The sequence below is a fragment of the Lycium ferocissimum genome, chromosome 11 (genome assembly GCF_029784015.1).
Source record: "Lycium ferocissimum isolate CSIRO_LF1 chromosome 11, AGI_CSIRO_Lferr_CH_V1, whole genome shotgun sequence".
In the NCBI taxonomy this organism is placed as follows: Eukaryota; Viridiplantae; Streptophyta; class Magnoliopsida; order Solanales; family Solanaceae; genus Lycium; species Lycium ferocissimum.
Window position 1 is genome coordinate 44,786,422 of NC_081352.1, and position 72,089 is coordinate 44,858,510.

General features: G+C 35.3%; 6 protein-coding genes across 6 annotated transcripts; 4 read left to right on the forward strand and 2 right to left on the reverse strand.

Moving 5' to 3' along the window:
* Nucleotides 1-4,763: 4,763 nt before the first annotated feature.
* Nucleotides 4,764-5,777, forward strand: LOC132038391 (uncharacterized). The gene is made up of 2 exons (XM_059429066.1): nucleotides 4,764-5,143; nucleotides 5,548-5,777. Exons 1-2 carry the CDS (start codon nucleotides 4,764-4,766, stop codon nucleotides 5,603-5,605), a joined length of 438 nt encoding a protein of 145 aa, XP_059285049.1. The 3' UTR covers nucleotides 5,606-5,777.
* Nucleotides 5,778-26,107: 20,330 nt separating this feature from the next.
* LOC132037196 (histone-lysine N-methyltransferase ATXR3) lies at nucleotides 26,108-39,170 on the forward strand. The gene is made up of 20 exons (XM_059427670.1): nucleotides 26,108-26,313; nucleotides 26,464-29,107; nucleotides 29,217-29,273; nucleotides 29,754-30,872; nucleotides 31,311-31,672; nucleotides 31,837-32,370; nucleotides 32,446-32,546; nucleotides 33,834-34,872; nucleotides 34,995-35,066; nucleotides 35,209-35,319; nucleotides 35,405-35,505; nucleotides 36,125-36,224; nucleotides 36,332-36,427; nucleotides 36,601-36,768; nucleotides 36,850-36,975; nucleotides 37,102-37,155; nucleotides 37,293-37,540; nucleotides 37,624-37,732; nucleotides 37,824-38,126; nucleotides 38,589-39,170. The coding sequence occupies exons 2-20, from the start codon at nucleotides 26,587-26,589 to the stop codon at nucleotides 38,763-38,765; spliced, it is 7,398 nt and encodes a 2,465-aa protein (XP_059283653.1). The 5' UTR covers nucleotides 26,108-26,313; nucleotides 26,464-26,586; the 3' UTR covers nucleotides 38,766-39,170.
* A 538-nt stretch (nucleotides 39,171-39,708) lies between these two features.
* Nucleotides 39,709-40,910, forward strand: LOC132037197 (transcription factor HEC3). Its single transcript, XM_059427671.1, has one exon. It carries the CDS (start codon nucleotides 39,758-39,760, stop codon nucleotides 40,658-40,660), a length of 903 nt encoding a protein of 300 aa, XP_059283654.1. The 5' UTR covers nucleotides 39,709-39,757; the 3' UTR covers nucleotides 40,661-40,910.
* A 1,711-nt stretch (nucleotides 40,911-42,621) lies between these two features.
* Nucleotides 42,622-46,665, reverse strand: LOC132036612 (uncharacterized). Its single transcript, XM_059426983.1, has 3 exons — nucleotides 46,492-46,665; nucleotides 44,706-44,980; nucleotides 42,622-42,998 (listed from the first exon to the last, which is right to left on the reverse strand). Exons 2-3 carry the CDS (start codon nucleotides 44,956-44,958, stop codon nucleotides 42,964-42,966), a joined length of 288 nt encoding a protein of 95 aa, XP_059282966.1. The 5' UTR covers nucleotides 44,959-44,980; nucleotides 46,492-46,665; the 3' UTR covers nucleotides 42,622-42,963.
* Nucleotides 46,666-54,730: 8,065 nt separating this feature from the next.
* Nucleotides 54,731-56,923, forward strand: LOC132037401 (protein VASCULATURE COMPLEXITY AND CONNECTIVITY-like). The gene is made up of 3 exons (XM_059427910.1): nucleotides 54,731-54,988; nucleotides 55,450-55,652; nucleotides 56,507-56,923. Exons 1-3 carry the CDS (start codon nucleotides 54,890-54,892, stop codon nucleotides 56,685-56,687), a joined length of 483 nt encoding a protein of 160 aa, XP_059283893.1. The 5' UTR covers nucleotides 54,731-54,889; the 3' UTR covers nucleotides 56,688-56,923.
* A 3,533-nt stretch (nucleotides 56,924-60,456) lies between these two features.
* On the reverse strand, nucleotides 60,457-62,028 carry LOC132038610 (STOREKEEPER protein-like). The gene has a single exon (XM_059429267.1). It carries the CDS (start codon nucleotides 61,882-61,884, stop codon nucleotides 60,646-60,648), a length of 1,239 nt encoding a protein of 412 aa, XP_059285250.1. The 5' UTR covers nucleotides 61,885-62,028; the 3' UTR covers nucleotides 60,457-60,645.
* Nucleotides 62,029-72,089: the final 10,061 nt, after the last annotated feature.

Here is a 72,089-nt window from a genome sequence, read left to right on the forward strand (position 1 = left end):
TGACGCCTATTATCCTGACACAGGCGCCTCATTAAGGTACGACGGAACAATTTATCTTGCTAGGCGAACATATATAAGACCAACATAGGGGTATAACGTGTAAGGTTCACAAAGTTGTAGTAGTTTTTAATATTTTAGAAGAAAAAAAATACAATAACAAATAGATTCAGATAGTAAAATTGGAAAAAAATGTAATACAGTAAAACATATTTTGACTCTCCGTATAATAGTATAGGACTAAATGAAAAAGAGGAAGAGGTGTATACTGTATAGTTGGAGTAAACAAACATCCTCGGAAGGAGAAAGAAAACTCCTAAGTACTATTCCTTCCGGATAAAAAAGAGTGTCCACTTATAGGGGCAAATATGAAGAAATAAGGTTAATTCTTTCTTAATTTGATAAGTGGACACTCTTTTTTAACCAAAAAAAAAAAAGAACTATGTGGATACTCTTTTTGATTCGGGGGAGTATTAAGGAATCTGCAGTAGGGAAGCTTGACTAACTGGCAATGGCTTTTAATTCTTTCTTAAATATTGCTAATTACTAAAATTATGATAGAAAAGTATAATATTCAGGGCCGGCCAGAGGGCCAAGCCACTAAAGTGGGGGCTTTAAGCCCCAAAATTTTGGGGGCCTCATTTTTTTCATCCGGTGTTCGATACCTGTATTGAATTTCTGATTAATTCGATTTCGAGACCCGCAAGGCCGGTTAAAAAGGGAAGCACTCCCTAGCAAGATTATTTTGTTTTGAGGCTCGAACCCAAGATCTGTAGTTAAGGGAGAATGAGCCCTAATTTTTACCTAAAATAGATTTATAGATTAATTTTTCTTTTAAAAAATATTGAGCAGAAAAAATAAGGCCTCCCATTAAAGTTGGCTCTAGGCCAACGGTCTTATTGAGCCGCCCCCGATAATATTGTTATAGTAATCCTTAAATATATACTAATGTTTGCGTCAAATAGTTAGGTAATCATTATATGAATTCGCGAGAATAATTAAAAAGTTCCACGATAATCGCCACAATTGACAAATAGTTTATGGCTCCTGCACTGCTTGCTTTCATCTTTTTCTGTCCACTAAACATTTAAGAATTAATGGTTAAAATGCAAGTAGCAGAATTAAAAAAAAAAAAACAAAAAAAAAAAAAAACAAGTTTGCACTTTCTTGCACGACTCAACAAAGTTAGTTAATTTATCATCATTACAGTTATAAGAGTGCTTTAATTGAATAACAACTCCACTACCCATCTACCTGTGAAACGTACGTGGACTGTAATGTGTAGACATAATTGATATGAAATTTGATCACCAGGCATTTGATTGAACTGTTAGACTATACTCATCTAGTGGTCAGTTGGAGCTTTGATATATATATCCACAATTGGACTTTAATATGCCAATTGATTTTTTTTTCCTTCCGTTTTTCAGTATTCGTCTTAAGGTCCCGATTAATTTAAATTCATATCCTGTAAGATTCATTAAATGAATGAGTATTATATTTCTTATCAGAATATTTATTCTCAGAACCCAAAACTCCGGATCAAAGATGAAGATATTATATAGATTTCACTTCCATGAAAGTAGCCATTTGACAATTACAACTTAAGCAAGATAGATAATAAGATAAGAATACATGTAACATGTCAAGGTTGTAGCACGTAGCCTGCGCATTGACTTCATTTTGAAGTTCTTTTTTTAAAAGTTTTTCGTTTGTATTATTTTCTCCAAACACGAGGTCTGTTTAAAGTTTGCTATTAAGCTGGTTGACTTTTGTGAACAACTTGACTCAATAGTCTGTTTGGCAGCTAAGATAAGGCGTAAGATGGTCTCTTCTTTCCATATTCTCATTTCTCCTTCTTTTCGAATATTTTAAGTTTCTTCGAACATAAAAGTACTTATTTTAAAAAATATATATTATAAAAAGTATATGTGTTTGATCAAGCTTTTAAAAAAATGTAATTATAAATAATACTAGCAATGTGTACGTGCCTTTGAATTAAGAGTCTGCAACTTAAATGACCCAAAAAGTGGCTGTAGGGACCAAAATAACTCAATAAAAAAAAAAGTTACCAAAGTAACCTTTGCGCACTAAATTAGTGCACAATAAGACCAAACTGCAAATTTACAGTTAAGTCCTATTGTGCACTAAGTTAGTGCGCAATAGGGGTTGTATTTTTATTTTTATTTTTATTTTTACAATTTTAAAGTTTTTTTCATACTTTGACCAAAGATTAGTGATGTTTCAAAACGCCGGAATATCAATATTTTATATAGAACCTGATATCTTTTTCTGCGAATAATAATGTAGGCTCAATACATCAAATATACGTAAACGTTTGGATTGTCGTTTTAGGGGTTGTGAGGTGTCCCGAAATAAGTTTTATTTGTTTGCAAACTTGTTATCTTTTAGGTTTAACTATTTTATTTTATAGCGCAGTTTTGATTTAAGCGTTATTCAAAAAAATTGTTTGAATAAGCTGTAAGTTAATGCGTTATGCAAGTCCCATAAATTTTTTATCCAGTAGACTTGAGTAGTTATAAAAATAAGATAAAATTATCAAATAATGAGTATAGGGAGAAAAAGTAGTTGTAAGTTGGTGAAACTTTAAACGGTCATAAATTTGCGCTCGGACTTCTGATTTACGCGATTTTTTTTTTATTTTGCGTATTTTTACTAGATCTAGCCGCGCAAACGGCCGCAAGGCAGTTTGGCTGCCCCAATTTTTAGAAAAACCTCTTTTTTCTCATGCAATTTGAATTTTGCCCCAAATTGGTGCACAATTTTCATTCATCTTTAGTAAAAATCTAGTGATAAAAAAATATATTTGAAGATGGTAATCTCGTGGTAGTGATGTTTTGAATGTCAATTTCAAGGTTCGAAATTCAATTTATGAAAACAAGTTAGATGGCAATAGTGAACTTTATAAATAATAAAAAATGTCTACATTGTCACTTTCACAAACTTGGCTTGGTGGTTTAGTTACTTCTTTTTTATCCCAACCACCAGGGATCAAACCTAGGCCGGAGCTTTGAGAAAACAACTTGGGTGCATGATGTATGGTTTAAGTAAAAATTAAGTATATTTTTTGCGTATCTATTTCTTAATGATAAATATTATTTTACTATTTGTTATCGTTTATAACTAACTCGTGTGACATCCTAAACTAATTATAAATAAAACACTTAAACCTAAAGATAACAAGTTTCCAAACAAACAAAACTTACTTCGGGACACTTTACAACCCCTAAAACGACGATCCAAACGTTTACGTATACTTGATGTATTGAGCCTACACTATTGTTCGCAGAAAAAGATATCAGGTTTTATATAACATGTTGATATTCCGGCGTTTTGAAACATCACTAATCTTTGGTCAAAGTATGGAAAAAACGTGAAATTTCAAAACTTTAAAATTGTACAAAAACAAAAAAATATAACCCCTATTGCGCACTAATTTAGTGCGCAATAGGACTTAACTGTAAATTTGCAGTTTAGTCCTATTGCGCACTAATTTAGTGCGCAAAGGTTACTTTGGTAACTTTTTTTTTATTGAGTTATTTTGATCCCTACAATCATTTTTGGGGTCATTTAATTTGCGGACTCTTTGAATTAGATAGAATATTAATTTTTTCAATATAAGTGAAAAAGTTCATCAGAATTTACTTATGCTTCTATGGGACGAAGGCGACAATTCCAAGAAGATTAGTCTATAAAATCAGTAATTGCAAAATTTTAACATTATCGAATATTACAAACTTAGCTTAACCTAACCACCTAATATGAACAGCTGGACGAAAAGTAAGAACTAAAATAAGTACCTGTATGGATAGAATCTAATATGGAGCTTGCTAGATTCAGTATGAAATAACATATTTCATTATTTATCTATTTGTCTTTTAGTTTGTTCTTTTCTTTTCTTTTTCCTGAGAGTCTAAGAAAATTCTGTGATAAAATACTTTTGAAATTTTTTGGCATATATTTGCTGTTGCTGTTGTCGTTTTCTTTTCTGTTATTTTTAGTTTGCTTCTTCACTATTGTATTTTCTTTCTATATTTGATTTTAACATGTCTTTCTTGAGTGAGGCTCAACTTAAAACAACTTCTCTACATTCAGAGGGAGGGGTAAGACACACCATAATATCCTCCCGTTTATGAGATTACATTAAGTGTGTGTTATTGTATTTTTGAATAAATTTAAGCTTTTTTATACATAAATGCTTATTTTAAAAATAAAAATAAAAATAAAAATTAGCAGGGACGATAAAGACTAAAGCAACTAAAAGTCTTTTAGGCCCCAAATTTTTGGACAAATTTCTATATAATTCATGTAAAAGTATTATCATAATATAAATTTGATACTAAAACATGACTAATTCTTGTATGGAAGTAGTATAATATTTGGAGTGGTACAACGTATATACAACCCTATAAAAAAATTAGTATCCATTTAATTTATTAGTCAAGTCAATCAGGACAAAGTAACATGTAACGATGTCTATCATGTTATAGGAGGCCTAACTGCCCACTCAAACTACGGCATACAAGACCACGGTGCGCACCAACGCCACACAAATTTCACCACAAACCTCAAACCGCCGTTACCTTCACATGTCACATCACATTAGCCCATCTCACACTATAAATACGTGAATAACGTAGTGTTTAAAGTCACTCTACACGTTAAGCTCTTTAGGATCACACATATCATAACACTACACTCTTGTTTAATTTCTTATAGCCTTTCTTATTTGTACGTACCACCACATGAAATTCTTACCTGAATTCGCTTTATGTTTTGGTGGCGCCACTATCACTCCAACGGTGACAGATGGCGCCACATCGCTACTCCTCCCCTCAGAGAACAAACTTGGGGGAATAGCGACGAAGTTACAACTCGGCACCTCAACCTCGCATACTCGGAATAGAAGGCCAGTAGTAAAGTCGAAAAATGGAGCGAATAATTGGAAACCGGCACTTCGGGTAATCGCTGAAGAAAGGGCTGTGTCTGATGTTGTTGATGGTAATGGAGGAGGAAGAAAAGAACGTGCTGCTGTTCCGTCTACTTGTGCTAAATCTGCTGCTAAAGTTAAAGCTAAATTTATTTCTAGATCCAAATTATCACCTAAACATGGCGAAGATTACTGGTACGTACACACGTCTCTCTGTCTTCTCTATCTCTATCCGGGTTGATTTCTCAACTAAGTAATAGTTATTACATCAGAAAGTCACTTTGTTGAAGGAAATTGGAATTAAGAAGTAAGGTGAATTTCTTGATACAATAATAACTATAAGTTGAGTGATCATCATATATTTAGATCAAATCGAGAAAATTAGGAAAGCAAAGCCCTTTTCGCTCACACAAGTGTTCGTACATCCTACCCTCTCCAAACCCCACTTGTGGGACTACGCTGATATGTTGTTGTTGTGTTGTTGTAGTAGTTGAGTGTGACCATCTGAGATATCAACCTGTTTTATCTCTATCTCTAGAAGAAGAATTGTGGAATTTATGAGCTAATTTTTTTCCTGGGTTTATGTGTATTTTTTGCAGGAAATCCGCAGGTCCGATGGCCGTGCCCGCGTTTGCTCCGACACCATTTTTATTCTGAGCTTTGTAACTTTGTTGTTCTTGTACTATGTAGTAGTATATATGAATGAATTGTGAATATTAGTGATTTATATTTTTGTAACTTTGTTATATTTTCCCTCCCTTCTATGTTTTATCTTTTGTATTAGTATTAAAGTTGGAAATTAAATAGAATTATTCGTAATTCATCGGAATCAGTATTTTGAAAGTTACTACTGTATATATTGAAGTCAATATTGAGTAAATTTGTGCTAGAAGATCTCAAATTCCAAACAAGTTCGACTCAACAGAAATATTATTGAGGTGTTCAACTTTGCCCTTTTTTCAATCTTCTAAAGGAAAGATAAATCTGGAATTCGCTTATGCTGTGTTTATAAAGATTCTCATCTATGGATGCAAAAATAAATGTTCGACTTAACTCTATTAATTATTAAACTATAAACGAACTTTGGTAGGGAGAGCTTCCCTCGAATAGGGCTCTACGTGGCACGAATCCAGATATAATCGGGTTCCAATACGCATACCGAACACCCGGTGGGAAACCGAAAAAAAAAAAAAAAAAAAAACTATAAACGAACTTGCCTTGCATATAATTGGAGAAGCTTGTTGAATTCTGAAAAACATAATTAATTATTTTATTTACCATATCAGTATGGCGAAATATCTTTAGGACAATGTATTCGCATACCTCGAGCTAAATTTACTCTCCAAAATTTTTTTTTTCTAACACATATTGATCGCAGAGTGCTTGAAACAATTAATTTATTATTTTGCAAGTACAATAAATTTCAAGAAGCAGCTAGCTATTCATGATTCTTAATTAGTACTAGTATATATCTTCCTTGTACCCTTCCATGCACTTACATAATTAGAGCTCTTCGAAAATGAAGAAGTTGGGTCACAAACATCGCACCCAACATTCAATAACTATAATATTTCTAGCTAGTAACTAACCCAAAGGATCAACAATGGTATAATAGTAGCTAGTAGAAGGTTAGCTTTAGAGCCCGTTTGGCTTAGCTTATAAGTTCTTTAAAACGAACATAAAGTATGTTTTTTCAGCTTTTTCAGAGATTTGGGTGTAACAACATAAGCCATTTTGTCTTAAAATAAACCCAAAAAAATAATTAGTTTTATCTTGTTAAAAAAAGCGACTTATAAATTTCGCCTTTATTTTTTTCTCTTTTTTTTTAAGCTAAGCCAAACGGGCCCTTAGTTCATAACTAATATGCACATTCTCCGGTTAACAGGATTTCAATCATTTTGATATAGTGATCATTCAATATGATATAAATAAATATAGTAAATCATATTACTACACTTTAAAGAAAGCTATTATAGAAACTTTGTTAACTCCAGACCAAATTAATTAACTACTAAAGCACTACCACACATGCAGTATATGTGTCAAAATAAATAATAACTTGGGGCGTTGACATAGGTATGTAATCATCATATATGAAAATTTGTAATATTAATTATTGGATGTTTTGGAAGCAAAATAAGTAAAGCATATTGAAATCTACATAACTTGTAGAACATTTAGTTTTTTTTTTTTCTTTTTTTTTTTCTTTACGTACGAAAATTGTGGTAATCTCCACGTTACGATTGGCGTTTGCCTTTTCGAATTGCTCCTTAGTTGTATTGTTTATAAGGTAAATGGTGTAAATTTTCTTATAGCCATACTATATCATATGGCTTCAACTTTTTGTATAGTGATCGACTTTTGTCACGCTTCCCCATCATTCTTCATATTAGAGTTCGGCGTACTAGTATTATCATTCCTCGTATTGCTATATTATACGCCTAAATTAAAGAGAGACTTTTGAATCTTGTGTCATAAATTAAAGATGTGTGTAATGTACTAAAATGTCCTTTTGATCTTGTGATTTTAAACTTGACATGTAGGATGCTTGAATTGTCAACTTACTCAATATCGAAAGAGACTCTTTTTTGCACAGACCAAAACGAAAGTAAGACACTTAAATTGGGACGGAGGGAGTAACACCTACATGACCCTAGTTGCAAAAATGAAAAAAAAAAAAAATTAAAGATGACCCATTTAAATAGAATAGTCGAGCCAGTAAACTCCGAACACCAAATGATTGCACCAAAAATAAAAATAAAAAAATAATAATAATAATAATAATAGACGTGAGCCTACTGTTTCAAATCGCCTGTAATGACAATAATCAATTAACCAAAAAAAGATAATAATCAATTAGAGTTTTCCTTGTACATTTCTTCAAATATTATTATCACACGGATAAATAATTTGATATAGAATGTATTAATTTCATAGTTATGGATAACACGAATCCAATATTGAATTGTGGATATCTGAATAAGACGCTTTAATTTTATCGTATCGTTTGTCCTTCAAATTTACATGCAATATCAATGTGAACACACAGGATTCTATTTTTTCTTAAATGAATGTTTTCCTATGAGAAAGCAACCAATCTGATTGATTATTTCTTTTTCCCTTGTGCTAACGACGTCTTGCTAGGAGTAGAAGAAAATTCAGATTATTGTTCCAAATTTTGCTTCTTAAATTAGAAGCAGTGTGAAAAGAATTTTCCAGAAACAAATACAGTGAGCCACAAAGGATCTGTCCCAAACCAATGGAGATTAGTAATTATCATCACGTGATGACTAGACGTTTTTGTGGTGAAAATGAAATTGGATTTCCCTCAGAACTATGGCATTCAGTAGAGGAACATTGATTTATTATATATCTCAGATTTTTATCTCAATTCTGCTTTGAATATGTTCCTGGCTCTTGCAATTAAAAGCTACCTAACCAAAATAACGAAGGGCCCAACAAAGTTGGACAGGTGCTACTACAAATTTATTAATGATGTTGACAAATTAGAGATATGATGTTTATATTCACATGAATAAAAGGACGGTACAATAAAAATTGTTGAATATTTGTGGGTTCTTTAGGAAACTAGTGCCTATTTGGCCGTGCAAAGTTTTCTTGGTACCACCTGAAAAAGTTAACTTACGATCGACAATATATAACTGTTCATAGTAAACTTATAAGGTTACCAAGAAAATAATAAGGTAAATAACTTGATATAATAGTTAAATCATATTAATAATGTAAAAAAATATTTTTCACCAAAACAAACTTTTATTAATTCACTTATAACCCAACTTGAAATATCATTTCCCAAGAGATTTCTTATAACATAAAAAAAATTGCTAAGCTATGAGGAACAAAATTAAAGGTCCTAGGAATATGTACAAACATAACTTGATCTAAACAAAGAAACACATGCTTTAAATATCTTCACAAGCTATATTCACATCGCAAGTGTTTTTGGTAGTTTTATTAACATGTCATTTACATCTTTCACATCAGAGAAGATATAAAAAAAATTCAAGTCATTAAACGTAATAATTATTTATAATGTCAATATGTATAAGTCGAAGCGTTTTCAAAGATGGTGTGGGTAAACTTTGCTTAGGTTTAATGCGATTAGGGCGGGGGATATAAAAAAGAAATGAGGACGTTTACCCTATTCTCATGCATGATCTCATAGACATTTTATTAATTAGCAGTGCACCAATGAATTTCTAGATAAGATAATACAATATTACCTAACCAAAGAATCCTAATGTCAATTCTGCCATGAATATTCTCATGGCCAATTATAATTAAAAAGCCATCTTAACAAAATAAGGGGCCAAAAGAAATAGAACAGCTGCTACTGAACAACTATATATGAAGGTGACAAATAACAGTTATGATGTTATATCTTTTTCTTTGCGCGGATTGCCCTTCATTTGGGGTGGTCTTTAATTTTTGCCCTTCAAATTGGTAATCTTTAATTTTTACCCCTCGCCTAACACCCCGAGGCCAAGGGTTGAACCCCAAAATTCGTGAAAAAAAATAAAAAAAAATTCGCTAGGCAGAATTTTACAAATCTGCCCAGCAAAATTTTGTCTTAAGGCAGAACTTGGGCGGCAAGGCAGAAATTACTGCGCTGTTGTAAATTTCGCCTGAAGGCAGAATTTAAATACGAAGGGCATTTGAGGGGTAAAAATTTAAAGACCACCATTTTGAGGGGTAAAAATTAAAGACCACCCCCAGCGAAGGGTAATCCTGGAAATTGCCCATGTTATATGAGTCTTATACCACACGCCAGTGGCCCACGTTGAAAGCCCACTATCGACCTATATAGTTCTTTACTAAAAATTTAACATTTCTATAATTAATTCTTTTTAATAAAAAATAAAAAATAAAAAAATCTACGTCGGAGTATGTACGAACATAATGTTACCTACGAATTGTAGCATCATAATTAATTTATTCACACTAAATTTTAGTGCATTTTTGGTTCAGGGAATACGTAGACTGAAGCTATCTTCGAATGCAAAAGTTATGTAAATGTTACAATAATTTTTTGAAAATCGCCTTTGCCCCCTATATAAGAGATTATTTAATATCAGGGGGAAGGTGGATTTCATAATCTTAGGATGAGATTTTGGTCTGATATGCCCAAATAATTGGGAGTAATGTATATTTGATCGGAGCATTCTGAAATTAATTCATTTTTAAGCTATTCATGTTAGTTAACCTTACAGTAGGATTTGATAAAAATAACAATTAATATATTAAGGGCATCAGAAATAATAAAATATTGGATACATGTTTGAAGAGTTGTTGCCAACGTGAACATCTCTATTTTTTCTTTCAGACTACTTATCCCAGGCAGGCCGGAGGGCTCTCAAAAGGGTGGAAATGGCACAAGGTAGCCATTTTTAAGACTGTTGTTTAAAGCATTGTTGTAAACTATTTTTTTTTTTAATTTTTTTTTTGGTGCAAACTATTCTAATTTTTAGTCTTAACTCAAAAAAGTTGGAAGATACTGCTTCTTCATTTTCTTTGCTTCCTCAAGTTCAGTTGTCACTTTAAAATTTTAGGACATTGTATCTTTTAAGTTCAGTTTTTTTAGATTTAAAACTTCAGTGACACACTATGTACTTAAGTTCGGTTTAACTTCATGAGACTATGTCCTTAAGTCCAGTTTTTCCAATTCAAACTTTAAGATTTTAGCTTTAGTGTCCTGAAGTTCAGTTTTTCCAATTTAAAAACTCATGACATTATGGGTATGTTTGGTTTGAGGGAAAATATTTTTCATGGGAAATGTTTTCCTAGGAAATAACTTGGGTTCTTACTTATTTTCTAGTGTTTGTTAAGTAAGGAAAAAATATTATCCCAAAAGCATTATATGTAATCTAGAAAAACACTATGTGAGTGGAGATAGGGTGGGGTGTGGGGGTTCGAGGGTGACCGGGGGTGGGATGATCAAGGGATGGGGGTTGGGGTTGTTGTGTGGGGTGAAGTGGAGAGGAGACAATGAACTTAAAATGTCGCTATGTACGCAACTTGCATTCTCTACTTTCATTAGGGAAGTTATTTTTCTTATTTTTAAGGAACTTTTTTAATTTCCTAGATAAAATATTTTTCAAAGCATTTTGACCGACAAAACATTAGAAAATTGAAAGAAAAAAAAAATCTAAAGTTCAGCTTTTTTTCTATTCAAACTTCAAGATTGAAGAATAAGCAGAATAAGAAAGATGCATATATTCATGAAATTGTGTCCTTGAGTGAATTTCACACTCCAAATTCCAGGACTCTATGTTCTTATGTTTGAAATGTGTAATTCAAAGTTCATTTGATACTCCCATAAGAATATTTGATTAGAGAGGCATGTTTGATTTCGAGATAAATATCCTCATTAATGCGAATATTAAGAAGAAAAAGAAGATGACATAGAAGAAGTGTAGCAGAAGCGACAAAAAAAATTTGCAAACTCTAATTAAATTGAATGTTGGCCCAAAAAATAGCTACCGGCGCTCTTCGGGCAAGTCGCACGATTACCCCTATTTTGGGGTGATCTTTAATATTTGTCCTTGGGGTGATCTTTAATATTTGTCCCTCAAATCGCTGGTCTTTAATTTTTTTTCCTTCGCCACTTTAAGTAATTAAAAAGTGGCCGAAATTACCCCTAAAATTCTGGGTTCAAACCCCAGCAGAAAAAAAAATTGCAAGGCAAGATTTCATAGCAAATTATGTCTGTTCGGGCAAAAGTTATGCCTTAAGGCATAGTTTTTATGTAAAGTATGTCTTGTCCGGCATAGTTCTGTACAAATTAGGTTCTCTTACAAGGCATAGTTTTGTAGAAATTAAGTTATACTACAAAACTATGATGAGAAGGAACTACATAGAAACTATGTCTTAAGGCATAACTTTTGCCCCAATAGACATAATTTGCTATAAAATCTTGCCTTGCGAAATTGTTTACTTTTTGTCTCTGCTGGGATGTGAACTCGGATCTCTGATTTCATAGACCGGCGAATATGAATACTTCCGTAAATTTTCATTAAATTAGAAGTAGAGCTAAAAATCAAAGACCACCTGTTTGAGGGCGAAAAATTAAAGACCAGTCCGTATGATGGAAGTCCGCGCAATTTTTTGGTGCACTTCGACCCACAAAACGGGTACCAGATCGGCCTCCCATGGAATTGGGCGTTACCCAAACCCCCTAATTTGGGCTAACAAGAGCTCCTTAATGGGCTAGTCCAATCAGCTTATTAGTTCTGAAACCTTACCATCTAGGCATCTACGACGGTAGGACAATGCCAATTGCACTCAAAGTTGAGGATTTAAGACTGGCTGTAGATCACTTGATCATAGTGGTTATGAAAAGTAGATATATTTATGCCAAGAACTTTTGGTTGTTTGTGTGAAACTATTTTATCAAGAAAGGAACAGGGTAAATTCTACTCCCTCTGTCCCAATTTATATTACATACTTTCCTTTTTAGTCAGTCCCAAAAAGAATGACTCATTTCCTTATTTGGCAATAATTTAACTTTAAACTTTATCTTTTACGATTAACGAGATGATTTATAACCACACAAGTATCGTTGGCTCATTTTAGACCACAAGATTCAAAATTCTTTATTTATTTTTTAAACTCCGTGTCCGGTCAAACTACATCATATAAATTGGGACAGAGAGAGTAATAGTTATGGTAGGGAATGTGGTAGCCAAAAAAAAAAAAAAAAAAACTGGCGACTACAAATAGAAATTCTTTTAAGATATACTACCAATTTTTCCAAGATGTAGCTCATTCAAATTCAGTTAATTGCCGATCCAGAACCTGAGAAGGTGGACGTTAGTCTATATATATATTGACGTTAGTGTTGCCTCATCCCTCTGTTACATCCAAATCGCTAATTTTGTATCTTCGATCAGATCCAAATGGCTACTTTTTGTATCTTCAATCAGATGATGAGACCAAATCAAATCATTTGACAGGGTGAAATTGGATTCTATAACCAAAGAGCAACCTCCATTGCCCAGTGAATGCTTTCTAAACTTGAAGGCTCATAACTTTTGATGATACTTAAGCAAGTCAAATGACTTTTTCATTATACAAAACAGTTTAGTATTTTTGTGTAATAAATGAAAAGTTGAATAGCCATCCCTGAAATTAACCCAACCATTGAGGACACAAATTTCTCAGTCAGGCAATGATGATGTAGTATTTGTAGACCCTGCAATGTTAATGGATGGAGGTAACAAAAACCTTTAATAGTCTCACTGTCACAGCAATAATTTAGCTCCCACCTGGACCGTATGGCATGTTATAGACAAATATTACCAATGTTCTAGTGCATTAAAAGACATTCCGTGCAGTAAGGAAGCAATCTAAGGCCAAGGGATTTTGGACCAAACATTTCTTGACTCAATATTGGTTCATAAAATTAGGAAGCGAGAGAGAAGGCTCGATAGGATAAAAATTAAAAAGCCCATCTCTGACCACTGTGCCATGAAGGAAATTAACTGTCTTTGGGCCATCCATCTGTATGTCTTGTCCAACCAAAGATGACTTGATACCTATTCTGAGCCCAGTGAAAAAAGAGCATAAGAAGAGTCCAACAATGGCTGGTCTTTAAAGGCCCTTAAGAAAGAGACGTTAAGTGAATTTTTGACTACCCAATGAAGCAAACACCTTTTGGAAGAACCATTTTTGAATCTTTAGATCACATACTTTCAAGATCTCAATCAGCTAGTGCACGTTGTTGAAATTTGTAGAAAGATTTACTATCTTAATGAATATTAGGTGCCATTTCCATTCAATTATATCCTTATGGAATCTCAAACTTCTTAAGAGTGACATTATCTGATCTGTTGTTTGTTTCATTTCTGTTTATATGTCCTTTAGTTTCATCTATATTCTAATACCCCAGCTAACATAGAAGCACTAGGCCGACAATTAGTTGCTTCACAATAATGACAGCCTTGCTTTGTTCACGGAAAATTTCTGAGACTTACATACTATCGAAAAACCAGGTAAGGCGACTAGGCAAGACATTTGCTAGCTATTGAACGGCTACTAAGCTAGTTGTTAAGTTGCTTCCTGAAAAGAAAAAAAGAGTGCTCAATACTTGAGAACAAATTTATATTCGAGATTTTCCGAGCTTCCATAGCTAAGTGTATTCATAAACTAAAATTAAAGAAACAACAGCAAATTGGATACTTGAAGATCCATTTATCTCTTCTTTCTTTTGAGATGAAAATGAGAATCACTTTGAAGCTCTAAGCAGAATATTTGCTTTAATTAGGGTGCGATCTATAAGCTCTCCAATGACGACTGAAGTGACCTCAAAAAACTAAAGATTGAGAATCTCAGATCTCTATAGACGACTAATGGGAAAGTATGCAAAAGATTCAGGAACGATAACCTTAGAAAAGATCAAAATGTTATACCTGATATTCTTAGAAAAGTTGTTACAGTTCTATTCAGATCTCTCAATGTGTGCTGTAGAGTCATAGCCTCAAGGTTACAAAGATGCCAATACATTACCAAGGAACTATGCTTATTATGCAGCAGAAGAATTCACTCAAATTAGATGGGGTTAGAGCGTAGAAATCTTGGTATTTTAGCATAAAAAATTGGATACAGAAAAAGGATCTGGTGTTGCATACATGTACATATAAATTTGGAAAGGAAAAATGTAGGTGCTCGTACTAATAATGAAGAACCTTACCAGAAGACAAGTTACCTTATACCAAATTAAATATATTTATTAGTCATGAATATAACCAGCGATTATATTTGCCCCAGTTTAATGCAGATGACTCAACATTTTGTGGTGTGATTCTACCTCCTGAAGTATTTGGAAGAGCACTCCTAGTACAAGCAACCAGAGCATTCTCAGTATTACTTCTGCAAATAGGCAGATTAACACTGCTCGAATTAACATAGTTGTAAGTTGCAACAATAAGTGAGATGTGGAAAAAGATGCAGACCTTTTCCTGACAGTTCCCTAAAGCCACTTTTTGAGTAGAACAGACTAAATCAAACATAGAAGAAGTTGCCATATTAGGTGCATTTGGTACTTGTTCGTGTAAACGTTAGTTATTTCAGGGTGATCCAAAATTTGAATGTGAAAAGGGGTCATCCATTCTTAAGGGATGGATCTAGTCCTGGAAAGGTGTGGTAGTTATTTTTGCCACTCCTTATAAATATTAAACCTTCTGCAGATTTTCAGCACTTTGAAAACAATTCCAGCATTGAGAAAATTCCTTCACTTGGGAAAATTACGGTACTTATGAAATTCCCGCACTAGGAAAATTCTGGCACTTGGAAATCTTCATTTTTTGGCCCATCCTCTGTTCCCTCCGATATCTACAAAGTAGTTGAGAGATTTAAGAGTTCTCTGGAACCGGAACTTCTATTTGAGTACACATTAAAAGATTTCTGAGTGTGTTCGTTGTATCTTAAAAATAGGTTGTTATTTGGCTATTGCACCAGGGTACCCCCAGATATCTACTCTAAAGACAGCACCTTCCATAGCATGCCTCGAACCAGTTTTCACTTCCTAAACTTTCTTTTCTCTTATTGATAATTGTTACATCTTGCGTGTTGTAGATTGTTCTTCTGCTTAGTACTTCCATTTTGAGTGATTTTTCCAACAGCAAAGCCATCAGTTGTATTTGAGAAAATGAATCCTGTCATCCACAAGGACCAAGACTTTTGTTTATCATCCAGTTTCCCAGTGACTTTTACGAGCTTAAATGGAGCGACATGGAGTATGACAATTTATATATCTGGTCTCAACTTGCTTGGGATTCATGAGACGTAATTGTTGTAGACTGGTAGTTTTCCAATGCACTGGCTGTTACTAATTCATTTTTGATATGTTCAGGGAAACTTTCAGTTTCAACTCTAGAACTTGGTGACACCAGACATATTCAGATGTTTATGTTTATCAATTATCTTCATTGAGATTCTGGACAATATTTTCAAGAGAAATGAACGAAGCATCATTATTGAAATTAGAGGCAGCACCAGATGATGATTAAGGATGTAACTGTAATTAGATCACCCCAATAAAGTGCTAATGGTGAATGTGTGTAATTAGACCTCACAATACTGGTACAAGGAGAAAAAAGAGTTTTAAGACTCCGAACTCTTTCTTTAACACAAACTAAGCGTCTAGCCTTGCTACTAAGCTGGTTTTACTTTAATTAAGCTTCAAAATCAAGCTTTGTGCAGCCCATAGTGTTCCAAATTTTTTTGGTTTCTCACTGTGTCCGATACTCACGTTGCACCCTGATTAATCCGGATTTGCTCCACGTGAAGCCCATCAAAAAGTGAAGCGCTCCCTAACGAGATCCTTTTCATTCCCAAAACTCAAACCGGAGGCGTCTAATTAAGGATGAATAAATCATATTCATCTATCACAGCCTTGGTGGTCTATAGTCGACTACACCAAAACAAAAGCACAGACTCAAATCAGGCGGAGAAACTGTACTTGAGTTTCGGGGCTATATGGTATTGTGGATCAACATAAGACAACAGTAAAATCACATACTCCCTGTTACTCCTACTTCAGTAAGGAAAGAAATAGTTCAAAAGGAAATAAAATGAGATATTTTCTTGTGTCAAAAAGTAGCCTTAATAAGCATATTTTGTTGCAGTGTGTAGAAATTATTAATAAATGATCTTTTTCCAAATTAAGGAAACAATGCATGTTTATGCAAACATGCATCCAAAACGCTAATGACTCATATGCTGTTTATGAGTACTATATTTCAGAATTCTTAATCGACTTCCCAAGGTACAAACAAAAAGATACTATAGTTAAGAAAAAATCCTCTCATAATTTTGACAAGAAAAGTTAAGTTCAGCACAACTTTCCAAATTTGTATGAGAAATCTTTCTAAAATACTCCAAAGTTATTCGTCACTCAATACTAATATGGATAAGAGAGTGGATCAAGTGTAATTTTCTTTCTAAATATACAAACGAAAAGGAAATGTCATACATATGTGACCATAAAGTCAATAAAGAAATTGAAAAAGATCATCAACGATGTGAGCAGTTTGGCATCAAACATATAAGGGTACTCACAGACCTCGATCATCTTTTAATTAATTTGTCTAAATGGAGGAATAAAATTTATATAAATAAGAAATGCAAAAACCAAATTGATTCATCCTTTTCACATGTAACATTTGATGCTTTTAACAACTTTGTGTTGCTGACTAATATAGAAGTTGAAAGAAGTACTAGTTTATACTTTAAGAACTCTAGAATACTACCACATTATCTAGATTGGGTCATGCATATAATTTCATATGGCTTGATCGACTTTTTTGAGACTGAGATGTAATAAATGTAAGTCAAATTTGTACTTTATTAGAAATGAAAAATGAAGTTAAAATGTAATGTTTCAAGTTTTGCATGGTTTGACAATTTTTTTTACTCAGCATCTTCTTAATTCAAACACATTGTATTCGTCAAGAGTAAATAGAAAACATACTCAACGAGCGAAATTATATTCGTCGAGAAAAAAGAAAACAATATTATTACAATGTTTAAGAAACAAAATGAGTAAATTTCTCAAATGGTCACTTAGCTTAATGAAATTATGTAATAAGGTCATTTTTGCATATTTTTGTATCAATAAAATCACTTAATTTGGAGTATTACCTTATTTTTTACAAAGTAATTATAATCGGAAAAAGCAAAAAACGTATATATACATAGTAAGAGGGTATATTTACAGAACATGACGATACTTTTCAATTTACAAAATATATCAATAGATTTCTTACAAAATCTAACGAATCAAGTAAATTAAAAAGAAGCAAATAAAACACAGTAAATAACGTAATAAAATTGCTTCCTTATTTTATCCACTTTTCTCTCCCCATTCAAAATTAAGAGATATTATTCCCTCATTTTCTCCAACTTTTGCTCCTTTATTTCATCCACTTTTCTCTCCCCATTTAAAATTAAGAAATATTGTTCCCTAAATTTCTCCAACTTTTGCTCAAAAAGTTCATTCTAATCGATATATCTCTCATTCAAAATTCATACATAGTCAATTTCTCGGTATGAAAACCTATTTTATGTTCTATTGATGTTGCTTCTCTGCCTCTGTGCTTGTAGAAAAACTAATTTTTCGGATCAGTGGTGATGAAGTTTTGGATCTAGGGTCAGTTTCAGAGGTGAGAAGATAACGAAACAGAGGTGTTGTTATAGTTGTGGTGTTTGAGCCCTATTTTTTATGTTTCAGGTGGTGCTACGATGCCCTGTTTTTATATCTAACTCCCTATTAATGCTTCTTTGTCGCTGTGCATATATTAGTGAAGTGAATTCCCAAAATCCCTTATGAAACTCAATGAAGCGGGTCTCCCCAAAGTCAGATCACTTGAAGTTTCGGAGGAGGGAAAGGAGGGGGGGGAGGGTAGGTGTACATAGTTCATACCCAAGAAAACTTATATGTATAATTTTTGTGTGCAATATGTATAACTGTATCAATTCGTAATAATTTTTATATATGAAATATGTATAAAAATTGTATGTATATTTTGATTACGATAAAGTAGATATAAATTATATAAAATCTGATCAAAGTATGTATAAATTTTGAGAGAATACGATCAATTTTGTAATTGATACAAATCAGATTCCATACAAAGTTCATACACCAAAAACAAATATGTATAAATTTTGTATGTAATATGTATAACTTTATAAATTCGTTATAATTTTTATGTATAAAAGTTGTATGTATATTTTGATTATGATAAAATACATATAAATTATATAAAATCTGATCAAAGTATGTATAATAAATCTGTGATTGATACAAACTAGATTCCATATAAAATTCACACACCAGTAAATAAATGTGTATAAATTTTTGTATGAAGTATGTATAATATAACACTATAAATTTGTTATAATTTTTATGTATGAAATACGTATAAAAGTTTTATGTATATTTTGATTATGATAAAGTACATATAAATTGTATAAAATCTTATCAAAGTATGTATAGAGTATGAGAAAGTATATATGTATAATAAATTCTCTAATTGATACAAATCAGATTCCATACACATATCAGTTATGAACATTTATAAGACTAATTCATATCGAATTTATTCGCATTTCCTAAATACTGTGCCGCATATATCTCAAAAATGATATATAGCAGATTCCATACACATCTCATATATATATATATATATATATATATATATACATATACAATTTATACAGATTTCAAACTCACAGTGAACACACATTTTTCAAAACGATACAAACTAATTTTTATATACAATTAATATACGGGTCAGTAATCAAAATGTTTATATTATTAATGTATAAATAATTTATACATACTTCATACACACAATTACAACACACATGTCATACACACGTTTCAACTTTTTTACATGTTGCATTAAAGGAATTTTTTTTCATTTTTTTTTTTCATTAAACATATCATCCCTCCCAATATCCCTCTGCTTAAATTCATAAGATTTCTACTCATTATTTCCCAAACACAAAAGGCAAGCACAATTAAAATCTAACAATGTAGGATCGGAAAACAGTGTTAATATACAAAAATAACGACGAATAGTAACAATGGCGAAAGATTGGTTTGAAAATCGTGAGTTGAAAATATAGAGAATTGCTATCAAGCAAAAAAAGGTTAAAATTTGTAGATAATTGTTCGTCGATGAAGCTGAAATCGTAGCATACTAGGAGAGAAGATGAATTTTATGTTTAGAAATAGTATCTATCAACAGCGGTAGACGAGGGGAGAGAGAGAGAGATAAATCTTTTTGAAAAGAAGAAGAGGTTGATTGGTAACTATCTTAAAATTTAAGCCTACATTTAAAAATCAGATTCTCTTTCTAAAAAGAAACCCAAAATCATGGGTATTTCATTAAGCCAAAATCTGATATACTTTATAATTTTATTGGTATGTTTTGTAAATAAGAAAAATATTCTTATATTTTATAATATAGAATATTAAGTAGTATTATTAGATCATTTTTCCAATCGAAAAATGCACTTTCGTCACCCAAAAAAACTTAGTTGGATGGGCCGCGTGAACCTAACATTCTGATCCAAACCAACGCCTACCGTTACAATACCAAATATGGATCAAGTATGACCCTTTTCCTTACTTTCCCCACTTTTCATCTTTCACTAGGACAAAAATTGCCTTCCCTAGCAGCGAGAAACACACTAATGTTGCTGACTTGCTGCATTTTGGAAAGCCCTGCATCTTTACTGTCCTTTATAAGGAGTTATACTGAATATTCTTGCCACATTCCATGGATGAACATGTGGAGATATTAAGAAAAAGAGGTCTTTTTTTATACTCGACCCCTTTTATTTGGTAAACAAATGAAGAAAGTGTATTCTTTTTAGGGCAAATGTGCAAAAATACCTCAACTTTGCTATTTACAACGGATATACCCTCCGTTTAAAAAGTAATGTATATATACCTTTGTCGTTACAAAATGGTGTAAATATACCCTGCCCTCACACAATAGTACAAATATATCCTTTTTGCTAACAAGATTTTTTTTAAAATCATTTAGTTACTTTTTAATTAAAAAAAAATGTCATGTAATTTTAAAACAAGTCTACTCATTTTTGAGTAGACATATTTTTCTAACATTACATGGTAAAAAAAAATTCGGATAGGTCGGATCTGGTTCGTTAAAAAAATATCTCCGTGGATTTAAAAATAAAAATTTACTCATTTTTTTAAACGAACCAAACCCGATTCACTAAAAAAAAACTATCATGTGACTTTAGAAAAATATGTCTACTAAAAAAAATGGATAGACTTTTTTTTTAAAGCCACGTGATATTTTTTTAAAAAAAATCATCAACGAACAGGGTATATTTGCACTATTTCGTAATGGCAGGAGTATATTTACACCACTTTTATAAAAGGTTATATTTGCTCTAAATCGCAAAGTTAAAGGGTATACTTACACCTTTTCCCTTCTTCTTTTTTTTTTAATTAAAGTACAGGATATAAGTCAAGTAATCTGTTGATAGAAAACTTAAAAGTAATTTTACTAAGTTGAAAGACCATTTGAGAGATTTTTGAAAGAACATAGAATGAGTAGCAAATGGGGCAATTTCTTTCTTATGTTTAACAAAAAATAGGAGTGAAAAGAAAAAGAAAAAAAAAAAAAAAAACACTTGTTCAATTCTTACATGAGAAAACAGAACCTTGCAATGATATTTGTCACCTCGTACCATCTTCCACTAAGCATTCTGCATAACATCACAGAAAAAAAGAAATCTTATGCTATTGGATCTGAGAATCATCTATTCTTACTCTTACTATCATTGCTTGGACTGGTTCCCAAAAGGGGAAAGAAAGAAAGACACTAGAATATATAAGTTTGAGTATTAAACATATTTATCATTTGTCTACTTACTAACCTTACGCTAAAAAAAGAAGTCCTATAATTTTGGGGTGCGCGGGATCCAAATAATGAACTTTGGAACTCCCTCCAACTTTGAGATATTTTCCCTCCAAGTCAAGTCCCAAACGACGTTTCTACCCACTCTGCTTTACCTATGGTCTTTCTTTTTTATAATATTTCAAGATCCATGTTACTCTAATAAAATGACAAAAACACCCCTCCCTTTGTTCAAAAACACAACTACCTACCCTCCGGGCAGATGGGCAGTTTTCACTTTCATGCGCATGTGTGATTATAGTAATAACTCATCTTCAAGTCATTTCCGAAATTGATCATCTTTGAAAATCGTGGGAACGACAGATTTTATTATGCCTAAAGAATACTACACTCGTACTCCGTCCATTCATTTTTTAGAAATTGTGATCGAAATGGTGTCCTTTGAGGACAAATTAGTAAAAGGATTTGTCAGAATTTTTGTAACTAAAATGGTGAAAATGCATCCATTGTGGAGCATCTTTAGTGTATAATTTTCACGTCTAAAAATTGACGAATTGTTAAATATAATTACACTGAAGGTATTATGCCGTCCATGAACCCTCAGTGTATGTTTCAAACTTTGGGGAAAGGCTCATCCATCCTAGAGAACCTTCACTGTAAATCTTAAAATCGAGAGAATCTGAAAAAGTATATCTGATATGACAATGAAGGCAGTTTTTCAAGCTTATAGACTCATGGTTACTAACACACCTTTAGTCAATTTACAAAGACGCCCTTTCCACAAAGAGTTTCTCCATAAATGATAATATCTACCTTTCTTCGCTACCACCACAACCCCCCCCCCCCCCCCACCTTCCTTCATCATTTTAGAAGAACTTTCTCCCCAAAATTCCGTTTTATACACTAAAAAAAACTTTCACAATATCATTTGGAAGGTAAGGACCACTCAAAATCAGAAAACGCATCTTCAAATAGGTAACTTTTTTTGTGTTTTATTGCTTTTCTATTTGAGGGTATTAAACTTCTTACTGTATTTGCTCCTAGTTGTTTTTTCCGCTTTGTTTCAATTATGTAATTCTTTTCTTCAGTAGCATTCCAGTAAATGATTAGTAGGCTCTTTATAATTTAGTGGAACATTTTATCTCCTGATAGCATATCTGGACATTTAATGGTCTTTTCCAATAAAATATTGAGAACTTTTATATTCCTTGGAATTTCTGATTTTTAGAGAAAACCTTGCTTGGTGCAATATCAGAGCTTCTTTTTGAACGATTAACTTGTGCTTAAGATTCAAACCCTAGTCACTGATAAGGGATCCATTATTTTATGTACTTATAGAGGAACTTATCTAGTCTAGTGTAATATATCGTCCAACAAACATTTCGATTGCCAATTTTATATGAAGTAACCATCTTTTCTTCCATTGAAATATGTTTGGGGCCTACATATGTTATCCTGGAACAGATTCAGGAGGAATTTTGTACTACATTATGATGTTTCTCACTCCTTGTGATTTTCCCAGTAAATGACGATGCAATTCTGGCCATAAAAATACAATTTAATATCGATATAAAGTGGACAAAAGTTGATGCGCCAAAGTAGTTTTAAAATTACATATCAAGTTTAACATCGTAATTTCATTTAACCTTATACTTTAAAGCTTCTGACTAACTTAGTATCGTTATATATATAGACACACACACTTGTGGCATCACCTGCGGTGCATCCGAGTCCATTTGATTCTAGTGTCCTTTTAGGGCAAGGTTCTCATGGAAGCAAGCATAAAGATCAAGAGGGGCTCGTTAAGATTCAAAGAGGGCGCCACACGATTCAAAGAGGGCGCCACACAATTCAAATATGAAGTATTTAGATTACGTGCGGGCTCAACAACATCGAACACTTCTATTTTAATATAGATCTCCAGCAAATCAAGATTCATCATATAATGCACCGTATCAGGGGCCACCATAAAATCTTACAAAGACTCATTGTCAAATATGAAATTTCAAAATAACGAGCATTGCCCTGAACAGTGGAAAATGGCCATCTACCAGATAAGCGTTAACTCTCATTCGGATTAGTTTTCATTCTAATATGCAAGTTTCTAACTAACAATCGTACTTAACATTTAATAGAAGTTTAACAACCGCACGAGGACCGCAACTATATCTAATTATGTCAGATTCATATATTATATCGCCGCCCCAATACAATGCAACTCTAACACGACGTTCATTCGACATTTTTAGACGTGCTAAAAAACTTCGGTTTTCAGTAAGTATTTGCTCAATCACTAATCTTTTTTCTCCAAATTCATATTGAAGTGTGCATTGAAACACAATGTACACTAATTTTGTGAACTCAGTGGCATACGTGACAATGTATAGCATGTCCATATATATAAAGGAACGAGAAAATAATGTTGAAGACACATAAGAGATCATTCATGGAGAATGCTTTCTAAGGGAGCGTTTTTTACGTAGGTGTCTTAGCAAGTATGAGCCTTTAGGTTCTAAAAAGCTGCCTTAGTTGCCACATCGGAGCAGAAAAATTTACTTCTTCAGATTCTCTAGATTTTAAAATTTACACTGAAGGTGCTCTTGGATGGATGAGCCTTTCCCCAACGTCTAAAACATACACTGAAGGCTCATGGATAGCAAAGCACCTTGAGTGAAAATATATTTAACGGTCGTCTGTTTTTAAACGTGAAAATTGTACACTGAAGGTGCTCCACCATGCGTGTGTTTTCACCATTTTGGTTACAAAAATTTGGGCAAACCCATTTATTGGATTTGTCCCTCAAATGACACCATTTCGGTCAAAAATTCAAATTTTTAAATCCCTCATATTAAAATATTTTTAGAATTTTATATATCTACTTTAGTAAATCAAGGGAAAAATTAAATTTTAATCAAAACATTTTTAAAAAATAAAAAATATTGTACATTTTAACGGGACATATTTGGCCATAATGTGTAACTTCTCTGACATAGAGGTTCAACCTTAGGATCGATATAGTAGTCATTTGGACAAATTCAGCGGAAGTTGAAAAAAATATTTATAATTGAAGTTTTTTGGTAATAAACTATGAAAATATTTTCATTGCAACGAGAAAATTTTACAAAACTAAAGAGCATCTAATGTCACCACCACCTTTCATGAACGGTGCAGTGAACAACTAGACCTCATCTAGGAAAAAACCAACAAGAAGCAAACTAATTACAAATTCGAGTAATCAAACTAAGACATCTATGAGCTCTTTGAGTTTAATCGCATATCTATCCTTTCCCTAACTTCCTTTTATATCTGTGTTGTAGCAAAACTTGTATTTACAGTATTGTTCCTGAAAATCCTTCAATTCATGGCTCGCCATGTATGATAAATCATGGCTTCATATAAAGCAACATCTACTTCCTTGTAAAAACTGTTCCATCTTCTCCTTCGAATCCATTGCAAGCTCTGAGTCAGTCCCTTTGCAGGAAATTAATTCCTGCCTCAGTTAGAAATTGCAGTCTTCACTTCTAAAAATCAGTCACATCTAGCAAATAAATGAGTTTGATTTTCTGTTTCATCTCCATCACAAAAACAACATTTGAGTTCATTAACTGGGATATTCAATCTCTCGTGATTCTCTCTTGTTTATGCAGTCTGTTCTGATAGGCAATCCACAAGATCATTCTATGTTTAGGCAAAGATCATAGAGTTTCATAAGAGTTCATCATCACAGAGTTCCACATGAGTCCTGATTCCTTCACTCCTGGCAGCCGACTAATCAAAGCAATATAACTACTGGAAACTAGTTTCCAGATGGAGTAAGTTGATAAATACCCCCATTATACAAGTTCATCATCTGCACCTTCAGTGAATTCAATTTCGTCCAATACCAACCCTTACCAGCAACTGGAACATGGTTTCATATATCCAAATCATCCTTTATATATATTCCATGAACCGGTTTCACCCAAAGCAAGTCCTATTTAGTAGCCAATTGCCACAATAATTCGCCAACCGATACAACATTTCATGCCTTGGAACTCCTTACATTCAGGCCACCATATTTCTCTGGAATACAAGCTTTATCCCATGCCACTAGAGGCATTTTCCTCCTCTCTTCAGGTCTGCTCCACAGAAATTCTCTGCAATTGATATCTACTTTTTTCAACACACTCTGAGGTAGTATAAACACAACACCGCAAAAATTATAGATAGAAAACTGTACACCATTAATGATTTGAAGTCTACCGACGTCTATATGACAATTGCCTACAGTTATCTTTTCAACTAACTGACGACACTCCATTTTACTCAATTTCTTCGAGGATAGATGCAGACCCCAAATATCTTATCAGCAGCGTAACTAATGTGAAACCCGTTCTGTCCAAATTTTTCAACATTTCACTAATATTTCAAATACTGAAACTCAATATCTACAAATAGCAATATCAAATTAGTATTTTAGAAATAAATGCTAAATCTAGTACGGTTTAATGATCAAATCACCTGTCTAAAGCAATTGTAAAATGAAAATTAGGGAAATAAACTCCGCCCGGTGCCCGAACCGTACTACAAAACGAAGTTGAAATTTTTACATTACCATTTCAAGTAGGAATCTGTTACTATAGCACACGAAAGGGGCAATCCTCGTAAATACAGAGCTGAGGTTTCTTCTCAGGCCAAAAGCCCACCTTATTTTATATTTATACTAAATAATAATATAAGCCCGAAGCACAAAATCCTCTGAAGAAAATTAAAAAAAAAACAACAAACTATGTCATATACAGAGAGAGAGAAATAAAAGAGGAAGGCGAAATATAGATTCGTCATTTTTTCTTTCTCTACGAAATCAACAACCGATCAACAAAACCCGAAAGCCTAATTAACTCTTCGATTCAACTCCAACTTTGACTCAGCTCGATCTCTAAATTTCTATTTCAATTTCAACTGGTATGTATTTATGTCTTCACATTCTAATAAACCCTAGCTATTTCAATTCAAATTCTATACTTTTTGTTTTCCCCTCTTTTTCAAAACCCTACATTCAATTTAATCTGGTGGATTTGCGTTAATTGATTTGTGTTTGTGTGGATTTTCTAGGGTTTTGGAAATCGGAGAAACAAGCTGAAGAGAAGAAGTATGAGCATAGACAACCCTGGCGAAGAAGAGAATAATTAGGGTTTGGTTGCGGTTTTGGGAAAAAAGAGAAGCTTTGAGCTTTCCATGGGCGATGGAGGCGTTGCATGTGTGCCTGTACAACAACAACAGCATATTATGGAGCGTTTCTCTTCTGTTTGTGCAACCAACAAAATGAATAACAACACTACTCCAAAAACTGTTAAGAAAAAAAAGATGAATGGTGGTAGTAAGACCAAGGCTAAGAAGGGTAAAATAGTTAAATTGACTAGTATTTCTAAGAGTAGTAGTGGTGGTGGTGGTAAAGAGAAAATTGAGTGTAATGGTGATGTTGGTGTTAAAGATGAAGTTGAGGAAGGTGAATTGGGTACTTTACCCGTTGTCAATGGAGAAGTTGTTGTTGAGAAGCCGTTATCTCGAAAATACGAGATAAAGAGTGAAATTGAGAAGGGTGAGATGATGACTACAGCTGATGTTAGTAAAAGGGGTGAGTTTGTTAAAGGAAGGTGGCCACGCAAGGGGGAATGGGAAAAGGGTGACTATAGAAAAGGGGAGCTTGATAAGAATGATCCCGGTTATGAACCAGGCGAATTTGTACCTGATAGGTGGAGGAAAGGTGAGGGGTCGATGAGGGATGATTTTAACTATAACAGAACGCGCAGGCATGATTTTGGTAAAGACAAGGGTTGGAAAGGGGATCTTGAATGGACGCCACCTTCGGCTAAGGATAAAGGATGGAGAAATGATAATCGTGAATGGTCGCCACCTTTGGTTAAGGACAAAGGGTGGAGAAATAATCGTGATTTTTCGCCACCTTTGGCCAAGGATAAAGGATGGAGAAATGATCGTGAATGGACACCACCTTCGGCCAAGGACAAAGGATGGAGAAATGATCGTGAATTTTCGCCACCTTTGGCCAAGGATAAAGGATGGAGAAATGATCGTGAATTTTCGCCACCTTTGGTTAAGGACAAAGGATGGAGAAATGATCGCGAATGGACGCCACCTTCGGCCAAGGATAAAGGATGGAAAAATGATCGCGAATGGACACCACCTTCGGCCAAGGATAAAGGATGGAGAAATGATTATGAATGGACACCACCTTCTTCAGGTAAGCATTCTGGGGAGAAAGATGTTGGTAGAAGTGGTGGTGGAATTCAGCATGCGAAAAGGTTACCTAGATATGAACCTAGCATTCCAGAAAGGAATCAAAGGATTAGTTCCAAGATTGTCGGAGAAGACGGTTCTTCCAAGAGTGAACTGAGAAACGGCAATAATCCTGCAAGAGAATACTTCTCAGGTAATAGGTTGAAACGGCATGGTACTGATTCAGATAAAAGTGACCGTAAGTACCGGGGCGAGTATGATGACTTCTCAAGTTCAAAAAGCAGGAAACTTTCTGATGATGGAAGTCGAGCTGTATACACAGCAGAGCATGGTTTGCAGCGCTCTACTGAGAAGTTGCACAAAAATGCACCTCCTAATCGGAACATTCCATCTGACAGGTATTTTTCCAGGCATTACGAGCCAGCTAAGGTTTCTTATGACAGACTTAATAGCAGTCCTCGTCATTCGGAGAGGTCCCCACGTGACCGGGCCCGCCATCTTGATAACTGGGATCGGAGCCCAGCCCGCCGAGAAAAGTCTCCCTATGATCGAGGCCGTCACTTTGATCACAGTAGATCTCCTTATGACAGGAGCCGTCATTATGATCATAGAAGCCGGAGCCCTAGTTATTCAGAGTGGTCCCCACAAGATCAGGGCCGCCACCATCATAGGAGAGACAGGACGCCAAACTTTGTGGAGCGGTCCCCACGTGATCGGGGTAGGACTGCTTATCACCGAGACACAGGTCGGAAAAGTGGACCAAGTGACAAAAGGGAAAGTCATTTTGAAGGCAAAAGGCATGAAGGAAAGTCCAGCAGCCAAAAGGATGTCAGTGGGAAAGATCAAATTGCTAAGGATTCTGAGGTTAGAAGCTGTCCTGAAAATAGTAACATTGTTAAAAGTGGCAACCATCCAGTAAACAATGAAGGTTTGCCTCAATGTCCTGCAGTGAATGCCTTGGAGCCTCCAGAGGAAAATGGAGCTGTTGAGGAGATGGCTTCTATGGAAGAAGACATGGATATATGCAATACCCCACCACATGTTTCGACTGTAGCAGAAGGAACCTTTGGGAAGTGGTATTACCTTGATCATTTTGGTGTGGAACAAGGACCTTCCAGTTTATGCAAGCTGAAGTCACTGGTGGAAGGGGGATATATTGTGGCCGACCACTTTGTCAAACACGCGGATAGTGAAAGGTGGGTTACTGTTGAGAATGCAGTTTCTCCGATGGCAACTGTAAATTTTCCATCAGTTGTTTCAGACGTTGTTACAAAGATGGTGAGCCCTCCCGAGGCTCCTGGTAATGTCTTGGAGGATAATTGCGATCCAGCTCAACTTAATGACCAGGTAGGTGAGAATACCCCTTTATCGAAGATTGTACCATGTCATGCGGATAGTTCGGAGATTGTACCTTCAGACAAACATCATATTGATGAGAGAGTAGGGGCACTATTAGAGGGGTTTTCTGTAATTCCTGGCAGGGAACTTGAGATTATTGGTGGTGAGTAACTCATGATTTTTTTTCCAAAAATTATCTCTCTTTTTCACGATTGTGCTTGGTTTTTTTCTTATGGCACTTAATATTTCCTGTTTGCAATTCTGTTCTGCAGAAGTGCTGCAAACGACGTTGGAGCATGTGGAGTGGGAGAAATGGGGAAGTGCTGAAGGTAGGTTATTCTTCTTTTTGTTTCTATTTGAACTCTATATCTCTTTGGTGATCAACGAAGGTGTCTTGTTTTCCAGTCCTCTGCCTATGATTATGCGATAAAGGAAGTTGTTGTCATTTTTTTATTGAAGCGTAGGTGGAGTATGTTGCTCGTGGGGCATTACTGCTGATCTGGTTTTCTTAGTTCTCTCATCTCTGTCTAAGATAATAATCGCTGAAAACATTATCTAAGATATACATTCTTTCTAGTTTCTGTATCAGAACTTCTGATATGCGGTTGGTTACTTTGCTTCTTACTGTGTTTGGACTTGAATATATCACAGAGTTTGGCTTTTTCATGAGTGGTCCCTTTAACATGACATTTTGTTTATATGCTTTTGGATTGCTATAACAACTTATGTTGTGTGCATAGGCTGTGTACATTTCCATCTCGTTGATAAGGACCTTTATGATTAACTATGCATTGGTTTCTATTATGTAGGTGAACACTGTGGTCAAAGTTCTGATGAGTGCTTGCTTAGTTCAGAGGCGCAGAAAGAATCCACAGAAGCAAGGACCAGTGGCAAGGAAAATGATTTCTGCTGTAGTGACCCAGCTGAGTTGTTTTCTGGTCTGTGGTCATGCAAGGGTGGGGATTGGAAAAGAAGCGATGAAGCTACACAAGATAGGCTGTGGAAAAAGAAGCTTGTTCTTAATGATGGTTATCCTCTGTGCCTCATGTCAAAATCTGGGATTGAAGACCCGAGATGGCTGCAGAAAGATGAATTGTATTACCCGTCACACAGCAGAAGGCTTGATCTTCCATCATGGGCTTTTATCTCTCCTGATGAGTGGAATGATTGTAACATTGTCGGAAGACCCAATCAATCTAAACCTCCAGTATTAAGGGGTACTAAAGGGATGATGCTTCCAGTGATCAGGATAAATGCATGTGTAGTTAAGGAGCATGGGTCATTTGTATCTGAGCCTCGCACTAAAGTTAGAGGGAAGGATAGGCATCCTCAGAGGTCATCACGACCATATGTGGCGACTGGTGATTCTAAGAGGTCGTCAGAAGAAGGCGTCTGTCACTCGAAAAGTAGGCAGGACCTAGAATCACATGGTTCCCGTAAGAGTGGCATGCCCTTAAGTATTCCAAAGGATCGTCTTTGCTCAGCGGAAGAGTTACAATTACACTTGGGTGAGTGGTACTACCTTGATGGTGCTGGGCATGAAAGAGGGCCTTTCTCGTTTATTGAGTTGCAGGTATTGGTTGATCAAGGGGTCATACCAGAAAATAGCAGTGCTTTCAGAAAGGTGGATAGGATGTGGGTCCCAGTTGCTTCAAGCTCAAGGACATCTGATCTGTCAAAGATGTCCCAAACACCTAATGAGACTCTTGGAGCTTCTGTGTCAGAGTTGGAGAGTTGTCAACAAAGTACACCTAGTGGTGTTCCCTGCACATTTCATGGCAAGCACCCTCAGTTTATTGGGTATACCCAAGGAAAGCTTCATGAGTTGATCATGAAGTCATACAAGAGTAGGGAACTTGCTGCTGCCATTAATGAGGTCCTGGATCCCTGGATAAATGCAAGACAACCAAAGAAAGAGAGCAATCCAGGTACGTTCTCCGTGCTCCTAATATTCCCTTTTTTTTTTTTTTTTTTTTTTTTTGGTGGAGTGATTGGTTCTCTATGATGTCTAATTCATATCCCCGCTTTCTGTTACAACTTTGTTGCATATGATGCATGAGGCTTTTCTTTCCTTAAATTTTTCTGGACCTCTTCATCTCCTTCCCGTCCTTGTATGTATTTGTGTTTTTAAAAAAAAAGGTATCTTTGTTCCAAATTATGTCAAAAATCCACAAGCCAACCTGGATTCAGGATGCCACATGCCTGTGCGCAGTTCACCAATAATATTCTAATGGCAGTTATATTTCCTTTATGATGTGGCCTGTTATGATACAAAGGACTCCTATTGCTCAACTGTTTTTTTTTTCTGTCCATCTTTCCCGTCCTTTGTGTGTTGCCTCTCATTCTCTAAAGTATCTCTCTGACAGATTTTCGTGCCAGCAAAAAGGCGAGATGTCATGGAAGTGAAGAAGAGTATGAAATGGAAGAGGACATATCAGTATTTCAAAATGATGAATGCCAATTTGATGATCTATGTGGTGATGAAACTTTCAATAGAGAAACCATTACCAAACCTGGAATCGAAAATGGAAATTGGGGTCTACTGGATGATCGTGTGCTTGCACGGATCTTTCATTTCCTTAAAGCTGATGTTAAATCTCTTGTTTATGCTGCTTTGACTTGTAAGCATTGGAGATCCATAGTAAAGATTTATAAGGGTATCTCCCGTCAGGTTGACTTGTTATCTGTTGCTTCCAGTTGCAGTGATTCCATGATGCAGAAGATAATGGTATGCTTTTGCTTTCATGACATTGTGCTGCTTATTTTCTGTCCTACTTGCTGCCAAATTGGGAAAAAAAATTAAGAAGTAGAAAATTGCCAAGAAAGTATGATTCCTTGAACAGTTTTTTCCCCCCTCCAACAGTAACTCATTCTTTTATTTTCTTTTCGCAGAATGGTTACAACAAAGAAAAGATAACTTCTTTGGTTTTACGTGATTGTATCGGCATAACTCCAAGAATGCTTGAGGATGTTCTGCTTTCATTCTCTTGTTTGTCCTGTGTAGACATTAGAGGTTGCAGCCAACTTGAAGATGTTGCTGTTAAGTTTCCAAATATTAATTGGATTAGGAGCAGGAGTTCGAATTCGAAAGTTAAGAGTCTCAAGATCATTTCTGATAGAACCTCATCATCTTATAGAAGTTACAATAGTCAGGAGAATCAGATGGATGATTCAATTGGACTGAGGGACTATTTGGAAAGTTCAGACAAGAGAGAGTTCGCTAACCCGTTATTCCGCCGAAGCTTGTATAAACGTGCGAAGGTTTTCGATGCTAGAAAGTCCTCATCTATGCTATCTAGGGATGCCCAATTGAGGCATTTGGCAATGAGGAAATCCAGAAATTGTTTCAAGAGAATGAAGGAATTTCTTGCGTCAAGTCTAAGGGAGATAATGAAGGAAAATACCTTCGAATTTTTTGTTCCAAAGGTAGTATTATATCCTCTTTGCTTGCTCTGTGAATACTGTTTTAGATGCTTCTAAACCTTGTCTCCTTTCCTTTAGGTTGGAGAGATTGAGGAGAAAATAAGAAGCGGATATTATGCTAGTCGTGGCTTGAACTCTGCCAAAGAAGATATTAGTCGAATGTGCCGGGATGCACTAAAGTAAGTTTTCATATGTCGTATTGTGTACGATTCTTTAGCGTCACCGGGTCTTTGCAACAGTTGAATTGTGTGAATTTTTTGTTTTGGGAGAAAAATGCGTATTTGGTACCTCTATTTTACCTTAATTGTACCTTTAGTTTTTTAATCAACCAATCATTCAACTACGATTCAATCCCAAACAAGCCCAGATTGACTCTATGAATCCTCTGTCTGTTGTACCCAATTATCTTCGGAAAACTTTACCAATTCAGTCCAATAATATACAAAACTAGCTGAATTCAAGTAACTTCGTCGCCCGCAATCAATATTGTTGTGGTTTCCTTGGCAAAAGAGGCATATTCATGTTTAAATCTCGTTTTAAGGGAAATAGTATGTTCCTAAAGGAATATAGATCCTATTAGAAATGAGCCCTACAAATAATGAAATACTCTTTCAGACAACGGTGCACATTCCCCATGAGTCCTGGGTTTACAGAACTACTAAAGCCTACTTTCTTTAGGATTCAAGCGACTGCATGCTGTTGACTGAAGGCTAAAGATGCTAAGAGGGACTAAAAGTGTGAATGAGGGATAACAAACGGACGAAAATGGCAATTCTTTTTAAGTGAGATTTTATTAATTAGTGAGGGATAACAAACGGACGAAAACGGCAATTCTTTTAAGTGAGATTTTATTAATTGCACCGAAAAAGTGCTCGTATGCACATAACAGGACTTCTGTTTCCTTCAGACAAATAAGGAATCTAGAAAGTCAGCCATAATATTTACATCTCAGTCACTCGTGATGTTTACAGCAAGAATACCAGAACTGTAAGGCTCTAAGTTTGACCAAGTGTACTGCTGTGCTGTTACTTGTTATCAAAATATCTATAATTTTCCGTCCATAATGACCAGAAATGCATAGAGCGACAGCATTCCGAAAGCCTTTAAGCTGCTTCTTCGTCCTCTGCCCATTCTAATTGATTATAGCCCCTTTCAATGTTGCTGGATGTACTCTGTGCACACCCAAACACATTAAGGAAGAGAGTCCATATGTTCCATTCTCTTGCGGATGCTTTTGTCTTCCTCACTGCTCTACAAGGCCAAAACTGCATTTTTCCGTTTTCCTTTTTGTGTCTTCCCTCCATTGTGGCTGATGAATGAAGGGAAAGATGGTTGTCGAGGAATCACACACTAAAATTGTTAATATATTTAGTGCAAATGGCTCTGTTATTTGTTTGTCACCTTTGTTCTATTTTAACATAATTTGTGAAAATTCTGATTGATATTCTACAAATGCTGTGGCTCAGATCAAAAAACCGTGGTGATGCCAAAGACATGAATCGCATTATTGCATCATTTATCCGTCTTGCTACTAGGTTGGAAGAAGATCCCAAGTCATTCTGTACAAAAGATGAGATGATGAAGACTTGGAAAGATGAGTCACCTCCAGGTTTCTCTTCTAGTACAACGAAGTACAAAAAGAATCCTGCTAGAATGTCTGAAAAGAAATACTTAAACAGAAGCAATGGATCTTCCTATGTTAATGGTGGATCTGACTATGGAGAGTTTGCAAGTGATAGAGAAATTAAAAGACGCTTATCCAAGTTGAGGTTAAAATCCTTAGATTCAGGAAGTGAAACATCTGATGATCTTTCTGGTGATACTTCGAGTGACAGCGAGAGTACTGCTTCAGAGACAGAAAGTGACTTGGATTTAAGATCGGATTGTGGAACTGCAGAGTCAAAAGATTATTTCACTCCAGATGATGGGTTTGATTCTTTGGCTGATGATCGTGAATGGGGTGCTCGCATGACGAAGGCTAGCCTGGTTCCGCCGGTAACAAGGAAATATGAAGTCATCGATCATTATGTAATTGTAGCTGATGAGAAAGAAGTGAAAAGAAAGATGCTGGTTTCTTTGCCGGAGGATTATGCTGAGAAGCTTAGTGCACAGAAGAATGGGATTGAGGAGTCTGATATGGAAATTCCTGAAGTGAAGGATTATAAACCAAGGAAAACGCTTGGAGAAGAGGTGATAGAGCAGGAAGTCTATGGTATTGATCCATACACTCATAATCTTCTGCTCGATTCCATGCCAGATGAACCGGATTGGTCTCTGCTGGACAAGCATTTGTTTATTGAAGAAGTGCTCCTTAGTACTCTCAACAAGCAAGTTAGGCGCTTCACGGGCAGTCACACGCCAATGATATATTCTCTGAAGCCTGTTTTCGAAGAGATTCTGGAAAATGCAGACAAAGATCAGGACAAGAGAACTGTACGGTTATGCCAATTCATCTTGAAGGCCATTGATACTCGTGCGGAGGACAATTATGTTGCTTATAGAAAGGTGAGGAAAATGAATAATGGTTATTACTGGGATCTGTAAAAACTAGTTATTACTTCTATATTTGGGCATTTTACTAAATACTGATCCTGTTTATTCCAACATTTGATGGACGTGTCTGTCAGGGCCTTGGGGTTGTGTGCAACAAAGAAGGTGGCTTCAGCCAGGAGGATTTTGTCGTCGAATTCTTGGGGGAGGTAAGGATAAAATGTTTACTTCTGGATTATACCTATATATTTCTCCAGCTTTTTCCGAGTATCCTTTTACTTAATTTTGCTTTGAGAAGTGTGCATTCTAATTGATGACTTTAATTCATGTCTCTCCTAACGAGACATACAGGTTTATCCTGCTTGGAAGTGGTTTGAGAAGCAAGACGGAATTCGCTCCTTGCAAAGGAATAACAATGATCCTGCACCGGAGTTCTACAATATTTATCTTGAGAGGCCAAAGGTATTCTTTGTTGATATGGGTTCATTCTATTCTCCTTTTTCCTTCTTGCTTTTTCGCTAACCCTATTAACAATCTCTCTTGTTAGGGTGATGCTGATGGATATGATCTAGTTGTTGTTGATGCAATGCATAAAGCTAACTATGCTAGTCGAATTTGTCATTCGTGCAGACCTAATTGTGAAGCAAAGTAAGTTTTCCCCTTCGCTCTAGTGTGGTTTATAGTCCAGCCGTTAGTAGAACCAGATTATGCACCATGTATGGTGTTTGTTTTTGGTAATTCCAAAAAAAGATACTAAAAATGGAGAAGCGAAGTGTCCTTCGACAGTGGTGGATGCAGCCCTTAGCCAGCGGGTTCATCCAAATCTAGTATTCTCGACAGAGAGTATATATATATATATATATATATTTGAAAACCGACTAAAATTTCAACAAATGTTAGATGTGAACCCATAATTTTGGAAGTACGATAATGTAAAGAACCTCTTATAGGTCGAACCATCCTGGTTCTGTCTGTACTTGGAACAAATGGTTGACCATTTCTTTCAGTTGCTTGTGCCTTTTGCGTTGACTTTTAATTGATATTTGCTGGCCCAGAGAAGACGAAAGCTTGTAAGACTGTTTTTAGGTTTCTTAGTAAAGAGGCTGAAAAGACAGTTTTATTGTTAGTGGTATTATGTTTTCCATTAAAGAGATGTATAATGTATTCATACGTTTGTGTTTTTTGTGTACTATCCCCTCTTTTCTTCCCTTACTGGTTTTTGGACTGACATTTTTCTCGTGACATTTATGTACCTTTTCGTGATCAGAGTAACAGCAGTCGATGGTCAGTATCAGATTGGAATTTATAGTGTACGACCAATTGCTTATGGTGAAGAGATCACTTTTGATTACAATTCCGTTACAGAGGTGAGTTTTTGCTAATGTTGAGTATCTGTTTAGCTCGAGGATAGAGCCTCTTTTTTTTTTTCTTTTTGTGAATAATTTTTGTTAAATGATGATGTCTCATGCTACAGAGTAAAGAAGAGTATGAAGCTTCTGTCTGTTTATGCGGCAGCCAGGTTTGCCGTGGAAGTTACCTGAATCTTACAGGTGAAGGGGCTTTCCTGAAGGTACATTCTCCATCTTAGTTTTGAAGAATTATCTGTCTTGGCAGCTCCTTAAGCTCTTATATGAATGAGGGTTTTTGGTGTTCTGGCATTTTCACATTTTGTGCTTAAAAGGAAAATGCTTTAATCATTTGAATGGACACTTACTGTTCCCATGCTATCACCTTTGTCTGCAGGTGCTCCACGAGTACCATGGGTTACTTGACCGACAGCAGCTGATGCTAGAGGCATGCGAACTGAATTCAGTTTCCGAAGAAGATTATATTGATCTTGGTAAAGCTGGACTTGGAAGTTGTTTGCTTGCTGGTCTGCCACATTGGTTGATTGCTTATTCAGCTCGTTTGGTATGCTTTTGCTCTGAATTGATTATGGGTTACCATTGTATCGTTCTTTAGTATTTTCTGAATTATATATTGTTGTTGAAGGTGAGATTTATCAATTTTGAGAGGACAAAGCTTCCTGATGAAATACTTAAGCATAATTTGGAAGAGAAGAAGAAATACTTTTCAGATATTTGTCTGGAAGTTGAGAAAAATGAATCTGAGATTCAGGTAAGGATGCTCTTAGCTGTAGTTTTGTACTTCCATTTCTATTCCCTCCGCCTGCATGTGCAAAGGTTTTTTTTTTTTTTTTTTTTTTCCTTCTCATTTTTTTTTTTTTTTTTTTTAATAATACAGGCTGAGGGCGTCTACAACCAAAGGCTTCAGAACTTGGCTCTGACTCTTGACAAGGTTTGACTTTCTCCTTTTTGACCAAGTCATATGTTAATATTTCCTTCCATTGTTTGCTTAAGAATTGGGTTCCGAGGACTTTATTTGATGTGTTGAGATCAAGTAAAATCTAAGAGCTGTTGATGTGCTTTATGCAGGTGCGTTATGTAATGAGATGTGTTTTCGGCGACCCGGAAAAGGCTCCCCCTCCTATTGAGAGGCTAAGTCCTGAAGATGCTGTCTCTTTTATCTGGAGAGGAGAGGGGTCTCTTGTCGAGGAGCTTCTTCAATGCATGGCTCCTCATTTGGAAGATAGTATGGTAAGCGATCTCAAGTCCAAGATTCGAGCTCATGATCCATCCAGGTCAGATGATCTTGAGACGGGCCTTCGAAAATCTTTAATATGGTGAGTAGTGTCAACCATGGTATCTGAGCTATGTGAGTCCTATCAAAAAAGCAATTTTCTTGACTTGCTCTTTCTTGTTCTAGGTTGAGAGATGAGGTCCGAGATCTTCCATGTACATACAAATCTCGACATGACGCTGCTGCTGACTTGATTCATTTATATGCTTACACAAAGTGCTTTTTTAGGATACGAGTATGTTACTTTATCCTATCAAACTTCTTTCGTGTATCCTTTTCACTGGGCATTGTGTAGGTTTTGACTTGTCTATCTTCTCTCTTTGCAGGAATACAAGACTGTAACTTCACCTCCTGTATATATTAGTCCTTTAGACCTGGGACCCAAATATGCTGATAAGCTGGGGCCTGGTATTCACGAGTATCGCAAGACATATGGCGAGAATTATTGCTTAGGACAGCTGATTTATTGGTATAACCAAGCGAATGCAGATCCAGAGAACTGTCTTTTCAGGGCGAGCAGGGGTTGCTTGTCTTTACCTGAAGCTGGCTCGTTTTATGCCAAAGTCCAGAAGCCGTCCCGCCAACGTGTTTACGGCCCAAGGACTGTGAAGTTCATGCTGTCTAGAATGGTAAGCTTTATATTAACTTCAGAAGAGCACCCTTTATTTTGTGTATTGTCTATTGCAGAAGAAACCGGCAGCTAGATGCATATGTTTAGCAGATGAACGCCTTCTAAGCAGAACATGCCTAGCATCGTTTAGGAGTATACTTAAAATATCAGTGTGGTTTAGTTGTTGGTTGCATTGCTGTTATGGGCTGTGCTCTTCTTTTCTTGGTGTGAATTTTTATTTTGATTTTTTTTCAATCAAAACATCTGATTGTTTATCAAGGCAAACGTCTAGCATCCCACCTAAAAGTTTAAAAGGCAACACGGGGCAGACAATGAATAGTGTGAACCACGTAGGAGGCTATTAATTAATTCTGGTACACTACTTGCTTTTCAAATGAAGATGATACGCTTGACGTCTAGCTTCAGGCAATTATTATACCGGGCAGTTTCCGCTTAACACAAGTTTTTTCCCTCTTTCCAGGAGAAGCAGCCCCAGAGAGCATGGCCAAAAGATAGGATATGGTCATTTAAGAGTAGTCCCAAAGTATTTGGCAGTCCTATGCTGGATGGTATTCTAAGCAAAGCTCCATTAGAAAAGGAGTTGGTACATTGGCTGAAGCATAGACCTGCAATCTTTCAGGCCAAGTGGGATAGATAGATGAAATTTTGCAGGCATCAGCAGAGTAGCATTAAGATGCTGCTGTAGGATACTGATTTGCTTAGAGAAAGGTCGATGTTAGTATCAAATCCCTTCCTATTGGAAGAGGGGGAAAAATAGGTGATTGCTTCGAGTCTTTGATTTCATTATGGTAGCTTCCTCACTTGATTCTTGTGTACAGTTTTAGTCGTTTTTCATTCTTGAGCAGTTTTGTAAAATGTAATTCGTTGTCATGGAAAAGAAAATTAGTGAATGAGTTCCTGATCTTTATTTAGATGTAAATGGATAAATTAGATAGTGTTTCCAGTGGCTCTTATCTGTAATCAGCTCCTAAGTTACACAAGACAGAGAGGTTCTACTTTCAAGTTTTTACTAACCCTTGTACGTTAAATTACCCTTTATCTATTCTTGGTGTAACTTTTTTTTTTTTTTTGAGCAATAAAAAGTTTATTAATTGTCACCGAAATCTCTTAAAAGGTTGCAGAAAACTCACTCACACAGCTTTTAACGGCAATTTCAACAGCGTACATCCATCATAATCCGTATCTGCCAAATCCAGTACTGTAAACCAGTACTTTCTACAGTGACGTGTACCCAATTTCCAACATAATCATGAGTTTTTCATCTTTCTGCTTCACTTCAATTTCCATTTTAACCCTCCAATTTTGTGAATAGTCATTTCATTTTTGTCGTTATCCAGAGGAGCTAATATACAATGAGGTGCTTTCCCCAAAATCCTCCATCTTCACCGTTGGATCGAAATGAATCAAGGGCCTTAAATCAACCCGCCAAAAGAAACGAATTTCGAATGAAAACGGCATAGTACACATCATTAGAGACAAAATCAACAGTAACACACAGCTATTTGTCAGTTATATACCTCCATTGTTATCCCGCCACGTGTCCCTTTAACCCCCCGTAACAACAAATATATATACAACCATCATATAGAATCATTTTTCATTTTCTACGTGTGTGTAAACGTGTTTCCAATGGAAAGAAAATTGCTTTTTGGAGAAACGTTTCTTCCATTAATGGAGTCTGATGAAGCTTTCACCAGCAGCATGTACGAAAATCTCAGCTATCAATCTCTGCTAAGTTTAAGCCTCAACAACAACAACAACTATAATAACGAAGTAAAACCCTTAGTTTCACCTTTTCAACCATCTCTAACCAACAATATAATACCCTATGCTTCTCCTTCTTCTCAAATCCAACAAACTCTTGATTTTCCTGATACTCAAAAGCTGAAATTCCCAAAACTTGAACCAGTAACTGATGATACTACTACTAATACTAATAATAATAATCTCCAGTTATATGATCCATACAACAACAATGAGATTTTGCCTTATTTGAATGAGCCGTTACATTACTTCTCCAACACTACTCTTCCAGATCTCCGTTGCTTCGAACATCCAAACTATTTCGATTTCCATTACGGTGCCACGTCATCACCGGTGCCAAAAAACACATCATCTGCAAGTACTCGATTAAGAAAGAAGCTAAGCGAGAAAACACGTTGTTTAGAGAAGCTATTACCATGGGATACAAAAATGGATACAGCGACAATGTTAGAAGAAGCGTATAAATACGTGAAATTTCTACAGGCGCAAGTTAGCGTTTTACAAAGCATGCCTACGTTAGCAGAAGAAGGAAGTGCTTCGCCGTCTAGCTCTGAGGACAGAAATGGAAAAACAATTAGTGTGCTGAATAGGCAACAGCTTTTACAGGTAGTACTGAATTCACCTGTTGCTCAAACGTATTTGTATTCAAAAGGCTGTTGTGTTTACTCTGTTGAACAGATTGTTCAGTACAGGAAAATTGCTCAGAGAAATAATGCTTTGTATCGTCAAGCTTTGTTTTATTCTGGTATGCTCTCTTCAACCAATTAAATCCTCAGGTGTTCATCTCTGCTGTTTTTGAAAGAAAGTGATAGACTATAGGAGTAAAGGGACAAATGTGTAGATGTGGGAGAAGTTTGGGGACTGAATTGTATTTTGGAATCAGTTGTTATGAGAAGAAAGTAGTAGTGTTAGTGTTAGGATTAGTAGATGATCAGTAGTAGTAGTAATAGGTTTAAGTCTGTTTTGTTTTGCTAATTATTACATGTAATTGCACGTGATATGAATCATCTTTTGGTAACTTCTTCAGCTCATTTATTTATTGATTCTGTACTCTAAACCCCATGATGGTGGATAATATTTTTTAGATTCGATAATGGTACCACCTTTTTTTAGCATTGAAAAGGATTCTAATTTAAGGTGTGTATATACCACCTCTAAAGAAAACAATAAGATGGAAACTAAGGAAAAAAATCAAACTGTTAAATTGGCATTTTTATACAATATCTAAACATGTAAATTTATATTGAAAAATCAAGGTCTAAGTTTACACTAAAAATTTAAATGCATAACTCGTAGTAATAAATTTCTTATTTCTTTCGGCATTTAATTTTTTGTGTTGACCTGGAACCTGAACGGTTATAGCTACATGAACGTTCAATGGCTTCACATCCAATATTACTATAGTTGAGTAAGACAATAACAGCAGAGGAAATAGACTTCTTTTTTTACTAGCTACTAATTTGGAAACTCCTACTCTTTTTTCATCCACTTTTTTTTTTTTTTGGTTGAAAGGAGGTGAAAGTAAAGCCAGTAGGAGTAAAGGGAAAATGTCTAGATGTGTGAGAAATTGGGAACTGAATTGTAATTTCGAATCAGTTGTCTGAGAAGGAAGTAGTGTTTGGGCACGTTTGGCCATGAAAACTGTTGAGTATTTGAAAAATGTACACTAGGTTTTGTTTTCAAAGTGAAACTGATATTTGGAAACTGAAGGTGTGTTTGGCTATGAATACAAATTGAAGTTGTTCTTGAATTTTTATGAGTGATTTGGAGTGAAAAAAGTGAAATTTTGATTTTTTTCAAGTTCGGGAAATTTGCGGAATTGAATTCTAGAATTTTTGGACCAAACATAAATTTCCGTAATTTAACTCCGAGAAAAAGTAAAAAAAATTCATGGCCAAATGGCAACTTTTAAGTGTTAGGATCAGTAGATGCGTAGTAGCAATAGGTTCAGTCTATTCTCTTTAGCTAATCATTACATGTAAGCACGTAATATGAATCATCTTTTACTTCTTCACCTCATCTATTTATTGAATCTGTACTCTTAAACCCACAAAAGGCAGAAAAACCGGACCTTTATTTTAGCATTGTAAAGGATAGATGAGATGGGAAACTTTTTCCTCGCAAGTTACATTTAATGTGTATGATTACTTTAGAAAAGAATAACAATGAACTACGCAAAATTCAAACTGCGTTATCTTCGATTTCATGATATGTAATTCCTAATTGTGTAGTTTATGGAGCAGTAAAATAAATACTACTACTAGTTCACGGTACTTTCATCCAAATTAACACTAAATTTAAATGCATCCACTCGTGTAATATGACTTTTCACTTTTTTTTTCTTTCCCAAATGAATGAATTTTCAAAGTCCAAAGGTGTATTAACTAATTTTTATCATCATTACCCATATCTTTAATGACCATCTCTAAGTTTAAGAAAAATTTACGAAAAAGTAAAAAAGATAATATTGATAAATTACCCTTTAATTAGTGCTTTTAATCCTTTCTTAAGGGGTGCGCCACACCCCAAATATTCATTTATGTTGGAGTGAAAGGGAGTGTCATTTTAAGCTTGTCAAGGTTCCCATTCCATCTGATTAGTATTTTGCCAGGTGGCTTCTGTAAGTGAGTCTAGCAGGGAAAAAAATGGAAATGGGAAAGAAAAGGATTGAACACTTGCAGGTTGCAATCATCGTTAGAAACACGAAATTGGCCTGGGAACCACAATGGTTATAGCTGCATGAATATTCAATTGCTCCACATCCAATATAACTATAACTGTTCAATACAGCAGAGGAAAGAGAATTCTTAGGCCACTTGCCTGGCCCCTCTAATTTATTCAAAGGTTAAGCAAGCCATTAAGGCAAATATGACCTAATATTTCAGCAGTATTTTCTAAAATTCGACATCTCTGTTCTGCACGTGCTCCTGCAAGATAACAACCTACAAAATTGAACGGGATGCAGAAGAAAGATTTATAGTCCTGTACTAATGGTTATGATATTCATCTGTCCGGTGAACTCCTTGGAGCAAAAGCGGTAGCAATCGAAACAGCTGAAAAGAAACCATCGTTCATTTGTCAAACTCCCATATGACTCCTCCATCCTCTGCCATCAAAGAGCAAATTAACTTACAAGAACAAACAACAAATAGAGGAAAAGAAAAAATCAGTGTAAATGAAAAATACAAGACAAATCAAACAAATGACTGCTGCATTGGGATGTGATTCTGAGTGTCAACGGGACTCAATTGACTGTAATGTATTCACTAGCATTCTGTCAGGTGGTTAGGTATTAAGACACCATTTGACAATTAAACGAGGATAGACGCCTAATCTTTATAAACAATAGTTCCCAAATGTGTGAAGGGTCCATTGCCAAATGTTCAAGCAAGAATGGATTAACAAAACAATGGATTGAATGATGGATGATGCAGAAAAAATAAGCAAGAAAACCAACTAGCAAGGAACCAATACATTTCAAGGAAGAAAGAATGTCATGTAATCATACCCTTAAAATTATAACAATAAGAATGTAATGTAATCAAACAATTAAAAGCATAATAACTACTATTACTTTCTTTGGCATCATTGTTACCAGCAGCCGGCGGTGTAAGCTATAAATGGTTATCTTGTTGGAAGTAAGATTAACGATTATTGGGACAAAAAAAGGGAGTGTATTTTGTGCAACTAATCCGTGCCTGAAGAATCTCTACAACAACAGCATACCCAGTACTATCCCAAAAGTGGGGTCTGGGGAAGGTGGGGCGTACGCAGACCTTACCCTTACCTTGTGTGAGGTAAAAAGGTTGTTCCCAATAGACACACAGCTCAAGAAAAGCGTTTTCAGAAACAGGTTTGACAAATGCAGAAGTAAAAGCTATGGTGAAAATATTGTGGAAAAGAGAAGTACTGATAACAAAATTAGTAAGGATAACCCAAGTACGAGAATGCCTGAAGAATTCTTTAAGTTCAGGAATATGCCGGAAATCTTACCTTTTTGCCTGTGGCACCCAAAAAGGAATTTTTGAGGGTTACTATTTCCATATATCAATGTAAAAACATTCCCCATTTGCAAAATAAAAATACAGAGTAGAAACTTATGACATAAAGCATTTACTGCATCCAAACAATTTAACAATCTAACAGCCAGATCAAAATAATTGAGTACTATCTTCAAGTACTTTGTAATCACCTAGGGATAGGCTTATAAGCATTACGTACATCAGTGTTATCAAAAGCGAAAAGCGCAAAAAAGCTCTAAGGTCAGTTGGGGCTTTAAGCGCAAAGCGCAAATAAAAGTGTGGGCTTTAATGAAAAAAGGCGCAATGGTGCAAAATACAAATCTATATATGTTTAGTCCAAGACTCATAATAATAAGCATGAATAACAGTCATATGGACAAAGGAATTGTAAAAATATTACGATAAAGTGAAATACGAATTATCTAGTGTCACCCCTTCAAGAGAGGCTCATTGACAAGGAAAAGTATGTCTTAAAGCCTTGATGATGACACTGAAGCGCACATAAAGCGAGGCGAAGCGCTCAACATGGTTTGACCCTCGCTTCAGGCTTAAGCGCGCCTTTGACAACACTGACGTACATGTTTTTGCGAGGCATCTAAAATAGTTCATTAATAGGCTTTAGAAGCTAACTATAATGAATTGACAAATAGCACCTTACAACTGCCGTCAAATAACTCATAAACAAGGATAAAGGATTTGCATGCTACTGATGTAAACTCAAAGTGTAAAAGTGGAAACAGATGACATATAATTGATTCGATCTGTTTAGAATTAGAGCAGTATATGATTACCTTTGACCTTCTTGTTGATCCATACTTCGAGTAGCATCCCTGCACCAACACCTGCAGCAATACACGACCCGTAAAAGGCGATGTTGTACGGTAAGGATCTTCGCGGAAGAAAATAATACTCAGGAACTTGTCGAATCTTTTTTGGAATCCGTTTCTTCACAGCTGGTCCAACATTAGGCTCACTACTCTCCGTTCCACCCAAAGTTTTCCAGTCCATCTCTTTCAGTTGGTCTTTATGCTGTTCCGCACACATTATAGGACCCTAGCCTGGTACCCTGTTTGTCAATGAAAGACAAAAGGATTGAGATGGATTAGAGCCCGAGGGAAGTCTCTCTCTCTTTTTTTTTTTTTTTTTTTTTTTTTTTTTTTGGAGAAGGTAACAATGTTATAAATCCTTAGCACAAAGGCAGTGCTAAAAGCCATATTTACAGTTCATAAAAAGAGCAAAAGTGTTCCATGTTCTTATAGGGACTCTATGATGTGTAACAAAGAATGTACATGTTCTAGTTTGTAACAAGAGCCTGAGGGAAGTCTTGGAACACTAGCACATTACACCATTCATTCATACAGCAACACATCTATGGTTGACACCTTGGTTTTTCATTTCGAAGACGGCTGAACAGTCAAACTAGTTTGTACACTAACTTACTACAATTAAGGAACGTACACCCGCTTAGTCAGTGCATACGAATGATGGCAAGAAACTAGTCTCATGGAAATAAAATTATGTCCCTAAATGATAGGTTTAGCTTTTTTCTTCGATGGCCGAGAAATCCATCTGGAGCCGACCTTTGGGCCAACCACAACCTTCAAAACACGAGAAGATGCGCCGCCCCCTACCCTTCTCCATTAAAATACTGGACTTATTTGCTTAATATAGGGCTCGAACTTGTGACCTAAAACACAAGTCCCTCAACCTTTGTCAATTGAGCTAACCCCTAGGGCTAAATGATATGTATAGTTTGACAGTAACCAAGTTTCGGATAGTTAAGCTTCTCTTTTCATTAATTTTAAACTCATTGATTCAAATTAGTGAATCAGCTGTGACATAAATCTGGTTCTTCCAAGCCACATGACAAATTGAACAAAAACAAAGTAGAGCAACTTCATTAATCAACATATAAGCTTGTCTCCTAAAAAATAAATGCACAGAGAAAATTAAAGGCTTAAATCGGGATTCTGTCTCAATAATTCTAATCTTACTAAAAAATTCAACAGTTGAAACCAAGAAATAACAATAGGACAAATGATATAACAACAACAACAACAACAACAACAACAACAACAACAACATACCCAGTGAAATTCCACAATGTGGGGTCTGAGGAGGGTAAAGTGTACGCAGACCTTACCCCTACCTCGGGTAGGGAGGCTGTTTCCGAAAGACCCTCGGCTCAAGAGAAAGCATGGCAAAAAGGTTAAATAAGAACAAGCAATTCCAAGTAGTATGGGAATGAAATAACGAAAGGGAAAAATCGCAGACTGAAAAAAAAGGAGTCGTAGCTACCACAGATGAATTAAAAAATCAAAGTACAAGAAACAATAGATTGTAGCATAAAACAAAGGACAAGGAACTATGGGGCAAAACTACGACTACTAGTGAAAAAGGGTAAGCGGGACTACCTACTAGTCTTCTACCCTAATCTGCGGCCAAATGGGCAAATCAATAATGTGAACCCATAAGCGAAAAGAAACGAAAGCTCAAGTCAGATTTTGTATTAGCATAAAAAGGGATTTAGGGTCGTAAGAGAAGGAAATCTTGGGAGATAAATAAATAACAACTTACAGCTCAGACAGAAATGGGGAGGACAAAGCAATTTTGTGCCGCCACTAGAGATTGGCGGGTCACATTTTAGGTGGAGGATCCGTTAACTAAGCAGATAGTAGCCAAGAAAATGATAAACATGGCCCCTTATCTTTGTTGGTAGATTCAAACTAGTCCCTTAAGTATCATCTAACTAGTTTTGGTCTTTTGGGTTTTTTAAAAGTGAGTTTTTTTTTTTTTTTTTTTGAAGATTAGAAACATAAAATAATTGAAGCAAAGAAAGATACAAATAGAGAGAAGTAGCGAAGGATCCGCATTTTTGGTCTCAGTTAAATATTATGCAAACTTCAATTATTAAATTTTATTGGAATTGAGAAAATAGAAAATATTTAATGGGGACTCACAATTTGAAGTGAATATTTGTAGTTTGTATTATTTTGATCTATCATAAGTTGTGGCAAGACAATCTTTGTGGATTACGAAATATACAAGTTAATAATGGCATAATGCATAATACATAAATTGACATTTAAGGTTGATGTGGCAAGACAAATCGTTTGACTATCGTTTAGGAATGACATAATACAAGAATAAGCCCTTAAACTTAGCTTCAACTGGCAAGTATGTTCTCCAACTTGGGTGTGCACAAGTAGGCTCCTCAACTTGTATAAAGTTGAAACGTAAACACAAATGCTGACGTGGCACATAAATTTTGGAGGTGTCTAGATGATCATTTTGTAAGTTGGAGTGTTCAACTGATAAAGTGGAGACAAATTGAAGTGTCTACTTGTGCACACGCAAAATTGGAAGGCATACTTGCCGTTTGCGGTCAAATTTGAGGGCCTGTTTATGTATTATGCCGTTAGGAATTGAACTTCAACTTTTGAATGAAAAGCTATTTTTACACAATTTATAATAAACGGGATAAAAATTTAAATAATAGCACATAAATAGCCTATTTATGTTATGATACTCACCTAAATGGCTACTGGTGCATTTAATCGGTTTTTGAAGCCTTGTCATGGACTATGGCTCATGTGACATGTCCCTTAAGAATTAGGGAAATTTACTTGTCATAGCTACCTCTAAGACTTATTTATGAATAATATTTTATTTAATTTTTGTAGCTCTATTTTTCCAAAATTACATTAGATAACTATTCCAGTAACTTTCAAAATACATATAACTCTCTCTATTCTCCCTCACTGCACATTTAAGATTTTTCATCTTCTCCAAACCCTAAAAAAAATTCTCTCTCCTCTCCTCTCCTTCCCCTTATTGCCGCCTCTTTCCCTCCTTTTCTCTATCTCCGGCCTCTCCTCTCCTTCATCTCACTTAGCCCTCCCTCCCTCCTTCATCTCCACCCACAACGCCGCCGTCAGCACCACCACCGTATCTGTATAACTACTCCAAAAGTTTTGACTTTAGGCAATTAATGTGTTTGAGCCGTTGCGTGAATAGGAGACTCAAAATGTCAGAAGGAAATCAAGAACGGGCTGATGCAATAGCAGAAACTTTTGGTGGGAAAATGAATAAGCCTAAAGAAAAGTAGGGTGTTAATTTTTTGTTAAATACTCATCACATACATGTTTGTATTGGCTCTAGTCAAAAGGTATCGGCTTTTAATTGGCAGGGCTCTTTACTTTATACAAATCTTCAATCTTGCTATTTTGCCCAACCCTTTTTCCCCCCTTATTTATAGATGATTTCTCTTTTTTTTTTTTTAGTTGATTTAACAACATTGGAGCAACCGCTTTAAACTATTTGATTGTTTACAGCTCGAATTAACATTTTAATAACTACACAGGCACCCAAAAGCTATGGTGGCGGCTCAAACCAGAGAGAAAATCCATTTGAGTTCACCATTTTCAAATTTGAAACGGTGGCGGCTGCGGGGGTCCGATTGTTGTGGTGTTTTTTTTTTTTTTTTTTTTTTTTTTTGTATATAGTATATTTTTTTGTATTCGCTTGTATTTCGAAGGAGAAAATGTGTATTCGTCATTTTTTTAGTGTATTTTTTTTTGTATTTGACCGAAGATTTGACTGGAATCCATGGTTTCTCCTCCTTCTTCTATCTCCTTATACCTCAGAATTTGAGTGTATTTCATCCTTTTTTGAGTGAATATAAGTTTAATATATTTGGCTGATTGAATTTTTGGGAAAATTAGATGTATTTGACTGTATGTGTTGTTTGAATGATCTATATACAACTGAACAATGTATCAAAATACATTGAAATACAATTAAACAGCGAAAACAAAAGGATTATCAGTATATAAATACAATGAAATACACAACTCGTTCTTGTATTTAAAAGATTTACTCCACTCTATTTTGATGAAGCATGTATTTCGTTGTATTTAAAAGTACAGAAATACAGCCGAAACAACATAAAAAATAGCTGCGGTCTGTGTTTCACGATTTTTGTATTTTGCTGTATTTCAAAACGATGAAATGCAGTCGATGGGACATTTGTAAATAGTGATATACAGCTGCTGGTGTATTTACGTGTATTTAAAAAAATTGAAATACAACCGAATCCAGCAAAACGATGTATCCTGGGAGACTTCTGTATTTTTGGAAAATTATCGTGCTAAGTTTTTTTGAATTCAAAAAGTTTGGAATGAAGTAATTTGGAGAGAGAGAGACGTGAGCTGTTATGAAACTTTAGCCGTTATGCGTGATACATGGTTGATTTAATTTGACTTATCATTTAAAATGAAAGAAGAGAATTTGTTCCATAAATACAACCTATTTTTACTCTATCGAATTTTGTATTTCCGTGTATTTCAAAAACGCGAACTCTGCCGGATTTTGTATTTCCATGTATTTCAAAAACACGAAATACAACCTAATTCAACAAAAACTAGACACGGTTTGTAAATATAGAAAAAGTAGATATAAATTTTTAGAAGCTATTAAAAGGTAGCTGTTTATGTAAGTTTCACTAAGAATTATCTGCAGCGTCTTTTGGACCAAGGCTTAATCTGATATCCGACCCAATTTGGTCCCCAAAGTTGATGCTAATTGTTAAGACCTGCGATCAAATTCATAGTCATCATAGTTATTGGGTACGTAACTAAATATTTATACAAATTTTAGTAAATTTCCTAGAGCCTGTTTGAATGGGCTTATGACTTATAGCTTATAGGGCAATTCGCAGAATTGCCTTCTTTTGGGGTGGTCTTTAAATTTTGCCCCTCATATTTGAAATCTTTAAATTTTGCCCTTCGGCTAAAACCCATGGGTTCCAGGTTCGAACCCACACTTCGCAAAAAAATTTTAAAAAAATTCGCAAGACGAGTTTAAATTTCGCTATGCCGGCATAAACTTGTGAAGGAATTACCAAAGTTATGCCGGCCCCGGCATACTTATGCCTTATGGGCAGACTTGGCATAAGTATGCCGGGTCCGGCATAACTTTGGTAATTCCTTCACAAGTTTATGCCAGGTCCGGCATACTTATGGGCAAACTTTTAGTTATGCCTTAAGGAAAAGTTCCGCCTTATGGGGCATACTTTTTGTTATGCCTTATGGGGCATACTTTTAGTTGTGCCTTAACTAAAAGTCTGCACCATAAGGCATAACTACAAAAAGACTTTTAGTTAAGGCTTAACTAAAAGTTTGCCCATTAAAAGTATGCTGGACCCGGCATAAACTTGTTAAGGAATTATCAAAGAGTTATCTCGGACCGATACTTATACCAAGTCCGCCCATAAGGTATGAGTATGTCGGTCCCAAAACTTTAGTAATTCTTTAACAAGTGTATGCCGGGTCTGGCATACACGCGACCCAAACCTTACCTTGTAATTTTTTTTTTTTTAATTTATGCTTGAGCCGGGGTTCGAACCCAGAACCTCATGATTTCTGCGTGAACGCTCAGGGTTGCAATGCGAAGTGCAAAAATTAAAGACCAAAGAATATGAGGGGCATAATTTAAAGACCACAAATATAAGGGGCAAAATTTAAAGACCACCCCAAAAGAAGGGCAATCCGTGCAAAAAAATGTAGCGTATAAGCCAAAAGCGATAAGTTAAAAATCCTAACTTATGCTTTTGGCTTATTTTTGTTATCTTGGGTTAAAAACAAGTGCTTAAAAACACCTTTTTATCTTAGTAAAATTTTCACAAATAGCTACCTTTTAGTTATTTCTAACAAGCTATAACTACAAGTTCATTATTTACAATTCGTAGCTGATTTTTCCTATATTTAGGTCCTGGTCGCGTCGCATAAATATAACCAAAATACAGACTAAATACACGGAACTGTTGATGCCTCTATTTAAGGAAAAAAATCTTTTTCAAACTAAACAGAAATCTGTTTTTAATGTTTCATAAATCACGCAAATCTCATTCTCTTCCATATCTAATCACATATCTCATTCAACATCTAATCATTCACATAAAATTTGAATTAAAAAACCTTCTTCATATTTTTCCCAAAATATAACTAAAAAAAAATCTCTTTTTAATGTTCCATAAATCACGCAAAGCTTGATTTGTTCATCAACTGAATTGCATAGTGACAAGTTAAGATTGTCTCCTGATGCTATGACCATCGGTTTTGTGTTCGTTATTAAAAATATTCAATGAAATTACATTATTAAAAATCAAAATGTTCGTTACCAAAAATATTAATTATTGAATGCAATAAGCTGATATTGAATATTGTTTAGTAACTTTAATAAGATGGGAAAACTTGACTCCATAAAAAAACTTTAATCCCTAAGGGTGGCTTTTGATTCACTGTATTTTATCTGTATTATGATTGTATTTTTGAGTGTATTCTAATTGATCCGTAAGATTTGAATCGTAATGAATATATTTACAATATATATCACTTGTATTTTGTATGTATATTAAAATTGTTCTTTAATTTTTGAAGTATATTGTACAGAAAAATGAATTTTATGGTTCAATAATGAATTCAAGTGTACCATGAATATATAGAGAAAATGCATAGAACTCTTCCTGGTTCATCAATAAAATATAGTGAAAACATGTAGGAAATACAAAACTTGATATTGAAATGCACTTTGTAATTTTTTAGCAGTAACTATACAAGAAAAATATAAATGTAATAAAAACAGAATTCAAATCTACGATTAGACTATACAACAAGTGAAATCATTACCAAAATACATAAAACTTCTTCTAAAATCTTCATAAAAATAATGTCGCAACAGTGATGTTATACATAAAAAAAAAGTTGGAGAAACAAAAAAAACAACTTAAAACATAAATTGTTCTGTCTACAAATCTACTCCTGAACATCTACTAAAATCGCTGCATCATAATCAACGGTAGCCTTGACAGGTATTGGTGGTTGCTCGTTATCAATAAATGCATTCAGGGTTGCCTTGTCGATTTGCGTCGTATCTCATACGAAGAAGCTTTGCATCAATTTCATCTGGAATGCGTCAAGATATACTGAAACTTTACATTAACAAAACATGAAAAAATAACAAAACAACAAATTAACCATAATAAATAACAGCACATTCAAGATATACTGAAAATATACTATAAATATAAAGCAAATATATCAATGTCAAATGCACTGTGGTTGTCACTACAACGATACTCAGGATCGTGTCGTAAAATACACTTCAAATACATTGAATATATACTACAAAATATACTTTGATAAAAAGTAAACACAAATTCAAAATTGCATAAATTTACAAGTAACAAATTAGGTAGAAAAAATATATAACACATAATTAAAAACACAAACTAATTGAATTAATAAAAAATACGACAAAAATATACTTAAAATGTACGCAAAATACAGATCTGGTGAATTGAAAAAACAGGAATTAACTGAAGTTCAAAACACAAACTAATTGAAATAATAAAAAATATGACAAAAATATACTTAAAATGTATGCAAAATATAGATCTGGTGAATTGAAAAAACGGGAATTAACTGAAGTTCATCGAAAATATGATAAAAATATACTTAAAATGCAAGTAAAATACATATCTGGTGAAGTGAAAATAGGGTCATTAATAAGAAAAAATACCTCTTGGAGAACATGAACATTTTTACTCTTGTCCAATAACAAAAACTTCAGATCTGTATTCAAAAATTCCGGTGGCCGGCGGCGGAGGGCATCTAGGAACAGTCATGGCGGTTAAATGATTTGGTATTTAATATTTTATATTCAAATAGTCTGATCTTTTTAATTGCTACAGATCTTACCGTGTCAAATAGGCCAGATGGTCTTTGTAATTGTGACGATTCGACCATGCAATTGCTACGATCGACCGGAAAAGAGAAGACGACCGACGCCTTGCCGGATCACGCCGGAGAAGACGCCGGAGAAGATGGTGGTCTAAAATGACATGAGGATGAATGATACATGGATCCCTCAAAACAAAACAAAACAAAAAAAAAAAACCTTTAAACTTCCACTGAATACAGGGAAAGATGAAATCTGTGGCTTAGTAAAGCCCAAAAAGAAACAAAGATGATGAGGGAGAACACAAAAATAACGAGAATCTTACATATTTTAGGAAATAGAGTTGAATTTTGGCGGTAAAAGATTGAAATTAATGAGCGAAGCAATACGGATAGAAAAAGGAAGTGAAAGAAATCAGAAACTGATTTGAAAAGCACGAAATTAGGGGAGATGAGAGTTAGAAACGTATATTTAGGAAAAGGGGAGAGAGAGAAAGTGTGCAGCTAAAAAATAGGGGTGTGGGAGTGGTAAGTTAATTGGTAGAAAAGTGGGTAGCTATAAGTTGTAAAAATATAATATTATAGCTACTAAACTTAATTATTAAAAAGTATAGTTATGTTCTATAAATATATACTTAGTAAGCTATGCCAAGTAAAATTTACTTTATCTTATCCAAGAACTACAAAAGTACTTAAAAGCTATTTTGACTTAAAAACACCTAAAATAAGCCAATCCAAACAGGCTCCTAATACACAGACAATATCACAACAAAGTTACTGGGATCATCCGAATTGGTAACTAATTAATACTCTCCCTCCGCCACTATTATAAGCATATACTAAAGAAAATGTGAGACATAATCACATTAGAAAGTGTCAATATCTAAACAAAGTTACTCCTTTTTCAGAGTCATTAAATAGAATATAGGATCAAAAGGTGGCTTCTTGTACAGTCTAGTCTTGTGAGAAACTGGCTTTTTAGTTGTATGAAAGACTATAGATTCTTTGCTTCTAGCTCAAGGAATATTGATGCTAGCTTGTCCAAACTAATTAAATATATTCTTGTAGATCTTCTTTTTTACCTTTTGATCCTTTCCTTTTCCTTTGCATCATGATACTATTATTTTATTAATAAAGCTCATGCAACTGAGAAATTCAGGGTTTTTTAAAATAATTTTTAGAAGTTAGGATTTCAAAATAAAAGAGTTTTTGAGTATCATCTAAAATGAATTAAATTCTTAGAGTTCATTGAAGAAAGGATTGATAATTTAATAGAAGATTTCAAATTTATGGCCTTCAGATCTCTATGATTTCAAATGACATGTGTCTTCATTAACTCAAAATAAAGAAGAAATGAATTGTGATTTGAGCTTGTATTTTAAATCCAAATTTCCTCAAATATATCCAAATATATAATGAGAAATTTACATTATTGAATTTGAAGTAAATAACACCGAATCATCTAGGCTTTATCCAAACGGATATATACGCCATCAATGAATGTGGTGAGATGAATATAGGATCCCTTCATCTTTAACTAGAAATTTCGAGTTCAGTATAACTATGAAAAAAAGGAGCGTCCCCTTTTAATGAGCCTTATGTGTCGCAAATTAAATGTCCAACATTTAAAGATTGAACTACGAGTGAAAAAAATAAATCTTATACGCATAAATATTGATATCTTCTTCACTTTTTCTAGGAAGAGTTAAATTTGGTGAGCTTGGTACGAACAATTAGATGAAACACCAATTCTGAGATTGAGGGTAAGGTAATTTCCCATATGTAACTTAATTTCAAAGTAAAAAAGGCAATGGAAACCCACCGATTTATCTTTTTGGTATCTGTGATTGATGTGGATGCCTAAGCCATATTATTCTTTACTCCCTAGCTGGTTTATACCCAACTTTTTTTCTATGCAATTAGGGAATCCAAACAGAAGGTAAAAGTAGGCAAAAAAGCACAAACAAAGCTAGCGTTGTAAGGACAAAACAAGCTTTTATTAAAAGCTACAGAATTATTTTTTATTTACTGTATACAATTAATTAATAAAAGCCCATTTCATTAGAGCTCACTATTTATATTATGGTATATCTAATGTAATTACAGCGTCTTCTTGTATCAAACTGCTTTCTCTTTTCACATCCCAAAGTGACGGAGAGAGAGAGAGAGAGAAACAGATAGAAGGGCAATAACCTTAATAAAAATATACGTTTGTTCGTGCTGAAGTTGATGAGAAAATGGCTAAGATTTTTGGTATATTTGCATGCTTGTTGATTGTGGCCTTAGACGCCATTGCTGGGATTCTTGGAATCAAAGCAGAAGCAGCTCAAAATCAGGTACTCTATCCCTTCCAAACTTTATACTTATAACAAATGTTTCCTCAAACTCACAGGCGGAGGCAGATTTTTCACCAAGGGATTTAATAGAGTACTATATATGCATAAGAAAATTGACCTTGTACATACAGTAATTTTCCGACGAAAGAGTTCGGACCCTCCGTAGAATGAAATTTGTGTTTGATGGTATTTGGCTGAGTTTAACTTATATTAACCAATATATCATAAAGAATTTTATACTAGTAAATCACCTAAAAGATATCTCTTGTTCATAAAAGTGGTACTAGTAACTTGAAAAATAAGTAAAATTGCCAGCTATAACAAATTAAAATTTACATACTAACAGTGTGAAAAATTGTTATTACTGTCAATATATAGCATAAGTTATATCTTAGTCTTTCAAAAAAAAAAAAAAAATCCTAATATTTGATTTTGTTTTTTGTTTTGCGGATTTGGAACAGGAAAAGCACCTGAAGTTGTGGTTGTTCGAGTGCAAAGAGCCAAGCCATGATGCATTTGTACTAGGTGTGGCTGCAGCATGTCTTCTTGCAATTGCTCATGTTCTTGCCAACCTTCTTGGAGGCTGCAGTGTCTGTACCACTGATGACATCAAGAAAGCATCCCCAAGCAGGAAAATCTCTATGGCTTGTCTCGTTTTTACATGGTACTGGCCTCTTCTACTCCTAGCATTTTAAGACTAATCTTGTCATTTTTTTTTCCTTTTGTTTGTTATTTACTTTGGTTTTTCTTACAATGAAATGGGGGATGGTGTAAACAATTGTTACAGACATTAGACCTAACTTCATCTCCAAAAATAGTTTCTGCGGTGAATATTATATCAGAAAACAACTATTTCCTCAACTAGATATGATCTAATACCATTTGCACGTTCAGATTGAACATTTGAAGGCACGAACAACATGACATGTGGGTCCAACATTGGATAAGAACAAGTTATGGATGTGTGCGACTCTTCATATTAAGTAAAGGGAAATAAACCTTAATTAATGAGGTAACAATGATGAAATCCATATAAGAAGATAGTAATATATTTCCTCTACTATTTTATGTTTTTGTTTGTTACTCCCTCCATCTCAATTTGCATGAGCTGTTTGACTTTGCATGAAGTTATAAGAATGAATGAAAGACTTTTGAAAATTGCGTCTAAAATAAATTTTAAATATTCGTGTGACTATAAATTATCTCATTAAGGATAAAATGAAAAGTTTAAACTTACATTATTATTAAATTTAAAAAAATATCATATTACTAAATTTAAAAAAATATCATTCCTTTTTAGATGTACTAAACATGTTGAATACTTCGAGATGGGGTAAAGGTATCGGATTGAATGAGAAATACTGTCCATAATTTGAGGCGAACATGTTACCGTGTAATCAAAAGGACAAAATCCAGAAAGATAAATGAATCCTACTTTTTTGATAAAATGGACTTATAAAAGACTAGAGTCGACAAGTGTCCCTACATTTTGCTAATATGCTCTTGTGGGGGTTTCAGGATCATAATGGCAATAGGAATGGGACTGCTGGTGATTGGGACAATGGCAAACAACAAGAAAAGAGCTTCTTGTGGATTTTCACATCATCACTTTTTCTCAACTGGTGGAATCTTGTGTTTCGTCCATGCCATCTTTTCAGTTGCATATTATAGTACTGCTTCAATGCTACTTGCCCCATAGTCCAATATCATCAACTTTTTTCACACGGCAAAATCCACTTTTTTTCAGACTACAAGTTATCTGCCTAGATCGTTATTTATTTATTTTTGTTTCTTGGGCCAGTAATGTAATGAGGATGTTCTGGTAAGAGTAAAACTGTTTGGCTTAGCCTATGATTATTCATCAAAGCTTTAAAAGGGAGTGTTGTAGACAATATTATCGGTAATCAATGTTCTTGATGTGTTTTTGACTAAGTTCGTTATTAGCCAAACCATCTGATGCTTATATTATAGAAGCACTATGATCAATATTTCGAAGATTATTTGAGCATCAACTTACAAATGGGATATATGAAGATTGCTTTTGTAATTAGCATTATTTATTTGAATAAATAAAATTTGAAATATTTATTATGAAACTTTACTGAAGTTTTCTAATTCCATTTAATTAAAAAGAAAAAAGAAAATTACAAAAAGGAGAAATAGTATGCTAAAAATAGAGCTTCACAGTTTCTGCAATTTGAAACAAAAGTACCTCCTAGAAGGAATTCATTTTTTACACCTTCCCTTATTGATCATTTGCTAAGTTGATCAACTGCACTGAATAGTTTTAGCAATTTTTTTTTTTAATAACCATGGTGTTCAAATACCTATAGCCGCCCAGGGAACTACACCCACAAAAGCTTGGACAAATGAATAAAAAAAAAAAAAAAGAAAAAAACCACTTAGTATTATTGCCTGTGCTGAGATTGGTTTAACAATTTTTTTTATGATGACATAGAAACCCGCAGCCGCTACCCTTCGGGTGCTTACAGGGTAAATTCAACTCCTGTGCAATAGCGTTTCTGCAATTTGAAACAAAAGTACCTCCTAGAAGGATTTCATTTTTTACACCTTTCCTTATTGATCATTTGCTAAGTTGATCAACTGCACTGAATAGTTTTAGCAATTTTTTTTAATAACCATGGTGTTCAAATACCTATAGCCGCCCAAGGAACTACATCCACAAAAGCTTGGACAGATGAAAAAAAAAAAAAAAAAAAAGCCACTTCGTATTATTGCCAGTGCTGAGATTGGTTTAACAATTTTTTTGATGACATGGGAACCCGCAGCCGCTACCCTTCGGGTGCTCACAGGGTAAATTCAACTCCTATGCAATAGCTCACAAACCACACAGGAGATATAACCCGCACTAGGGAAGCCCCGTGCGATGAGCTCGACCCAGAAGGCAAATTCCCTGCTGTCGTAGGCAGGGGTTTTTGAACCTGAAACCTCCATTATGAAACCTCATGCTCAACCAACTGAGCCACCAATTTGTTCAAGCTCATTCTAAAATAACCACTTGTACACTATTAGGCACTTATCATCAACACAGGAGAAGCAAACCAAATAACCACTAGCAGACCAAAATATTAAAATAAAGAAATTGAACGTAAAAGGAAAAAGCATAGATCAAAATCAGGAATGCACTCGACAAGGTACAAATGCAGCCAAATAGAATAGGACCATCATGTTTTTTTTCTTGTGAAAAATGAACCAAGTTTATCATCATCAAATTGACCGTACCATGCGAAGATGTATCTATTAGCCCCACTTTGAGACATTATTATGATTAAGATAAACACTGATTGTATCAAGAGAATGTATTCACTAGCTCAGCTACAGAATTGATCATTTTTCAATGGAAAAAATCGTATGAGTTCCAAAGAATTGACTGAGAGCTGACACCGCAAACTTAAGCACTACATACTGATTTTCAAAGAAATGCAAAATTGTAGATTGCATATGAGATAAATGTGCATCAGTATACATCCAAATCCAGCAGCTGAAGTAAAAGTCTCAGCAAAGCAACTTCATTTCCACCAACAAAGAATGTGCGCAATGTTATTCTGCAGGGACAGAGGAGAGAAGATAAAAGGATGGGTTGGAAATGAACAGCCAGCCAAAAATGAAGGCGAAATAGTGATCACGATGAAGAGCAAAAAAGCAGCGGACAAAGCCCCTAGATTTACATCAAGAAGGAAGAACAGGGCTATGGTGCCAGAGGCATGCAGAGATGACGTCCAGATAGGAAAAACATTTTTCAGAGTTTCGTTCTTTTGTTTTTCCCCCCTTTTTCCATGTACATAGTTTATCCTCATGAATAGAATGAGAGTGGAATGTGTGATTAGATGGAGCTATGGTGCTTAATGGAACAATTTAGATATCTACTCCTCGGTCCCCCAGGAAATAGGTATGAAAGAAGATATCAACATACAATTGATTTATTTTATAAGGTATGGCTGAGATGAAAACGAGCTACAATGGTTCCATGCAATATTTCAGGGTAAGACAATATTATATGGAAATGACTATCTATCTCTTCAAGGCTCAACATATTCACATGATAAAAGTCGTCAAAGAACAGATATTATGATCTTATAAAACTGCACAATCCTTTCTGATAAGGTAAATTGGACAAAATTAGAATTCATTACATCTTACAGAGAGTGCAGGCAGCACATAATAACCTGAGATGGCTTCGCCATTAGTTACATAGACCTCCAAACATCTACAGGTTTGACAATACGACAATTGAGATTTTGAAAGGGGAATGAGATGCACCTAAACTTGCATGGAGAAAAGTTTTCAATTCCTTAGTCTCTTGAAATCAATGTAGATTTGGTTCAAAACAGAACATAATGGACGCAAAAGATCTCTCTGAGTGATGCCAAACAGTTGAGATTAAACTAGTTAGTAGTTATCCATATAGAGATGTATATGAGACTCATACACCCCCTAATTTGTCTTTAAAAACCTAATTTTTCAGTATTGGAAAGCAATAGATCTGAACAGAATAGAATGGCTATCGAGAATTCATATAAATGACCTTAATTGTTTCAGGATTGACATATGGTTGATTAAATGAGAAATGCAAGCGCACAGACACATACACACATATAAAAGGTGTATGTGTGTGCCCAGTCATGCACTGCAGAATGTCTTCACTAGGAAAGCATAGAGAGCCAACAGTTAATAGAAACACCGATGATGCAGTGCTTGTAAGACAATTTCCTATTATGATCTAAGTTCTTTTAGATTTATTACAGGACTTAAAACCTCTAGGGTTAGACAACAGTCTAGCCGGGAAGTATCCAGAGGAACCGTAACTATCGCAGAAAATTAAGATTTATTAATGAAGGATATGCCTGAACCTTGGAGGGACGATGAAAAGTACTAACAAAAAATTCCACAAATTTTACAAGCAATTTCCTTCCTACTGTCTACATGCATGCTTCTCAAAAATCATTTTTTTTAAACGTATGGCAGGTCGACCACGAGGTAAAAGAAAAGAGATACAACCTTCCCCCAACACCCCACCCCCAATCAATTAACTGGTATGATAAGCCGGCATGGCCAGCAACTGAGGGAGAACAACAATTGAGAACAAAGTGAATCAACATCAAGTTCACAAACCAATCAACATTGCAAGGAGATAACAAGTGGGCCAAGGACAATACAAGCTGTAAAACCTGAGAAAGATGGCATTTAGGTATATTTTCATTTGGAATCGGAAATGATATATAAAAGAGGATGAACCAGACTATCTCCAGACATTCAATAGTCAATAATCCTCCCAAATTTATCTTGTTCCTAAGCTTGCTTCCACCATACAGGGCATTATAAGACACATGGTGCAATATATGGTGTACAAGATGATAGGAATGTAAAGGCATTTCATTGCAAACCCTTTATAGAGCCACTCACATCCCCATCCCACTCCAACAAATAAAAGAAGCAACACACGGATCTCATACAAACCATTTTACTAGTAAAACTAAAAAAGCAATAACATGTACGATTAACCTGAAAAAGAAAATCTAACTTGCAGCATTAATAATAAGTCATTAACATGAGAAGAAAACGTCTCCAGAGACAAGAATATTGAAACAAAATCCAAGAACTCCACATGAATCAGTGCAAACATGAACCATCAACATCTAGTTACCTCTCATTGCATCAACCACCATCCTGTAATGCTCGGAAATCAAATCTAAACGCTTCACCATTAAATCAGCTTCATCCTCCTCCAGTTTCTTCCACTTTTCCTCCAACACCTTAGCCTTATCACTAGCAAGCAAACTCATGTTCTCCTTCAACATATTTGCAGCGTTCGGATACCTCAAAGACAAGTCGGCCATACCATCAACTGACGCAGCCAAACGTGGATACTTAGCCTGAAAATCCTGTTGATCATCACCCTTTACTACATTATCCTCCTTAACTACCTCTTTCACAGCAACCTGTTTCTCTTTCTCTTCTTCCTTATGTTTCTCTTTCTCATCATCTTTTGGCTTCTTAACGTTACTAACTTTACCACTTTTCTTAGGTTCAACACTCTTTTTAACCTCGACCGTCTTTTTAGCTCTGCCATCAGTACTATTCTTAACATTCTCCTTAATAACACCATTACTACTTCCAACATTATCACTCTTACCACCACCCCAAATCTTCTTTGAATACTCAAACACTAAATTATCGTTAGGCTTAAAGAAAACAGGTTCCTCACCATCTTTCACATTAGTTAAAAATTTCTTCTTTAACCTCCTTAACTTATCACTCAATTGACTCTTTGAAACTTCAGCTTGCAACTTCCCTTTAATAAAATCATGAAAAGCAGACATATCTGAATTTGGTTCAGTACCTTTTTGGTTCTTGAATTCAACCATACCTTTAAGTACAGCAACCTGATCTTCATCACTCCATAGCCTAATAGGTGTTGTAGCTGATTTTTTCTCCTCTTCTTCTTGAATCTTGGGTTTTTTGTTCCTTTTTGAGTCTTTTTCTTTGGTTTCTTGGGGTCTTTTTGTTGATGGTTTTGATGGGGTTGGTTGTTTTGAAGGAACATGTTGTTTGACAGTGAAGGCTGATAGAGATGGGGATGGTTGGGATTGACCCGACCCGGATTCAGCTTCAGATTCGGATCCTGACCCGTTTGGGTTTTCAGAGGAAGATGAAGATTGTGGTTTTGTTGGGGTTTGGACAGGTTTTTGAGTTGTTTGAGGTTTCTTTTCAACTGTTTTGGGTTCTTGTTCTTGTTCTTCTTCGCTTTCTTCTTCACTTTCTTCTTCTCCTCCAGATTCTTCTTCTTCTTGGGATTCTTCAACTTGTTCTTGTTCTTCAGAAGAAGATGCAGAAGGAGGTTGATCTACTAACCGAGATTTGTTTTTGGGAGCCATTGTTTCAAGAAGAAGAGAGACTAATTGGCCGTCAGCTGTGTTTTTGGTGAGTCTAAAGCCTTGAGGTTAAGACAAATGGTTTGTGGGGTGTAGGGTTTTCAATTTATATGTATTGCCACTCCTAGGATTCCAAAGTTACTTTAATTTTTTTCTTTGGATTTTTATTTGGTGTCCGCTATACGTATGGGAGCTTGATTAGATATGAATTCGCACTGCGTATGGGTCATTCGGGAAAAGCGGTCTCTACGAAGAATTTTTTCGTAGCCGGAGCTCAAACACGAAAAGTTACTTTCATACATATATCTAGCTAGTGTTTGGTCATAGAATTGTGAAACTTGAAAAAATAAGTTTTTGAAATTGTGTTGAAAAATGATTTTTGAAATTTAATGTTGTGTTTAGATATGTATTTTACTTGAAAAAAAAAGTTAAAATTTTTGAATGGAAGAAAACTTTCACCAAAATTTGGTCTAAACAAATTTTTGGAACTTGAAAATGTTCCTTTAAATTTTTTCAAAAACTGAACAAGTTCTTCTGACAAACAATGTTTTCAAATTTCTTTTTTTGAAAAAGCTTCCAAAATTTATGACGAAACGGGAGCTAATCCACGTGAGTTTTACGACTAGTCATGACATGTTGCATGCATCTTATATCGGTGAGTATAAAATTTTGGTAAACGTGATTCCGTCTATTCAGTTTTAGATTTTATGGGCATCTTAATTGATTTAGTTTCGTCTACTCGAACGAGATATAAGACTTTCATAAAATAAGATTCTGTTAATTTATTTTTAGATTTAATTGGCACCTTAATTGATTTAGTAAATTGGCACCTTAATTGATTTAGTATTGTCTACTCGAACGAGATGTAAGACTGTTATAAAACAAGATTTTGTTAATTCATTTTTAGATTTAATGAGCACCTTAATTGATTTAGTATTGGCTACTTGAACGAGATGTAAGACTTTTATATTATAAGATTCTGTTAGTTCATTTTTAGATTTAATGGATACCTTATTGATTTACTATCGTCTACACGAACGAGATGTAAGATGTATTTATTTGCTTTCAAATATTCTATACGAGATTAAATATATATTACTACTAATTAATTTGCAATTGTAAATACATATGTATTTGATCCAAATACCAATTCATACATGCTAAATCTACTAATCGGAAACATATTAAAAAAAGGCCAAAGTCATAGATAGACCCTCCAACTTGTCCATATTTTCCACTTGGACCCCTCAACCGAGCCGCGTACCGTATGAAACCTTCAAGATCGCTTTCTTTGTGCCACTTTGACTGTCGGTCATTCGGTCATTTAAAGAATTACGTGTTGGCACGCGCCGCCTACGTGTATAAGCCTCCCAATTAAATGTTGCCATGTCAATTACAATGCCACATACGCACGGGCCAACCCACTTAAAACCCATTGAACCCGTTAATATACCCAACCATATCGGTACCCGATCATTTTCCCTCCATCAAAGTCCATTTCTCTTCCTCAACACTTCACGGTCTGAAATTCATGCTAATTCAAACCCTAAATTCATCTATTTCGACTGTAGAATTCGACACAGTGTTTAAACTTCCGCCCAATTCTAGCGCATACGTTGTTCGTTACCCCCAAAATAAACCCTAAGTTCATCGTTTTCAAATGGTTGATTTTGTGTGTTGGAGTCATAGTTTTTCTGGGTTTTGAAGGTTTTGTCTTTGTGCATTTCGTTCATTCCATTTCTTTAAGAAGGTAACTTTTGCTTTAGCCTTTTATTATTGTCAAAATATTTAGTGGATGGTATTGTTGTTATTCCGTGCAAAATTAGGGTTTTTTAAAACGATTGACAATATTAAATAGTAGATATGTCAGATATTATTGAGGTCCATTTTCACCATCGTGGTAACTTTACAATGGGCCCGAACCCCATATATGTTGATGAGAAGGATGTTGTAATTGCTGATATTGATAAAGACCATTTCTCTTTATTCGAGCTATTGTTTTATACCAAAAAATTTGGATATAATTTAGTGGGTGGTTTCTTTTTTACTTTGACTTGATAAGTAAAACTTTCGTCCAAGTGATGACCGATGGAGAATTGTTAAATATTGTGAGTGGTTTGAAAGTTGGTGATGTGTTACATTTTTATATTTCACATGTGTGTGAAAACCCCGAGGTGGTGGAAGATGTGGGCCCATCGGACTTATTTGTGGGTTAGAGGTAAACGATGCATCTAGGAAACATATGTGGCTTTTGACAGTGATATAAATACTGGGGCCGGAGAAAACATAGAAAACCCTAAAGAAAGAGAAGAAGCGGTACGTAAATGCTCCTAGTGTTGAAGAGGTTGAAGAGAGAGGGTCTGTAAATGTTCCTAATGTCGAAGAGAGAGGGTCAACCGTGAAGTTGAAGAGAAGTGAATAATGAACAAACCGATGACGGAGACTCATTTTTGGCTAGTATGAGTCGATCCGGATAAAATACCGATGAAGATGATAGTGAAGGTGATGAAGAGTTAATTTCTTTCGAGGAATGAAAGGAGAAGTAACCGAAGAAGCAAATACCAAGGAGAAAGGAACTCGCTCGTCCTTTTTGAGGTACCCCTAGGTGAGGAAAAATAGATAGAGGTTTTGAAGATATTGGAAAGAACAAGGCCTCCAAATACAATGGATGCTTAGCAGGGACGAGCGATATTGATAGTTCTCTCAAGAGTATAGTGAAGATTCGTATGATGAATCGGATGTGATCTTTAACCGGTGTTGACTTGCCAACTAGAAGGAAGAGCAACAAATTAAGGTATGATCCGGATTGTGTGGTTAGTATTTTTGAGCTAGGCATGGTATTTGAGAATGCCGAGGTATTTAGAAAGGCGTGCTAATTATGTTGTTGAATACTGGTGTTCGGTTGAAACTTAAACCAAATGAGCAGAAGAAGGTGAGATGTAGGTGTAAGTCCAAGATTTGTAATCGGAGGTTGTATGCTAGTGTTGATAAAAAATCAGATTTTATGGTGAAAACTTACCATCCAATTCACAAGTGCACTCCACTTAACAAGAATAAGATGTGCAATGCTAAGTTCATATCCAACAGATTTAGGGATAGGATCACTTCTCAACCTACTATTAGAATTTGGAAAATTCAGGACTTGGTTAGAGACCAGCTAGGGTTGTATGTTGGTAGAACTATATGTCATAGGGCAAAACAAATAGTGCTTAATAAGTTTATGGGGGATTGGAAGGAGGAGTTTGCAAGAATTTGTGATTATGCAGAACAAATCATTTTGAGTAATCCTGGTAACACTTGCATAGTGAAAACAGACAGGGAAAGTCAGCCTGGAGTGAATTTGTTTAAGTATTTTTATGTTTGTTTTGATGCAATGAAAAGGGGTCAAGTTGGAGGGATGCGGAAAATTATTGGGTTTGATGGTTGCTTCAAAAGGTGCATGTAAGGGTGAACTTTTGGTGGTCGTTGAAAAAATGGAATCGAGCTGCAGATGTTTCCCATTGCTTTGCGTCATTGACAATGAGTCAAAAAAGTCATGGACATGGTTTATTCAACTTAATCAATGATTTGGGGAATTGAGATGGAATTACAAGAATGTCGGACATGCAAAAGGTAATTTTACTAACTTTTTTTAACTTTTTTTTGCATTGTTAACCTTGTTTTTTTTTTGCATATATACTAACTGTACTTGTTGTGTTGTATTTTAGGGATTGTTGAGCACACTTCTAAATCTTTTACCAAATGCTGAGCATAGAAAATGTGCTAGACCCATATGGGCTAATTGGCAGAAAGATTGGAAAGGTGAAGAAAGAAGAAAACAATTCTGGAGGGTCTCTAAAGCATCATTTGAGGTAAAGTTGAAAGAAGAACTTACAAAATTAGATAAACTTGGAAAAGACATTTGTGAAGATTTATTGCAATTTAACAAAGAGCACTGGTGTAGAGCCTATTTTAGGGAACACTCTAACTGTGATGTAGTTGAAAACAATATGTGTGAGACCTTTAATTCCTGGATATTAGCAGCTAGGCATAAGTCTATCATTACCATGCTAGAAGAGATTAGGCATAAAGTAATGACTAGGCATGTTGAAATGAGAAGATTTCTTTGAGACATGGATTACCGATATTTCACCTATGGCAAGGGTGATGTTGAAGAAAACAAGAAGTCGTTTAACAAATGTGAAGTGTTGTGGAATGGGCTAGAAGGGTTTGAGATCAAGGAATATGAATATAGGTTCATTGTACACTTGTGGAACAAGACATGCACTTGTAAATGTGGAGTTAAGAGGAATCCCCTGCCAACATGCAATATGTGCATTCTACCATCTAGGGGATGAACCATATAATCATGTGGAACATTGGTATAGAAAGGAGACATTTATGAAGGCATATTCATACTTTCTTGACCCACTGCCCAACATGAAGATGTGGCCTAAGACTAATAACATGAAGATTGAACCTCCAGCACCAAAAGTAATGCACAGCGGTGCCAAAGAAAAAAAGAAGGAAGGATAAAGATGAACCAAGAAAGAAGTATGGCAAGCTGTCCAAGAAAGGTGTGAAGATGACATGTTCAACATGTCACCAACTAGGCCATAACAAAAAGTCTTGTCCAATAACAAAGGTATGCGTTTGTTTGTTGATTTATTTTAGTTTTAATACCTTATTATTAAGAACTCGCTCCTAACATTTAATTTTACTTCTAGGGTGGAAGTGGTAGAGGAAGTGGTCAATCAAGCTGCACAAAAAATGCCTAGAGGAAGTGGTGAATCAAGCTCTGCACAGAAAAGGCCTACAGGAAGTGGTGAATCAGTTGGGTTGAAAAGGGGTAGAGGAAGTGGTCAATCAAGTTCTGCACAGAAAAGGCCTAAAAATGCAGGCCTTGGATGCTACATAAACCCAACAACTGGAAGAACTGTCATTAATGTAAGGATTCAATGTTTACAATCTAGCATTTACCACTTTGTTAAGTTAATCTAATTTATTTTTGTGTCAATTAGGCCTGGTAGTTCAAGTGAGAGAGAGAGAGAGAGCGTGAGGCATGGGACTATGAGGAACGATGCGGTACGTCAACATTGATCTTGGATTTAAACCTCCTGGTCTGAAGTTCAAAGGTAAAAGTGCTGTCACAACCACACAGCTACAGCAGCAGTCTAGAAACAGGAGAAATATAACCACCAACAAGCCTTCTACCCAACCAGAAGCAAGGAAGAAGCCAATTTGGCAATTCTGAATGTCTGTTCAAACAATTTAGTTCTGAATGTATTGTGAAACAATTTGGCAGTTTTAGCCAAGTATTTTTATGTGTTTTATGTCCTTTGCATGAAACTGTTATTTTGCATGTATGGCTAGCCGATTTTGATTAGTAACAATTTGGCAGTTGTAGCCAAGTACTTCTATTAAATGTAACAATTTTTTTGATTAGTTAAATGGTAGTTGGATAGGGTTTGAATGAATTAATTGAATGGTTGAATGAAGAGTAATTGAATGGTTGAATGAATTAGTTGGAGTAATTGAATGGTTGAATTTATTAAATATAGTGGTTGGTTGGTTGTATTAACCCTATATAAATTACCTCCATAGTCTTCCATTTTACTATCCAACAAGCTCACAAACGAATTCACTCATAGTCTCTCAAACAAAATGCCACCTATCCAACATTACACTATTGCTTGGTTTGAGAAAACATTGACCAAATCCTATATACAAAACGATGGTTTCGTAAGTTCTTATTTTTTAGTTTTTGTTTACCATTGTTTTATTATTGCTTTTAATACTACTTGTTTGTGTAGATTCTTCCAACTATGGATGTTCTTCCACAAGTTGACAAAGAAGCCGTTGTTTTATACGACAAAGGCGCTTTCAAAATGAAATACAAGATCGGTCGAAAGGCGCGCCTCAACAATGGATGGAAAGAGTTTGTTGATGCAAAAGGCCTAAGGAAGGGGATGAGTTGCGTTTTCAAGTTTGTGATCTAGAGGATCGCCTCTACTTCATTGTCACTAAAGTGGAGGAGCCGGAGATCATAGATGTTGATTAGGTCGTCTATTTCTTTTTATAAAAAATCAAGTTTGGTTTGTTTTGTTTTGTTTTGTTTTGTTTTCGTTTACTTAATGACGTATGGTTTTGATTTATGTTAGTATCCAAATATATATTCATTCGATTCATAAAATTGTGGCCATATACAATTACACAAAATCACAAAATTTGGCCAACTTTGTGAGACTAACCTATATCATAATATACTCCCTAAAATAGTCCAAACTGTCCCTTAAACTGTCTATAAAACTGTCCCTTAAACTGTCCATAAAACTGTCCCTTATACATCAAAATGCAGTGCAATTTAACCTACTATAATTACTACTAAACTTCATCGACTACAATTCCAAAACAGGAACCAAATTGCAAACAACAACACGACACCAAACACCAACTTCTTCCTAGTTCGTCTTGCACGAGCCTTTTCTTCCTCAAAAGCTTTAACCCTCTTCAACAACCCATAAATGACTTTATTTGCTTGCTCGGGATGTCTTGGTTCGTACCAATTGAAGTAATTACATCCACCTCTAGTCTTCAAAGAATAAAAAGAAAAAGCTTTTTGAATCAATTACAAGGAAGAATTAAGTAATGAAATAACCCATAACAAGTATACGCTTACCTCATCAATTGGGCACGAAAAAAATCTCCTTCCGGGATTATTTGGACTCCATGAAATTTTCAATTCGCAAATACGCCCACATCGGCAAAACTCGATTCTTGAAATGTTAGCCATTATTGAAGCAAGAGTAAAAGCAAACAAGAGAGATAGATTAGAAAAAATTAATGACACATCAATTAATTTGATTTGAAAATTAAAAAAATTTGGAGCGATGATGGTGTTAGTATTTAGGGTTTAATATTATGAATTGGGGAAGAAGAGGATATATTTAAAAGTGGGTGGGGACAAATATAACCGTTGCTGGGTCCAAATGACCGTTATTTTTGTCCAGCTCGGCGTGTTTTCAGTGCTTCACGCGTGAAAAATTCGTCAACTGCACGCGCTGTGACCAGCTGGACCGACGGGTCAAAGTGGCACAGTAAAGGCAGTCTTGAAGGGTTCATACGGTACGCGGCTCGGTTGAGGGGTCCAAGTGAAAAATATGGACAAGTTGGAGGGTCTATCTATGACTTTGGCCTTAAAAAAAAGCTATATTATATATATTTGACGTGCACTTATTAAGTGTCATTTCAAAAATATTTTTAAATTTTGAATTTGAGCTAGAGAGTTATAGTGATGGTGAGTACTGCGATACCTTATATTATTATTAGAATATAAGATGTCCTACAAAATATAGAGAGTACAAAGGGAGATTGTTCCAAAATCAGATGTATAAACTTTTGTTAGTTCCTCTGTCTCTAGTGTTTAATTAAAACTTAGCAAAGTTAGAGCTTAAAAATGGAGTTTCACAATCAGATATCACATACAAGAGCCATTCAATTGCGAAATTAAGAATTACGAAGAGAACGCAATTTTTTCATTTTTCTTATCTTTAAGAGCTCATGACTCATACCTTCATCTCCATAATTTTTATTCATAATAAATTAATAATATTCATAACTTCTATTCCTTTCATGTCCTGAGGTGGAGCTAGACTATAGCTTGTAAGTTCAATAGACTTTTGGTAACTTTGGTCCAAATATTATACAACAACAACAATAATAATATACCCACTGTAATCCCACGAAGTGGGGGTCTGGAGAGGGTAGAATGTACGCAGAGCTTACCCCTATCTTGGGAGGTAGGAGGCTGTATTCAAAAGATCCTCGGCTCAAGAGAAAGCATGACAAAAAGGTCAAACAAAAATTGATGAAATTTAAGGAGCTATGGCAAAATACTATAAATAAACATTATGAAGATAAGTAACAATAAATGCAGCACCAACAAGGGTTGTGGTGTAATGACTGGTACTACTCCATCCTTAACCAAGAGATCTCGAGTTCGAGCCCCTTGGTACGGAGTCACCCTTGTTAGGGAGTGCTTAGCCCCCCAATGTGGGTGTACCCGACACGAATACGGATTAGTCAGGCCCCAATTCTAGTACCGGACACCAGATGAGAAACCAAAAAAAATAAAAAAATAAATGCAGTAATCTAATACGGTAATTGAAGTACAAGAGACAACAGAAAGTAACAGGAACTCAAAGGTCAAGGAACTACAAAGATAATACTATGCCTACTAGTACGGAAATGATACACGGGACAACGCTCCATACCTACTAACCTTCTACCTTAATCTGCGTCCTCCACAACCCCTAAGGTCATGCCCTCTGTAAGATGCAAATATACCATATCTTGCCTAACACTTCTCCCTAGTACTTATTCGGCCTATCTCTACCTCCTGAAACTATCCATAGCCAACCTCTCACACTTCCGCACTGGGTATTCCATGCATCTCCTATGTGCATGTCACGCCCCGAACCATGGCCTGGGCGTAACACGGCACTCGGTGTCTTGCTGCATGTGACCGAGTGAACCACATGACTTGCTGAGTCTACATAGGACTTGAACTGATGCGGAATATAGAGTAAACATACGTGAATTGTGAAAAAGCAGCTAAGAATTCTCTCAGGTTTTCCGTTAGTGCGCTCCGGAAAGAAGGAGCAAAGGCGAAAAAGCTCAAGTGATTTTCCCTTGCAATGCAAGCGGCGAAACTGCAGCACAGCAACAGCCCCTCTCCTTACAGTCAAGTGGCTGAACGCTATCGAATAGCCTAGGCAAGATAGAAAATCTCTCTTATTGGTTGGCTTACCTGTCACATAGGTACTGATGACTAGATTCCCTGGAGCTTTAACAAGATCCCCAGATGCGCTCGAAGTACCATTTGTACAAATAAGAATCCCCTGCGTTACATGATTTCTTCTTCATATAGATAGATATAGGATCTATGGGGAAATTACTTAGAAGTACATTTTGTGCTATAGCCCTTCCTCTCTGATAGAAAAGGATCCCATGATCCTGAACCGATCTTACCTGGGATCGCAAACCCCAAGTTTGTCTATGAAGAGCGGACATGGAGTTCAATAATCATAAGTTTGAAAATATTATTATTATATCCTGAATGCGGAATTATGGTAATGTAGCCATTGAGACTAACTCAACTGAATATTGACAACTGACTAGTCTATGAAACCTTTGACACGAATCTGCCTACTAAACTGTTCACCGGGATAAAGCCCTCAGCATACCTTAAATGCATAACTGATGTAAATAGAAGTAAAGACACAGCCCCGAATGAGATGGGGCTCACCAAAAGCTGATACGAGCAATGTCCTAACGAGCAAATCTCGCATCTGTCAATCAATACCTGCATCGTGAAATGCAGGCCTCCGGGCAATAGAAGGGGGACGTCGGCACATTGAATGTACTGGTATGTAAAACAACTGAAAGAAATAACATGGGACATGAAATAACATGATAAGAAGTGAAACTAAAAACCTGGACATGAACATGAGCATGAATACATATAAGTAAAGTCTGAAAACAGTAAATCAATGGAAATACATGTATACATAACTGCTTGTAACATGGGGAGTGCTATAGTATAACTGAAAACATGATCAGGTACTTGCGTCCTACCAGCAGAACACTCACACCTTGCCAGGGATATGAGATTTAAGTAATAATAAGCATGTAAGGATCCAAACTACATAATGAAGGCGTTGCCTCATTGCTGACAACCCTTATCCTACGGTGGCTACGTAGTTTCAGGCTTTACTGAGCCTTCTCGGTTAACTAAGCAAATCCCAAAAACATGAACATGATATAGTTGGCTAAGAAGCCCATGATTTTCGTGAAATAACTTGTAATCATGATTTCACGAAATTAACTTGTAACATGGTTTCATGAAATGACTTGTAACATGGTGTCATGAAATAACTTGTAAGCATGTTCTGAAGTGATATAACATAAACACGGTTTCATATCAAATAGCTTGTAAAACATGGGTTTGAACAATATAGTTACATAATATACTTGCATGAAAACGTGTAAATCATGTAGAGTGTTTTCTTGAAAATAACATAATGATTCATAACTTGCATGTAGAAACCCATGGGATGCAAAGTATGGGTTTTCATGGATTTCGGACGGATTCTCAATAATCATAATGAAATATCAAGAACTCAATGAAGAATTAATAATAATTCAATACATAATACAATCATGGGACA

Coding starts and splice junctions, on each gene's coding strand:
- LOC132037196 (XM_059427670.1), top strand. CDS start 26,587: ATGGGCGATGGAGGCGTTGCATGTGTGCCTGTACAACAACAACAGCAT. Junction 31,673..31,836: donor CCATGATGCAGAAGATAATG/GTATGCTTTTGC, acceptor TTCTTTTCGCAG/AATGGTTACAACAAAGAAAA. Junction 36,976..37,101: donor AAAATGAATCTGAGATTCAG/GTAAGGATGCTC, acceptor TTAATAATACAG/GCTGAGGGCGTCTACAACCA.
- LOC132037401 (XM_059427910.1), top strand. CDS start 54,890: ATGGCTAAGATTTTTGGTATATTTGCATGCTTGTTGATTGTGGCCTTA. Junction 54,989..55,449: donor CAGAAGCAGCTCAAAATCAG/GTACTCTATCCC, acceptor GATTTGGAACAG/GAAAAGCACCTGAAGTTGTG. Junction 55,653..56,506: donor GCTTGTCTCGTTTTTACATG/GTACTGGCCTCT, acceptor TGGGGGTTTCAG/GATCATAATGGCAATAGGAA.
- LOC132038391 (XM_059429066.1), top strand. CDS start 4,764: ATGAAATTCTTACCTGAATTCGCTTTATGTTTTGGTGGCGCCACTATC. Junction 5,144..5,547: donor AAACATGGCGAAGATTACTG/GTACGTACACAC, acceptor TATTTTTTGCAG/GAAATCCGCAGGTCCGATGG.
- LOC132036612 (XM_059426983.1), bottom strand. CDS start 44,958: ATGTGTGCGGAACAGCATAAAGACCAACTGAAAGAGATGGACTGGAAA. Junction 42,999..44,705: donor GATCAACAAGAAGGTCAAAG/GTAATCATATAC, acceptor CTTTGATGGCAG/AGGATGGAGGAGTCATATGG.
- LOC132038610 (XM_059429267.1), bottom strand. CDS start 61,884: ATGGCTCCCAAAAACAAATCTCGGTTAGTAGATCAACCTCCTTCTGCA.
- LOC132037197 (XM_059427671.1), top strand. CDS start 39,758: ATGGAAAGAAAATTGCTTTTTGGAGAAACGTTTCTTCCATTAATGGAG.